This window comes from Lactuca virosa, chromosome 8 (assembly GCF_052849685.1).
Source record: "Lactuca virosa cultivar CGN04683 chromosome 8, Lactuca_virosa_CGN04683_v6, whole genome shotgun sequence".
Taxonomy (NCBI): Eukaryota; Viridiplantae; Streptophyta; class Magnoliopsida; order Asterales; family Asteraceae; genus Lactuca; species Lactuca virosa.
In genome coordinates, this window is record NC_136433.1 from 28,503,417 (window position 1) to 28,573,815 (window position 70,399).

Here is a 70,399-nt window from a genome sequence, read left to right on the forward strand (position 1 = left end):
ATGTATATTCCCTTTTCCCTATATATATATATATATATATATATATATATATATATATATATATATATATATATATATATATATATATATATATATATATATATCGAGATGGAGAGGAAGAGGAAGCTGGATCAGGCTCAGGTTTCAGGGGGATCGGGCAAGAGGCCCAAGGTTCAGGATTCGAGATCAAGAAGCCAACAGGGCCGGAGCCGATGTGGGAAGTGCGACAAGATGCACGAGGGACCGTGCAAGGTGGGTGGTTCGAGATGCTTCAAGTGCGGTCGGATTGGTCATTTTAGCAAGGATTGTACTGCTACCACCACCACCCCAGGATATTATCTGATTTGCTTTCATTACAATAATAGGGGACACAAGAAGGCCCATTGTCCGAGATTGATTGTAGCAGGGCCGGTGTCAGCACCTGCTCTTGTGACTCTTCAGACCACTGATGGCCGCCAGGGCAAGGCGGATGCGCCTGTGGTGAAGAACAGGGCTTTTCAGTTGACGGTCGAGGAGGCTCGCGCGACACCTGATGTGGTGATGGGTATGTATCTTCTCCTTATCTATTTATTTATATTGAATTTCATGCTTATATTCATGTGTTTTATTTTAGGATCGTTCGTCGTGAATGATATTTCTGCTTTGGTCTTGTTTGATTCGGGGGCTACCCGATAATTTATATCGCTTGCGCCTAGCAAGAGGTTTGCTGGAGCTCCGGGGGAGCTGGATTATCCTTTAGATGTCGAGATTAGAGATGATCGATATGTACGGGTAGCAAGGGTTCATTTGGATTGTATTCTTCAAATGTTCAGCGAGCAGTATCGATTGATTTGGTTCCCATTCCTTTGCGTAGGGACACGGTTATTGTGGGTATGGATTAGCTGAGCCCCAATGGGACGGTGATTCATTGTGAGTAGCAGTTAGTTCAGATTCGAACCCCAAGTGGGAGAGATTTAGTGGTTTAGGGAGAGAGAGCTCAACGTGGGGCGGTTTTGTGTTCAGCAGCGAGGGCCAAACGCTATATTCAGCAGGGTTGTTCTGGATTTGTCGCCTATGTTATGGATACCCGGGATAAGGGTAAGGCGACTGTGGATGATGTGTCGAATGTGCGGGAGTATCCGGATGTGTTTCCAGAGGATTTGACCGGGGTGCCTCCGAAGAGGCAAGTTGAGTTCAGGATTGATCTGATTCCAAGTACGGCTCCAATAGCCAAAGCACCGTATAGGTTGGCTCCTTTTGAGATGCAGGAGTTGTCTACATAACTGCAGGAGCTGTTAGACAATGGATTCATTAGACCAATCAGTTCGCCATGGGGAGCATCGATCTTGTTTGTGAAGAAGAAGGATGAGTCTCATTGTATGTGCATTGACTACCGGGAGCTGAATAAGATAACGGTGAAGAACCGTCATCCACTGTCGAGGATTGATGATCTGTTCGACCAGCTTCAGGGTGCATCTTGGTTTTCGAAGATTGACTTGCGTTCAGGTTATCATCAGATGATGGTTAGAGGCAAGGATGTGCAGAAGACAGCCTTTTCAGACTCGTTGTGGTCATTACGAGTTCGTGGTGATGCCTTTTGGGCTCACCAATGCTCCAGCCGCGTTCATGGATCTCATGAACTGTGTATGCAGGCCGATATTGGATCGGTAGTTATATGGAAACCATATAACTCAGGTGGCATGCTAACTCTACTAGAGCGACAAAGAGGTAATGAATTGTCAATCGGTTCAACTGGAATTTCTTCCTCTGGTTGAACCCTAGTGTCTTCAGAGGTTCCTTCATCATTTGACTCTTGAATCTCTTCAAGATCAATGACAATCCCACTGTCTGCTTTGCATATGATCTCTCTCTCTCTCTCTCTCTCTCTCTCTCTCTCTCGGAAAAGACTCCTCTTCGTGCTACAAAGACCACGTTCTTACTAGGTCTATGGAACAAATATCCAAAGGACTTCTGTGGGTAGCCGATAAAAATACATCTCTCACTTCGAGGTTCAAGATTGTCGTGAGTCTCTCTTCTAACGAAAGCTTCACAACCCCAAACCTTGATATGTGCTAACGAGAGAACCTTCCCTGTCCACATATCATGAGGTGTTTTGGCAACCTTCTTAGTTGGGACAAGATTAAGAAAATGGGCGGCAGTCTCTAAGGCATACCCCCATAACAAAATTGGAAGAGAAGCTCAACTCATCATGGAACGAACCATGTCCAAAAAGGTTCGATTGCGCCTCTCAGCCACACCATTAAGTTATGGTGTCCTATGAGGGGTCAAATGTGAAACTATTCCACATTCCTTGAGGTAGTCGTGGAACTCGATACTAAGATACTCTCCGCCTCTATCTGATCGGAGCATCTTTATCTTCCTGCCCAATTGATTCTCGACTTCATGTTTGAACTCTTTGAACTTTTCAAAGATTTTTGATTTATGTTTGATTAAGTAAACATAGCCATATCTACTATAATCATTTGTAAATGTTACATAAAATCGATTTGCATCCCTTGTGGTGGATCTGAAGGGACCACACACATCTGTGTGTATGAGGTCCAACAAACCTTCACATCTTTCACAAAATCCATTGAAATGTGATTTTGTCATCTTACCTAAAAGACAAGATTCTCAAGCATCATCCGAACTTGTGCAATTGAGCCTAAGGTGGTCTCACTGTTCTTCAAATGATAGGTCAAATGAACTGATCATAACAACTAGGCAAGGAGTTTAGGACTATGCCAACAGCTAACTCCTCATCAAAATGCACATTCAGCCTAACAAGGGGATCCACATAACATTGCATTCTTTTCACGTGGCCACATACATATTCTCCCTCCATCATCTTGCATGCCATAAGGGACTTTACTACCTCATACTTTTCTTGACGAGCTCACTTATGGTACTTTTCCATAAGGTCCTTATTCATCTCATATAACCAGTAATACTCATAGAATCTCTGCAACTCAAGGGTCATTGTGGTGACCATGATCCAAGCAACTTTTGTTGCATCGTTGTAGTGTTTTTGATAGGAGGCGTATTCTTCAAGAATGACATTGGCCTCTTCAACTTCAATGAGTTCTTTTTTGAGGACATACTCTTTGTTCTCGAAGCGAAGTGTCATTTTGATGTTTCACATACAATCATTATAATTGGAACCATCCAATATGACTTTTGGAGCAGATGGATAGCAAGGAGAAGTTATGGTGGTTGGAGGAGGAGAACCAGAAGCATCAGTTGGAGTAGAAATCTGTAAAAGGAAGGTAGTTTTAGTTAGATAATAATAACCCTTAATATAATAACCCAAAATAAAATATTAAGACTAGGATCCAACTATATAATTCACAACTTAGAAAAATGATGTCGTAAGCTAATTGTAAAATTTATAAAGGTAGATAAATAACGATTTTACCAATTCTACTAAACGAAAATGAAATTTAAAAGAAATTAAGTTAAGTGAAATTCCTAGATCTTTTGAGATTAATTGAAACTATTCAATGACATGTTTAACCTCATGTTATGCTCTTCTATTTATGACTGGGATGCCGATGATCACAAACAATATGTGAATAACCATGCAAATGTGTTTGGTAACCCCATTGTCATTTATCATCTCAATAGATGTACTGGTAAACCACAAACACTCCATCAACAATGATTATTTATGAGATGCCCATTACAACTCTTTATTAGTCCCTATTAGTGTGTTGATTAACCACACACGCTTCATTAGCGACTTATAAAGTGTAATTTGCAATTTCATGGATTAGCATACAAATTCACATTTTTCTAAAGTAACTAAGATTGTGATTTTTAATAAAAAAGGTCTAGTTACTTTTAATAGCATTATATTTTTAATGAGAATTAATTTGTACTATCAAATCCGTTCGGCTAACGACCATCCACCAATCAAGGAAGCGGTGAGTGAGAGTAGACACTCATTCAACTACCATTTTAAAGGCAGTTTCCTTATACCCCTCATTATAGACTAGCTTCGTGAATGAGGAGTACTAGCGATTTGACTGACTTAGTTTTATACATATAATATATTAACAATTAATAATAATATATATAATGTGTATTTTAAACTTTTGAAAATACTAGGTTTATTCCTTTTAAAATTTCGAAATTAATAAATAATTAATTTAAATTCCAAAAATAAACCAAATGATTTAATATTTATCTATTAATTAACATTAATTAAATATATTAAATCAAATAAGGATTATCAAATTAAATCAATCAAATAATTTAATCATAATCCTTACCCTCTAAGTTTTCAAAAAAATAGGGTATATGATTTATTCCAATTTTAATTATCTCTTTTTAGGCAAGTAAAAATGAAAATTACCATAAATTTGAAAAACCCTAATATCCTACCAAATTTTTGAAAATTGCTTGGGGAGGAAGGCTAGGGTTTCAAAACCGTAGCCCTAGTTTCGAAATCCAAGGGGGTGGAGGCTAGGGTTTCTAAAACCCTAGACCAAGTCGAAATTATGGCCTTTTAGGGTTTAATTTCTATAAACCCTAGACCAAGTCGAAATTATGGCCTTTTAGGGTTTAATTTCTATAAACCCTAATTTGATCAAATTCAACAATTATAGCAAATTCAATTGAAAACAAACAAAATGATATGATACCACTGATGTGTTTTAGGCATAAAAAACAAACTTAAAACTCTTAAGTGTACATGCAACCTAAAACAAGATCTATGTTTTATCTATTGAACGTATAACTAAGAACATGAAAAGAAACCCTAAGAACCCTAGTATATTTTCGAAATAACTAAAGAAAAGGTTTAGGGTTACATACCTTTTAGTTGTTATAGCAAACAACTAGAAATTCCCTTTGAAAGATCTCTTGGAAGCAAGCACCACAAATGTCGTCCCTTTAATGGAATCACACCCAAGCTAGCAAGAGGTAGATTATGGAGATAGGAGAGTGCATGGCAAAGTTTTAGCTATACCTCTAAGAGTATGAGTGCCTAAAATATGAAGGGATAGAGTCCTTTATATAGTGGTACAAGGAAGCCTTGGATAACCCTAATCTGAATATAATAATAATATTTCAAATTGGTAATTATCCAGCTCTATATTTATCCACATGGGATAATATAGAAACCCTAGATTATCCTCTTGAAACCGTCCACCCCCCTAGTGGAAGGTTGTGGAGCCTTTTGTTCAACTATCGAACAATTGCACTTTAGACCCTGCACTTTTAATTAATTCCATTAATCCCAAAATTAATTCCAATTAATCTCTGATTAATTATTAATTAAATATTACTATTTCAAATTAATATATTATTCTTATAATATATTAATAAATTACTTATTTCAATTTATTAATCAAATAATAAATCAACCTTTCTCTCCAAAAATCATCTTGTCCAATTGCTAGGTTTGAGGGCAACCCAAAAGGCTTGTGTTACTATCAATTCAAGTTTATACCAATTATAGTTATGGCCTTAGACACCTAATCCAACAACCTCACTCTGCCATCAGTTGCTGAAGAACTCCCATTAATGTCAACTAACTAATTCAAGAATACAGTCACATGCAACAAAGCTTAGATAACCCTTCGAGTAAAAGACTCAACCCTACAACGATTGGACTCAGACAAGAGTTGCGTAATACAATCAAATCCATCACTCTGAGATTATTTAACCTCTACAGCATGCAACTTTGCATATTCAATTAATAGTTAACTCACATCACCAGGGGTCCCACAAAGCACAAAGCAAGCAACATTCATGCAGTAACACTACAAGTCACAAGACAAACAAAGGACCTCCCATGCTTACTTGCCACTACCGTGCTAGGAACTTCTTTTCTATTGTCGGTAGCTGTCACACCCCCGAACCAGACGGCAGAAACGTCCGGGGGCTTGTGCATGACTTCATCTTGAAATATCATTACAGTGAATATAAATGAAACATAACATCATCACCATGCATAAATATAATACAACTGCCATTGTTTACATCAAGTACATCCTTTTAAATTACATGACCAAAACATTCACTGTATGATGTTTAACAGTACACAAAACAAAATCCCATATTCTTGATGATTCTTCTGCCTAACGAGTCCCTGGGAATACAAGTTATTTTGAAAACATCAACATATATTATGTTGGTGAGTTCATAAGCATGTTTGTTTGAAAAGTTTTGTATGGTTCGTAAAGCACCAGAAAATCCGATATTTTCTGTAAGGTGGTTTGAAAATAATGTGTCAAAATCAAGTATTAATGCATGTGTGTTTGCTGCTTTTGGAATGTATAAATAAACAAAATGTAATCCAGATAGAAACCATGTATTTTTCTGTTGTAAGTAGAAGGTAATGTATAAATGTATTTATCCCAGAAAATCTGATATTTTCTGCTCATAAGAGTATCGTAATCATAAAATCCCAAGACCGAGTATCGATGTATGTATGTTTTTAGTATCGTCTAGATTTGAATAAATATACCGAAATATTTGATGAAGTTAGTCTCTAAGTGAGTTGTTACAACCATGCTTGATAATGACTAATTTGCCTGTCTTGATGTTTTCAGGCGCCGGTTTTGATGTAGGTAAGGTTTGTCGCCCTAGATTGGCCTAGTCTAGCTATAGCGAATAGCTAAGGCGTGGGGGTCACCCCGTATAGATCTATACACAAACTCCCGCTCTTCCTCAGGAAACTCTGGTTATAACTACAGGCTACGATTGTACACTCAAAGGTGCCAACCGACAAGTCTCACTAGATTCTCAACCTTTCATACCATGTTTAATGTTTACGTGTATGTTGTATGTTTTCATATCCAAAAGGTATATATATATATATATATATATATATATATATATATATATATATATATATATATATATATATATATATATAAGTATACGAAGTTCAATAATTATGTAAAGGTATAGTTACGATCTACTAAGCATGTTAATTTCAGTCCAAGCCCAATTAGCATGTAAATGGACCACAAAGGCCCAATAACATGTAAGAGGGTAATTTGGGCCCAATAGGCATATAAATGGACCACCAAGGCCCAACAAACATGTGACCCATAGATCATGCCCAAATTAACATGTAAATGGGTCGCAAGGCCCAATAAACATGTCATGGAGAATATTAGGCTCAATATACACTTGAATGGGCCCTTAAGGCCCATTGGCCATGTAATATGAATATTAGGCCCAATAAAATTGTTATCGACGTATTTCGTTCATTCGTTATTGTTTCGTTGTTTGTTTTAGCTCAAAGTTTGCTAAATTGATTATAAAAAGTCTTCTTTTTGTAAAAACGATGTTATTGGCCAATAAGCCTCAAATTTTCAGTTACAACCCAAAGTTTTGTAAAATTAACACTTTAGTCCATAACTTATAAAAATTTGTAATTTCGTCCCAAATGTTTAGAAATTCACGGTTTTGGTCCAAAAAATTATATTTTGACATTTATGGCCCAGTTTTGCAGAAAAGTGCATTTTCAGCCCCTTGTTTGTAAAATTTGACACTTTCGGCCCAATTTTGATAAAAGTTACATTTTTGGTCCCATTTAGAAATAAATGTTATTTTCACCCTGGTTTAATTACATTTATGACTCAAACTTTGGTCAAATAACACTTTTAGTCCAAAACTTTCATTTTTTCGCAAATTTGGTCCCAAAACCGTAAGGCCCAAATTTGGCCCATTAAGCTAAAATTTACATTTTTGCCCCTTTGGAAAACATGTTTATCATACAAAATCATTTTTATACAAGTAGGACCTGTTTGATCCTTATAAAAACGTAAATGTCACCTTTTTACCCTTATCTTTTGTTTTATTGACAATTTTGACCCTTAACAAGGTTTTTTGCCTTAAATTTTTATATCTTAAACATATAACACTTTTAACTTGATAATATGATGTATAAGGTGTCTTAGTTCATGGATCTTAACCCAATGTTACTTAAGATGTCGAGATTTGTTAAGATCTAACACATTTTTACAAAATAAACTAAGAAATCACACAAGACATGCATATAACACATAAATCTACACATTTTACTTGTATTCTCCCCCAAAAATCATGTAAAAACTGAAAACAAGGGGGTATGAACTCACCTTTGCTTTGATGTTTCGGTTTTGAAGAAGAGATGAAGAGATTTTTGGTCCTAGCAAGCTTTCTTGAGTGGATCTCGAACTTAAGAAGGTTTCTAGGAGTATGATCACCAAAAACTTGCTTAGAAGGAGTGATCTAACATGAGAATGAAGTTATATAACTTGGATGTGTAAAGACTTACTAAGAAATGATGATTTTCTTGTGAAAACCCTCTTGAAACACAAGCAAATTTCGAGATTCTTGATGGAAGGAGGAGAATGATTCTTGAGAGTGTTTGAGAGAGTTTGATGTTGTGTGTGTGTGTGTGGTTACCTTCGGCCGAGAGGAAGAAAAAAAGAGAGGGGAAGAGAGAGTGTGCATGGAAACATGAGAAGTCCTAGTTACATGATGAACATTTTGCCTTGTTAACCTTTAAACAAAAATGATGTGTCATGGTTTGGATTAATTAGCCTTTTCTCTTTTTTTTTACTCATGGGCCGAGAATTCACATAAGAAGGAGGAGATGAATTGTTTTGGCCCAATCTTGATCCTTACTCGAGATCATGATGCCCATAGAGAAGTTTTCGGCCCATTGGGCTCATTAGATGGTTCACGACCCATTTTGAAAGAAAAAGGGAGTTTATGGCCCATTAGGGAAAATTAATTCATTAATGGCCCAATAAGGCCCATTAAGAGTAAACTAATTTATTTTGGACCCAAAATGGCCCAAAATGCTAAGTTTTATGGAAGTGGGTCCAATTAGAGCCCATTTAAGTGTCCTAAGCCCAAAATAGTCGAATTGGAAGCTTATTGGTCCATTAGGCCCAATAAGGAGATCCTAGTCCAATATGGGCTTAAACCAAGGTTCTTAGGGTTTCAGACTCTTTGATGAACATGAGAGGTGCATTTAAATGAGCACTGAGTGATATTTACTTAAAGTATATGATTTACAATAGTTGAATGATTACACGAGAATAGAATTTCCTAGCTAAAATGCTAGTTGTGATAGTAGCCTTATGCATGAAATTATACACAATACAGGATCAAACAGACTGTCGAATGAAAGACTCTACCCTAGGACGACAACCAGACAAGGAACAGGAAATAAGGCCAAATCAGTCATTCTAGGGCTATATAATCCTAACCGTATAAAAAATTTAAAGCACACACTTAGCAATAACTTCTATCAATACAAATTCCAAATCTATCATAACATCCAATTCCTCCTAGGCTACAAGGCATTTCATATCAGACAAATTTATCATGTAATTCCTGAAAGTATTCTTAGACTTATCCTAGCATGCAAACATTGCATATCATATAACATAACAATCATGTATGGGTGTTATGGGAATCACTTGCTTGAGCTCGGCTGATTGCACGCACCACACCCCCTTTTTCTTTATAAAAGTATTTTTCATAATTTATTTCCTTTTAAAAGATTACCAACTCCTCAGTTTGCGTTCAGTCACACCCGAGAGTGTGCCCGAATCCCTCAAACCAAGGCTCTGATACCAACTTGTAACATCCCAAAAATCATAAGGTGAAAATTTCATTTTTAATTCAACACAAAACATCATTTATTCTTATCAACCATTCAGAAATGCGTCAAAGTATAATAATTATCAGAGTATAATTCCCAAAATCATAAAGTGCGGAAACATGGGTGGATGCGTTGCGATCAAGCCGGGCCCTTCCCTTTTGAACTGGAAGTACCTGAAACCATAACCATAAAAACCGTAAGCACAAAGCTTAGTAAGTTCCCCAAAATACCACATACCATACATATCCTTGGGCCTAGCCCTCACATCGGGCCCAACCCACAATAATGGGCCTAGCCCAACATACAATATAAGAGTCACAAAGACAACTAACATCTAACATAACATACATTGGCCCTAGCCGTTCCTAATCCATGGGCCCAACCTAACATACAAATGGGCCTAACCCATCATACAATATAGCCCCAACATACCATGCAAGAGTCACAAAGACAACTAGCATATAACATATCCTAGTGGTTCGACATTGATGCCTTTGACCCACGAGTACAGTGTGGAGACTCACCTCAATCCGAGATAAACAAAACACACACACACACACACGCTGCTGCTACCGGGCTCCTCACATTGAACACATCCAAAATATCCCTAATTAATAATTAAGGCAATTTCCATATTCCAACGTCCAATTCGTATTATATCATTCCAATGTGTAAAAGACCATTTTACCCTTCCTATATCTGACCTAACAACTCATGGTCCAAACTCCCAAAAGAACCAAGGCCCAACAAGGGTATCTCACAAGTACGCCCCGTGTACCAAACTAGTACGCACTGCGTACTGCATGCTGAAGCATAAAGTACAACCTGTCACAACGAGGAATCAGGGAAACCATGCATTACGCTGAGCATACACATACGTACACCTAACGTACTCCCTTGGTGACCAAATCTCACTTTTAGCACTTAATGCTTAAGACCAACACGTCCATAACACAAATCTAACCTTTAAGGGATGTTTCTAAATCATAAAGTTCATGAATTTAAGACTTTGCATGGCTTAATGGGGTCCAAACCAAAGCCCTAAGTCTCAAACTTTATCAAAAGACCACCAACTCATGCATGGAAAGATTATACTCATCAAGATCCGATTTTTATGACTTAATGACCTCAATAAAGACCAAATATGAGGCTCAAAGGTTCGGGAGTAGCTTCTACTCACAAGAACCTCAACCATGGGACCAGAACATGACAAATCATGACCCAAACTAGATCTACATGAGAAAGCCATCGAGATTAAAACTTTATACATCTAGAAGCTAGCTCAAGATGAACCAGGCCTGGATCTACAAGCTCCAAGATAACCAAAACTTCTCCAAGGAGTTCTTCTTCTTCCAAATGCACTATAATTCCATCGAAAATCACTCCAAGGCTCAAAATCCTTCCAAATGGGGCTATGGTTTCAAATTTAGGGTTAGAGGGGATGGAGGCTGAAGATAAGAAGGGTTGAAAATGAGTTAAGACCTTTAAATAGGGTCCAAGAGCCAAAATTAGGGTTTGAGACTGAGTCGCGTACGTCCAAGGTACATCTGGTACGCCCAACGTACTAGAGAGGAACACCCCAATCATCATAAGCTAGTACACCGAGCGTACGCGGCTTAACCCCCAATCCATAACTTCTAACAATCACAACTTCCGCGCCCCTCATCTGTTTTCGTCGTTCTTTATATGCTCATAAAGGTAATGAGAAGCCCTACACTTCTATCAACTCTCCATCGCCTTAAAACATTCCGAACTTAAATCCTAAATTCATGAAAGGCCCGAGCCATCACCTTTTTACCATTATACCCTTGGGCTCCAAAGCACAAACCAAACTCTTGGATCATATAATTTACATTACGCACATCCAAATGGGTCTAAACCTCTTTTTCCCCAAGGCCCGAAGCCTTATGATAGTTGATCTTCGGGTCACGACTTTAAATTATGATTCGACTCGAAACAGGGTGTTACATTTACTTATCTTGACTGATTAATCCCGCCAAGACCGATTAATGCCGCCATACCCAGTTAATCCCTAATTTCCGTCCACTAATCTTAGTGCTTATTATAAGCAGCTACATCCTCATCAGTAGATTCATCATTGAGTTCTGGGAGATCCTCATCGAGAACATACCCTTTGTTACCGTACCTCAATGTGATCTTTAAGGTGCAAATCCAATCGAGTTAGCTAGGACCAGTGAGTTTCTCATTAGAAAGAACTAACATGAGTGAGAACTTGGAGTGAGGTGGTGGATGAGGAGAAAGGTTGTTGTTGTTGTTGTTGTTGTTGTTTTTTTGGGATCGTCATCTACAAAAGAGAGAATTTAGTTAGTTTGATTTTATCCTTCAAAATAATTTACCCATAAGAATTATTTAATAAGTCTAGAATCCATATTTAGCTACGTAATGTGTAAAGGGATGTTGTAAACACACCATAATGTTAGTTAGGTGGCAAAACTTTTTGCCAATTTCATTTTCTATGAAGCTCCTAGATCTTTTGAGATTCATTGACTAGATTCAATTGTGCTTATTTTATTTCTATGATAAGGATGTCGCTGATCATAGAACAAATGGTGAATCAACAATGCAAAATTGCATGATGCTCGACTCATGTTACACTTGAGATTCACGATTTTCACATCATTTACAACCAAAATCTTCATGTTGACATGTCGATTAACCGCACACGCTTCATCACCAAACTATAAAGAAATGTGTGTTTTTCATGGGTAACACACAGTTCACATTTTTAATTATATTAAACGAGACTTTTGTTTTATTACTTTAGTTCATACTTTTAATTTTAAACATATATATCCTATCAAACTGTTTTGGTAACTTCATTCTCAAAGTGCAAGAGGCAATGGGGGTGGTAAGCTATTGAGCTTTAAAACCTACCTCATTAGGAATCAGAACGACCTCCTTAAATCTCTCTTATAACATTAGAGCGAGTGAACCTAGTAATGGTTTGACTAATAATGTTTTAGTTAAACATGTGAGGGCACATGTTGTAATTATGTCATACACATAGTAAGCATACTATAATATTTAATATTTCAAATTAAATATTCAAATTTAATCTAATTTAAATAATATTCAAAATTTTAAATTAAATATTCTAATTTAAATTGGTCAACGAAATTCGTAGGTGTAATAAGTTAGCTACTTTAAGGGTTTGAAGCGATCAATATTCATAAACTCATTCCCCTTTTACGAATCCTTGTAAAACTGGTGAGCTCATCGAAATCTTCTAAACACGTGGCATTCGTTCGTTGAAATGAGAACCCCCTGCTTATGTCAAGAGAATATTCTAAAAAACAAAGAGAATAATGCACTTTTGGGGAATGTTGTTTTGACAAATGTACTTTTGGGGAATAGTTATAGCTTTTGTAAACTACTACCTTTAGATTGGAAATTTATGTAGAGTACTTAACATTTTATTTGATTATTTTTGTGGCAACAAGAAGAAACATGTTTTATTTGATAATATTATCATCAACTTATACAATTGGTTTGTTGATAGATTTCGGAAAGCGAAAGTTAATTGGTCGAACGGATAAAAAACCCAATAATGTATATTAATGTGCAATTATACTTTCCTAACTTATCACAAGTTTTCGATTTTAATAGGGATACTTACTCATAAGGGTGACATGGTTTTGCTTTTATACACATTTAGCCACTTACGTTTCTTTTGTACACATATGACAACCAAACTTGTTTGGACTGTTCACAAAACACCATTATGACATAGTGGTGTATGTTTATGGCCAAATTTGAACTTTTTGGTCAAAACAACCGAACTTGTTTGGACTGTGCACAAAACACCATTATGATATATTGGTGTATGTTTACGGCCAAATTTGAACTTTTTGGTCAAAACACTCAAGAACTCAAGAACACACTCGTGAACACAAACACAAAGAACACAAAGAACACGGATAATTTCTTCAAGAATCTAAAACCCATAACGACTTCTGTAATGGATTTCTTCAAGAGTATGAGTGTTTTCCGTCTTTGTCTTTAAGATTTGCTTCAAATGAACTCAAAATTGGCTTTAGACCAAATCAAACTCTGCTTCAAATGAACTCGAACTCGATTTCTCTTCAAATGAGTGTTCTTCGTTTTATACTAGACGTACATACACACAAAAAAACCTAGAAATCGGAGCTCGGACTCGAGTTTAAGATGAAATCGAACATCAAATGGTGCATTGAAGATCGAACACCTTAGAATACCGTAAAGTTCTGAAAAATCCATAAAACCCTCGAAATATGATTAACCTAGAAATCGAAATTAGCTAAACCTATAACTCAACCCGATCTAATAAAATGAATTCTTTCAAACCCTAGAACTTAAACTCAAAATCTAAACAGGAAGAAGAGAGATATGATATTTTGTCCTTAGAATATAAAGAAAATAGAAGAAAGATAGAGGAGAGAGAAAATGATCTGTTCATCTTTGTTTTAGAGAAGAAAAAAGGAGAGAGAATATGGTATTTTGTATTCCGACTTTCAAGAACTAAGATCGTCAGAAAAATTATAATTGGCAGGAGAAGATGACAAGAGGCTCATCGGAGACGCCAAAATTGTTGGAAACCGTTTAAACCTACAATTACAAGTCATACTGATATTTTGTGAACAGTCCAAACAAGTTTAATAATCATATATATAAAAAACAGACATGACTAAATATGAAAAAACCATGTTACCTTTATATGTAATTGTCTTTTTTAATAAATTTTGGTCGTTTAAAAAAAGATGTTATATGTCAATTAGTCAATGTTTAAAAATTCGGTTTTTTAGTTGATCCGATGTCATGAATGGGTCACGGATTAACCAATTCAACAATCGAATCAATCTAGTTTATAGAATTTTATTCTAAAACATATAATATTAACAAACTTTAATATATAGTGATAATTGGTTTTAAAATTTTAAACTGCTTATTAAAATCTATTACACATAAAGTTATGACGTCATTTTGTGAAAATTTTATATTACTTTGATGATTTATTTTTACTTTTAATAATTATTAATTTTTATAATTTACGATTTATCAAATGGATAAGTTCAAGCACGATCCAAATATATCAAAAAGTAAACATAAATTACAATATTGATTCAAAAATATCTTCAAGGCCAACCCAATTTTGGATCAACGGACAACGGTTCCACTGCTTTTTTGGTAAATCCGGCTGGTTCAATCTGGTTCATTAGTAAACAAAAAACCGTTCTTAACTGACATGTTTTTTTAATCGGATGACCGTTGAAACAGATTCAACCATTGGATCAATATGATATTAAAGCACTACGATTAATGTCTTTGGTTGTTGACGCCTTATAAATGATATTTATACTTTTACATTCGTTGTTTTAAGGTATATCATAAGTGATCTAAGTTTTCACAATATAAGTTCGTTGAAAAACTTTTTCATTATATAAATACAAAACTTTAAAAATGGTCCCCGTGGTTTAAAAAAAAATCAAGTACAATCCTTAATTTTTAGGTCATAAATGTTGGTCCATGTGTTTCAAAACTTTTAATGTCTTTTATATGTTGTAAAGTGTAACTGATATCTGGGTAAAATGATCTTTTCCATACCTTCATGACCATTCCTAAAGATGTATGATTTTATTAATAATAATAAATAAAAAAAAATAACCCCGCTACCCCCATCCCCAACCCACCCTCTAGTACCTCCTCCTCATCACTCTACTCGACAACCATCACCATCCGTCACTGGAGTGTTTCCATCTGCCGCCAGCTACTACCGGAAGTCACTAGAAAAAAAAAAGTAAGAAAAAAGAGAGACAAACACATAGAAGCATCAGATAAAAGAGAACAAAACAACAACAAAACACACACCAAAAGACATTAAAAAACACCTCATCCGACTTAGTCGTCAGGTAGGTGTTTGATCATGTGCTTGTAGGCATTGATGACCTTTCGCATGGTCTCTTGAATGTTGGAGATGCAATCTAGCATGTTCACATATGATTTCTTTGCATCCTAGAGGACATCTATGGAGATGACATAGTTCACAACGTGGTGTGGTGGGGATGTTAAGCATGATTTCCTCATTTGCATCATAAAGTTAGATGACTTTGAGTTGCACTAATTATAATGCTTTCGGGGTGATTTAGAGTTGGCGAATCAATGTGTTGAGCATTGTCTCCATTTCTTCAGATTTCATCTTTGTTGTAGAGTGTGTATGGAAATAGGAATGATCTGTCTGTTAAATAGGGGTTTGGATGGTATGATTGTAATGAGTGGTTGGTATGGTGGTGGTGTTGTATTTACAAATCATTAATTGGGGTTATGTGTGATCTTCTCTTTCTTAGCTATAATTAATCGAAACCGATTTTGCTTCTTAAGAAAGAATGTATGCATGAAGATGAAAAAATGGGTGATGATTGCATGTATTTAATCTGTGTAGTGGTTATCTATTTGGTGATTAATTTTGTTTGACGAAGGATGGTTTGTAGGTGTTGTAGGAAGCTGTAAGGGCAGTAACTATTAATGTTTAACCGTTAGTGCCTGTTAGTGTTTAAATAATAAATTAAGAATATATATATATATATATATATATATATATATATATATATATATATATATTCAAAAATGGTCCTTGTGGCATGGAAAAGACTATTTTTTCCTCATCTAAATGAACTTAACGGAAAAAAAAATTAATGTAGTTAAGATTAAGAACCTTAACATTAAAAGTTCTAAAATCACGAGAACCAATGATCTAAAAAATTAAGAATCGAATTTTATTTTTTGAGAACAACAATGGACTATAATAAATGACACTATCAAAAGTAAAAGAAATAAAATAAGCAAATAAATGGGGTCCCAAAGACATCCCTCTGGAATTGCAGGCCTTTCAACACAACATAACTACACCAAAGTGAGTTGGGATAAGAAAACCCACTAACCTCCAACAACAAGATAATAAATTTCATGTCTTAGATCATAACTATTTTAACTAATAATAACAAAACAAGAAAGCTGTTCATATAAAAATGAGCAGACTGTAATGTTTTACATCAAATAAAGATGTATTACGAGTCAAACTAAAACAGATATCCTGATTGTTTTTATATTTGTTTTTAGCTTTATTTTAGGTACATAAACAATGTCATTGTAGTTTACTTGTTTATTAGTAATTTGTGTAATTTGTAGATATAAATTATGATTATTGATTACAATACACAAACATTCGAATGATCTCTAATAATCCTTTCAAACCAAATTAAATATGGAATCGGAAATTTTGATTCTACTCTACGAACAACAAATCGGTTTAGATAATTAGTATATGCATTTTTCATATAAAGATCTTTTTAAACATCGAGTTAAAATTTATTTTGTATATAAAATATCTCAAATTTGTTTAGAGAAATTAAATATCCTTCTATAATTTCTTCCTATATATTTTCCTATCTATGTATGAAGAAATATATATATATATATATATATATATATATATATATGATGATATTTAATTTACCATTTATTTATTTTCATTGAATTTTATGATATTTGTTAGGGTTTAGGAGGAAGAGGGTCGTTTCTAAAATCGAGAGGTTTCGTGTATCTACTTGAAGGATCGTGTGATCACTTTTCGAAATTGAAATTTTGACCTTATGCATGGATAATTGGGTATCATGAAAATTAGATTATGAGGATAATCATTCAATGAGTAGTTTCATATCAAGACAGTAATATGAAATCAAGAACTAAGGATTTATAAAATTCAAATTATTCTAATTACGAGATATAAGATTAAATCAACATTAAACATCATCCTATATTTTTTCCTACTTATCCTCCTATACATATCAAATGAAGACAAATGTCACATTTTGCTATAATTAATGACAATTTAAAACATTTGTCATTATTTCACATATATAGGAGGAAAAATAATAACAAAAGTAGACGTATATTTAATTTCTCTATCAGAAATATGAATTGAAATTGATATTTTTCATAGTAAATTAAAATTTATCGGATAGGGGACTCCGCCATTGACCCACACCATTTGGTCAAGATCAAACTTGTTTTACACAAATATGTATTATACACATTTTAATATTTAGATAAAATCAAGAATTAAACTTCATTGTTAATTTAAAATTTTCATATGCTAAAACAATATCGTGACACTAAAATCCTGTGGATTGATACAAGTAAATTATCCAACTCGCCATCTTACTTAACATATAAGTAATAGCATGACAGCACTTAAAATCATTTTCTATTTCTTGGAATTTTGTCATGTAACATCATAATTTTGTTACTATAAAAGCAAAAAAACACAAAGGTATGTATAAATTAATATTGTTTTGGCATTGTTTGTATTATTATTTCTGGGTTAAATAATTTATTGTTAATAATTAGTTTTATATCAGTTATAACAAACTTGATTATTAAAATAAAATGAAATACTTTATTTTATTGTTTTTATCATATATGAATTTTGGAGACTTTTAGTAATTGTATATATTAATTTAATTTATATTTATATATCTGACTCACGAAGCTCTGTTTTCATCATCACACTCACCCGACGCCAGACACCACCACCACGATCTCTTGATGGCCAGCCTATGGCGAGCGGTGATGGGCGATTCGCCACCCAACGTCGATGATTACGACGGCGTCGAGTACTGGGCAAACCCCGAGCGAACCGGCTGGCTCACCAAGCAAGGCGAGTACATCAAGACCTGGCGCCGCCGTTGGTTCGTTTTGAAACAAGGCAAACTCTTCTGGTTCAAGGAGGGCATCGTAACCCGCGGATCACGTCCCCGTGGCGTCGTACCAGTCGCCACCTGCCTCACAGTCAAAGGAGCCGAAGATGTCCTCAACAAGCAATTCGCTTTCGAGCTATCTACCCGATCCGATACTATGTACTTCATCGCCGATTCTGAAAAGGAGAAGGAGGATTGGATCAATTCAATTGGACGCTCAATTGTTCAGCACTCGAGGTCTGTTACTGATAACGAGATCGTTGATTATGATAGCAACAGATAATTTTATTAAATCACTGCTTTTTCTGAAATTTACATGTAAAATTAGGTATGATGCTCTTTCGTCCTTTATGTTTATGCTTCCTTTGTTTGAGTATGAATCAAATTATTGTCTCTCCGGTTTGGTAATTATAAATTTAACGATTTCAATGCTTTTTTTTTTCTAAATAATTGAGATCTTGAATCTGCTGAGTTCTTCTCGTTTGCTTGTTAAGTTAAAATTTAGGTTTTCTTCCTCAAAATCATACATTTTTGTTGGCCATGACTATCTACGATAATTTCTGTAGAAGATTTGCACTAATTGCAATGATTCGTGTCTAATACTATCACTTGTGTATCGAATTAGAATCTTCACAATTTGTTTCTGACAACCAACTTGAAAAATGCCAAAAACATCATTCCAGTTGCCAAATGAAGTGTTCTCTTCTGACTCTTTTTAGCTTCCTGTAGTGTTTCCCTGACTAGTTTCTGCCAAATCACATTCGTTGCATTTATGCGAGTATGATAGATCCTTTAAAAACATAAGGTGAAGTGAAATGGTTTGGAATTCCCAATTCTTTTCATACTTTGCTCAATCTTGACCAAGTCAGATAGTTGTTAGTCATATCATCATTTTTCTGCAAGTTTTGCATTCCGTGAGTACATTTCATGTTAGAATTTGCCAAAAGTGATTTTCTTTCTGCATCATCACTCATATTATAATGTAGTGCAATCTTATCCTATAAGAATCACACCATGTGGTTGTGATGTTTCTATCTTGATTCCATTCAAAACCCTTTAAAAGATATGCTTCTATCTTCCCTCAAGTGGGAACCACCACATGTTCAAACTAATGAATGTTGAAAGCGTACAAGTCATGATATACAAGTCAATTAAGCATTAAAGTACACATAAAATAATAAAAACAACTCTTGTGTTCTTATGTTATTGAAAGTGTTTGGAAGCACTAAAAAATGTAAGGAAGACTTTAGGTTTTAAGGGCTGTAAGATGCCCATGAAAGGTAATACAATGATACTATGAAAGTTGATTGCTATATTGAAAAGTTTAATGCTCAAAATGGAAAGAAATCACCACTGACTGTTGCGTTGCGATGACCAAATGTTGACCGTGTTTCGGTCAACATTTATTTTTTCAAATAGGTTCAAAAAGTGTCGCCTAATAAAAAACAATAACATGCATTTTCTCTCGATATTCGGATCCATATTTTGAAAACCGAAATCAATTTGGATTCACTTGATTGGATCTGATCAAACCGATCCATCCAAACGAACACCTGTATAATTTATATGTAAGAACATCCACAATTGGAGGCTTTTTCAACCAAAGTTTTAAAAAAATAGACTTGTAAATTAACAAGCTCCTGATAATAAAGTTTTTTTTTCCGATCAATCATGTCTCATAATTGTTGGGTATGAACCTAACAAGATAATGTAATCAAAATAATGATAAAGATGAACCTACTAAAGCATATAAAGGACTCCTATAATTGGAAGTAGGGTTGGTGTCGTTAGGGATACAAATTAACAATTTGTGCCAAACATGTTGAAGTGTATGTGTCCTTGATACTTAAATAAGATAAAAACAATATGGGGACTGATTATATAAATTACTATGACAAACATCAAATATGATAAATGTTAATTCAAAGAATAAAAATTATTTCAACATCTGAGTTATTTCTAACATGATCCAACTTATGATTATTGATGATCGTGTAACGATCCCTAAAAGAATGATTTGTATTGACACGAGTTATCTACACGTTCTAACATCCATTGTATTTATATAATCTAATAAAATGCATTTCAGTGATTAAACCTAACATGCTACTTTAAGTTCTAGCTGTTTTGAAGTTAATGTGCATATTGCAATGATAATGATAGAAGTGCCACCTACAATCAACACTCTTGTTCGAAGTGCTAAAAACAATACCATTACCTTGTTCGTATTATAAGAATAAAATAATATTAGGCTTGTAAATCTTGTTGATCGGTATTTGAAATTAACAAAGTGATCAATTTTCAATAAAAATCTAACATGTTTCCAAATGAAATTTGGAATTAAGTACAAGAAATCATACAAGCAAGGCATTCAATAAGATCTATCATAATTACTTCACACATATCAAAATTCAAAAGATAAATTCAAATGTTGGAATTGTTGATATTTAACCTCTCACATGACTACATGACCATGGTCATGTCATGCAAAGGCCGAAATGTGACATGACCATGTCAAATTCTTTTCAACATTTTTCTTCACTTTTTGACTTAGGTTTGAGGGAGTGGTGCATGGCATACAACGCTCCACATCAACGTTTTGGCATCCACCTCACTACCACATCATTTTTGTCAACAACATGCATGACATGTCATTTTCAGAGTATGAGTCAAATATCGTTTGAAGCCAAGAAGCTCAACATGCCACCGTCAGGGGACGGTGTATGCCATGGGGTTGCCGAGCTAAATGCCGTCCTACACCCATGAGCCTTAAGTGAATTCTACTCTACTTTATCCAATTCCTTTGTCCATTACTTTTCTTAAAATCCTCAATTTGTAGACCCCCACATTCTTTGCATCCCGGACATGTCATTAAAACCATCCACACAAAAAAGTAACCCATAACAAAATTTAAAGTAGTGAACAGCATTATATAAAGCTAGTGAATTTTCCATTTCATTGTGTTGTACATCCACTAAATAACTAAAACAACACCACCTACCTCTATTCTTTAAAAAAACAATTCATTTGCAGAAAGCTGACTCAGCAAGATCAATAGCACGAGTCAAACCAGCGGCTTTGTTCTCACACTCGTTCTGCTCATCATCCGCAACACTATCCGCCACAATACCCGCACCCGCTTGAATATAAGCCACCCATTGCTTTCTCTTCTTCTTCTTCATATCCTCCTTATATAAATACATTGTGTCAAAACGGGCCCCAGTTGGAAACACCATCGTCCTTAACGAAAGCGCCATGTCCATTTCACCACTAAAAGAAATCCAACCGAATCCTCCACTGTAGGGCCCACGTCTCGTTACTTCCAGCTTATCTATCAGTTCCATCGCCTTCACCTGTTTTTTTTTTATTTTTATTATTATTTTTTTAAATCTTGAATTTTTTGGAGTGAAGTAAATTGTGTGAAAGTGAAAAAGGAACCTTTGGAGCACCACTGACTGTGCCTACGGGAAGAGCGGCTCGAAGGGCGTCCCAGCAAGTGAGATGATCCAGTAGCTCGCCTGTCACCTGTTTTTTTTTTTTTTTAAATGAAAAAGAATTGTTATTTGTTTTTTTTAATTGGTAATAAATGATTATATGGTAATGGAAAATGATGGTGGGGTCCGCATCTTACTGTGGAACTGATGTGCATGACATGGGAGTAGCGTTCAACGGTCATTAGCTTTTCTACGTTTACTGAACCGGATTTAGCAACCTACTTTGGAGATGTAAGTTAGCAATCAATGAGGAACAAAAAAGAAATTGTAAGGAATGGAATCTCGAATTCCAATTCCGTCGGAATCCACAAACCTTTCCGACATCATTCCTGCCCAAATCAACCAACATGATGTGTTCTGCACATTGCTTTTCATCTTTCAACAACTCATTCTCCAACTCTTCATCTTCATCAGGAGTCTTTCCTCTTCTTGAAGTCCCAGCTAAAGGTCGATTAACAATCACATTCTGTCAACACATAAATTAAGATTTCGGTCAAATTTATCACAACAATATAAATAATTATAAATCTTGGAAATAAATAACCAAAAAAGGATTACGTTTTTCACACGAGTGAGAATTTCTGGACTTGAACCAACCAAGATACACCCTCGAGCCTGTGAAAGTAGAGTAAATTGGTAAAAGAATTCATATGAGAAAAACAAATGTAGAATATTTTTTTTTTTTAATTCTTGAATAATGAATAAACCTGTAGATAAGTCATGTATGGACTTGGATTCACAACTCTTAAAGCTCGATAAATCTCAAAGGGATCTGCAAATGTCCGCCTTTCAAACCGTTGACTTAAAACAATCTGAAAAATATCACCTGCAAGAATGTGTTCTTTTGCTTGAAGAACTGCAGCCTTGTATTCTTCACTAGTCATGTTTGACTGGTCAAGGGGAGTTCCAAATTGATGGGTGCTTAATTCTACTGAACCCGGGAGTAATTTTGGGCTAATTGTAATTAAAAAAAAATGTTATAAAAAGAACGGAATATAAAAAGTAAAAACATCAGAATATGCTTACGGATCAACATCGTGTACTTTAGACAACAGTTTCTCCAACCGTTTAATTCCATCTTTATATGCTTCTTCAATAGATGAATACTGATCAACCCTCACCCAGTGAATTATATATGCTTTCTACATATCAATATATAAAAAAAAAAACTCGTCATTTTAAGACTTATTTTGTTTTGAAGTATGATGTGAAACTGTGAATACCTTCTGCACGTGATCGAACACAATGACGTCTTCATATAGTCCAAGATGAATGTCTGCTAGATTTCTGTCATCTTGTGGTGCATTTATAAACAAGAGTTTTTTCTTTTCTACATAGCGAACTGTGTCATATGAGAAATAACCAACCCATCCACCTGTTTTGATTATTAGAATTTCAAATTGTGAGGTCAATAGGACACATTTCCCAAACAAGAAAGGACAATTCAATTAAGAAACAAGGTTTAATGTTATGTGCCCTATACTTCTTTCAACCACCCCACCACATCATGATTTAAACACTCTTTAGGCAAGTGGCAACATTTAAGAACTATAGTAACTAATGTCAGTGATGTCTGGTGGGGGTGATAATGCTTATCATAAAGAAAAAATGGAAGAATTATTAATCATACAAATTTCCATTGAACAGAAGATCATACCACAAAATGTATCAGGAAGTCCATCAAGAAGTTGAGGCTTCCAACCATCGGAGAGACTTTTTGGAATTTCCATAGGATCATCAACGACTTTCTCTATCAAACTCCCTTTCTCATGATCCACGATGGTGACTTTATTTTCTTTAGCGATGATTTCAATTGATGGCTCAGATCCAACCACACTGTATCGACCCTAGCAAATTAAGATGACGATATCAGAAAATCATCATTCATCACCTTCTAGTTCATTGCAGCAGTGTACAAATGATAAAGTAGATGGAACTAACAATGAATTTTGAAGCTGAACATTGGTTATTGTTTGTTTTTTTTTCCTTTCTAGAAGTTCGTGAAAAGAATAAGAGAGATTAGTAAACATGATCTTACAACTTGTGAAGATCTAAAACCAGGCTCCACTGACTCAAAAAGAAAGCTAGGAGCCTCCCTATCATCTTCATTAATCAGACAGCGGTAAGCGAGAACTGGCGTCAAGTGATCAGCGAATATGCATCTGTGAAGCGGCACCAAATTACCTCTCTTCGAAGCTTCAACGAACTCTGCCTCATCCGCAACTAGAGGAGAATCGTTCAGTATCAAATTAGCATAAATAAAACAAAACAAAATCTCACATTCTGATTACAGAAACTTGAGTACATTGACGGAAATTAAATATCTGTTGGTTACTAATGCTTCTTTCCCCCTTCCAAAATCAGACAAATTCAAAACCAATCGACCAAAAACGAGTCAATCCAAAATACATTACAGATTCAAATCAGCTACTATTAAAAAAAACACAATGCTATTTCTTTAATGCGCACAACAAATAGATTACCTAGAGACGGCGACTGAAGAACACATCTTACTGGACTACGAATGCCGAACGAAACCGAAGTGCGATTAGTTCTGCTTTTAGCGGAAGCGGCGGTGCCTTCAGCGTGTAACGGCGGAGAGAAGCGGTGAATCGACGGTGATGATCGGAGAGCAACAGCTAGGTATTGCATCATTCAGACTCCAAAATGCACATGAAAATTTCTCACTAGGAGATGGAGAATGATACATGTGTGTGATGTGTATATATATAAACAAAGAAATCTCCTTTGTCCAGAGTCTGAATCATAGAATTCACACCACCTATGCATTAACCACTTGTACTTCTTTCATTAAAAAATATACTTCATCTTATATTTCGTCATTTTTAACTCGTAACGTAAAAATCGCAAATAAAAAATCTGATAAAAATTGGATGTAATAAGATCCATCTAATCATATGTCTTTGATTTTTCTTATCATATAAATGTATTTCCATTTATAATAGATAACGGTTTATATTAAAATTGACATGTAATAATTACAAAGAACGTACATAAATAAGATGAAATAATATCTATCTAATATCAGAATATGTATCTGGCTTTTATTAACACATAAATATAAATATATTTCCATTTTATTGGATATTCATATCAAATATGATGTCATCATATAAACCACTAAGCCTTTCAATATTTGATCAAAGTCATATAAAATGATATATGGTTTATGTCTTTCAATATTTGATCAAAGTCATATAAAATAATATATGGTTTATAATTGTTGTTTAATTATTAAATAATATTTTTGAGATGGCGCAACTATGATTTTTGAATTCATACTTATCCTATTATATAATGTATATAGTCCAATTTTTATAAATTTTAAGAGATACAACTTTCATAACATCAAGTACCATTACAAAATATAAGGAAAGAAAATGAGATTAATTTTAATGATAGTTCCTATCATACTACCAAACTTGGACCGAATCTTCCATTATCTCACATCCATAACCCATACCTTTTCCCTCTATTGACCTAGATATTAAAAAAAAAAAAAAAAAAAAAAACTTGTCATTACATCGGCCGCTCCCTACTCTCCCTTCTCTGCCATCGACCTCTCCTTTTCTCCCGGTAACCATAACCACAGTTGCATAAGTTAAAGGTTAACGCACAAAAGAGTTGATGATACTTGTCTCCCCCTTCTCTTTATATTCTTGGTAACAAATATGCAATCTTTTATTTTGATTTTTGTTTTTTTTCTGGTTTAATAATGTTTATATAACTTTATAGAAGATAATGAGAGCACAAACAATAACCCTACTAAGAACATCTCCAACTCACTCTCATTTCTTCTCCCATTCCTCTCCAATCATATCCCATTTATTCCCCAATTTTGGGGGAAATGAATAGTATAACACTATTTTTGGTGTTATACTATTCATTTTCTCCAAAATGGGGATGACATTTGAGTTGTCGATTTGGTCCCTCTTTTTATATATTTATACATTTCTGATTTTTTGTATCAACTAATTATAATTTAAATGTAATATTTAATACTTGTAATATTGTGTTATATATTAAATTATATTAATTAATTATAAATATAAAGTTTGTTTTTTGTTTATCAAATTAATATTAAAATTTAAATACATATTGAAATTTTAAAACATGATAACGTATTTTACAAAAACTTATAATTAAGTGTTATAAATATAATCTTATTTATTTAATATTATTGTAATGAACAAAAATATAGATTATATATTTGTTAAAACAAATTTAATAGAAGGGGTGTGTTTGACAATTTATATAAGTTAGAAGAATGAAATATACTTTTTGGGGATAAAAATGGAGTAGAGTTGGAGAATGGAGATGAAACATTATTTATCCCATTTTTTACTCCATTTTTAGAGGAAAAAATAGAAGTGGGTTGGAGATGGTCTAAGGAGTTTGACTAGGGGAAGAATGATCTTACTCATTAGAGTTGCATGATGATAAAGGAGGCAAAACTTTAAGAATCAAATTACTTGTAATATTTCTATAAGTTTGGTATTTATCAATTAAACAAATCAAAATGTCATGCTGATTTTTTGTAGCATGTTCCCAAAGTCAATGCAAAATACCTTCTTTAGATGAAGCAACTTTAGATCATCAAAGGCTATTAGACATGTAACAACAAAAAAAAACTCTTAAATGTATACCAATCTAATTCAACCAACATGTTATCTACCGAATCAAAAAATTTGGTAGTCAATATGTTTGGTATGAAACATGTTAGGCCGATAGTACCATATCAATTAAGCAGTTTTGGCATGATAATTGTATAAATTTTTTAGTACCATGGTTGTAATGTACCAACCATTTTCTTATATATATATATATATATATATATATATATATATATATATATATATATATATATATGCGTGTGTGTGTGTGCATGTGTGTGTGTGATCACTATATATTTCACAAAAGGGTAGTGTAAGGTAACCATGGTTGATTCACATGAACATGAACTAATGGTCCATGCCTATATAAATACGTGTTCCCGATTCCATGGTAATGTACATTTGCCTACATGAGTTTTTCCTTAAAAGCACAGTCCGTGTAATTTAGTCACGGAACACACGGTCAATGTTTTTGGTCTTAACCAACTTCGAAAGTGCGTTGCTTCAATGTGTGGTTTCTTTAATATACGATTCGTGTTTTCTATGTGGAAAAAAACAGTATGTGTATCTTCACTCTCTATGTCTATGTATTATAATGTTTTCTCCTGCATCTTCCTTCCATCCTACAACTCTCTATCAACACGATCCATCTCCATGCATGCTCCAAGCCTCCATTTGTCCTCACAAACTCGCTTATCATCCAGTTGCCCTACAAATTCAATTAAACAGTGAGTAATATAGGGCGTTCCACCAAATTCATGTGTTTCCCATTAATAATTGAGAATGCAAGATCAAATTTATTTTTAAAGTGAGCACCACCAATTTGAGAGACAACAAATTATGAATTCGATTCGTCTTGAAATATTAGTTTATTTTTTATTACTTAAATAAAACTTGTATTCTCTTTTGAATCGTGTGTCTTTTTCTAAAAGCTTAAATGACACAGAGATATATGAGGGATATGTTGTTGGATTAGGTGTCTAAGCTCATAACTATTTGGTATGTACTTGATTTGATTATGAGCATGGTCCTTTTGGGTTGCCTTCACTCATGCAACTTGATAGGATGACAAGAGGAGAGGGAGCAAAATTTATTATGTGAATAATAAATTTGTACTCAAAATAGTTTTATTAATATATTACAAGATTAATATATTATTTGGAAATCATATTATTAATTAGTAATTAATCATAAATTAATCAAGTATTAATTTTAGGATTAAAAGAGACTGATTAATAATTGGGGGACTGTTATGCAAATCTGTAACGCCCCATTTATTTAAATAAATTAATAAATATAAGTCCCGGACTAATTTGTGAAGAATTTTAGAAGTTGGGGGTTAAAAGTGTAAGTCCCAGATTAGTTTTGTAAATATTTATGAAGGCAGGGGCTAAATGGTAATTTTTGGGGCTTAATTTGAAGAGATTTTATGGAGTAAGGGGGTTGTTGGTAAATTTCGGATTTAACTTGTAAAGAGTTTTATGGGCAGGGACTTAAATGGTAACTTTTGGATTACATTTGAATAAAAAGGGGCATGGAGGGGCTGTTATTGCCATTAAGGCAAATTATGGAGTGGAGTCGGGTATAAAGGTTTAACTAAACCCTAACCCTAAGGATTATTGCAGCCGACATACTCCCCTTCTCTTATTACCATCGCCATCACCAAGGAAACCCTCATCAGCCGCCGGAGCAACACCTAGTCCGACAGCTCAGTTCTGCCACCTCCACACTCTCGCGACTTTCGGCGCCGCTCCGCCACCCCGTTGAGGTTGTTACCGCCGCCTGCTGCCTCATTATAGAAACACTACCACAGCCTTGCTGCTGACGAAGGCTACTGTTACATTGCCACGATGCTGAGGCTGGGAGACCGCCGAGACCAGTCACCGTCACCGTGTCTACAACCGGTGGAGAAGAAGCTGCCGAGAGGGTCGCTGCTGTCGTCGATAGCACTCCTACTGTCGTCACTGTGCACCACCGGGAGTGGATGTTGATGCAAACCACCGCTGCCGCTGTTATTTATTTTCCCTTCACCTCATCCGCCGTCGCTCGATATTGCGTGAAGCTGAAGACCACCGTGAGGAACCACCATGGCAGCCGGCCATGGTGGCTGCTGCCGCCGTCAACTCCCTCTTTCAAGATCGATGAAGGGCTGTCGGTGGGTGTTTATTTTAGTGTGTATGTGATGTAGTGTGTGAGTGAGGAATCTTTGGCCGAAATCTGAAAAAAAGTCATCGCCACCACCGTGAGGTGGTGGCTGCCGCCAAGCACCACCGCCGGCCACCACGTTGTGACTGTGTGTGTGATTAGTTTAGTGTGTGTGTGTGTGTGATTAATTGAGATTTAGTTTTGTAAAATGTAATTTGAATTTGGAATAATGAAAATTAACCAAACCACCACCGTGAGGTGGTGGCCGCCGTCGTGAGCCGCCATGGACCACCATTACCCGAGGTAGTAGTGGGTGGTGCCCCACTAGCAAAACCCTAATGGACTAGCAAAACCCTAATGGGCTTAAAGATTAATTTTGGGCCTTTTGGGCCATGTTTGAGTGGAAACCCTAATTAGGGTTTAGAAAACCCTAATTGTGAGTAATTGGGCCTTCGACTTATTGGACCCACTTTTGGGCTATTGAGATTGGATTGTGTATTAAGCCCAATTTCTCCATATCATTGATCTAGTAGAGTAAAGGACTTAATGGATTAAGTCCTTAATGGGTTAAGTAAGAAACACTTAACCCTAATTGTCATTTTATGTGAAACCCTAGTTTCACTTGGGCCTTGAGTTGGGCCTTTCGATTGGGTTTTGGTAATTGGGCCAATAATGGGCCATCCAAGAATGATTATATGGACTAGAATATTTAGATGGGCTTTCGGGTGAGGCCCATATGAGGGTTTGGGCCCAATTTAGAAAATTGGGCCATAGAGAGGCTATAGTTTGGGCCTTGATGATTATGAGATGTTGGACCATGACAATGTCAAGTGTTGGACCAAGAATGAATGATTGGGCCTTAAGGCAAGACTATGTAGAGGTTTGGGCCCAATTTGGAAATTTGGGCCATAGTTGGGCCTTGGTCCATTATTAGACTTTTGGGCCTTTGGTTTGGGCCTTGGGCTGGAGTCAAGCTAAGATAGGGGTAAAGTAGTCTTTTACCCAAGTATGGACTTATGGTTATGAGTTGGAACCAAATTATTAATTGGGTGTTATTTTAGTGTTGACAGTTCGGGAATCTGTCATCCAGCAGCTGGGGTTGAGTCTGCGGGATTTCAGTAGTGTGGGATTGCGTCTACGGGACTTCAGCAGTGTGAGGTGAGTTTCCTTCCAGTAGGAACGGGTCTACGGCCACAATGTCGGCCCGTTTAGTTAGCAGTAGTTCCGGACTTTGGTCCGATGCAGTAGTTCAGTGTGCTTGATGTCTTTGTGATTCAAGCATGTCTTTGTGTTATGTGTTCTGGACTTCGGTCCGATGCAGTATGCAGTATATGTGTTTATGCTAGTAGTTATGATTATGCTATGCTATGTTCAGTCAGTTTCCGGACTTCGGTTCGATGCAGAGGGCAAGGCCCTGGTTAGTTCCGGACTTCGGTCCGATGCAGTTTCCGGACTTCGGTCCGATGCAGAGGGCAAGGCCCTGGTTAGTTTCGGACTTCGGTCCGATGCAGTTTCCGGATTTCGGTCCGATGCAGAGGGCAAGACCTTGGTTAGTTCCGGACTTCGGTCTGATGCAGTTTCCGGACTTCGGTCCGATGCAGAGGGCAAGGCCCTGGTTAGTTCCGGACTTCGGTCCGATGCAGTTTCCGGACTTCGGTCCGATGCAGTGGGCGAGGCCCAGTATGTGCTTTATATGTTATTGTATGGTATGTGGTAGTTGGGGAGACTCACTAAGCTTCGTGCTTACAGTTTTCAGTTTTGGTTTCAAGTACTCAGTTTTCAAAAGAGGAGCTCGGAAAGATTGCAGTGCACACACCATTTGTTCAGCCTGGGATGTTTATACTCTGATATACATAACAGTTGTTATATTATTCTGAGATACATTGTTGTGATTTTTCTAGGACGTATGATGACTATGGTTTTATTACCGATTTAAAACGAAATTTTCAGACTGTATTTTTGGGATGTTACAAGTTGGTGTCAGAGCCTTGGTTTGAGGGATTCGGACACACTTCCGGGTGTGTCTGAACTCAAACTAAGGAAGTGGTATAAAGTTTTCAAGAGAAAAACCATGTTTAGAAAAGGATTTTGAGAAAAGAAAACAATTTTAGGAAAGTATAGAGAAAAGAGTTTTAGAAAAAGTGAAAAGAATTTTGAAAAGAGAAAAGGGTGTGGTGCATGCAATCAGCCGAGCTCAAGTAAGTACTCCCAAATTACCCATACAAGTTCATGTTATGATATGAGTATCAGATTTATGAGAATTGCATGCTAGATTAGGACTAAGGATCTAGGAAGGATGCCTTATGTGCCTGTTGTATGTGTATCGGCTTTATGAGAACTGCATCCTAGTTTAGGGCTAAGGATCTAGGAAGGATGCCTTATGTTCCTGTTATATGTGTACCAGCTTATTGATAACTGCATGACAGTAAGTATGATAGCCAGAGTAGTATATACTTGAGTATGTGTACTCAACGCCCGAATGCTGCTTGCTTTGTGCTTTTAGGAGTTCTAGTTGTCTTTCACTAACTAGTAAACGAATATGTTATGTTACATATTGCAAGGACTAAATAATTTCAGAAGGTTAGGTCTAGCTCTATTTCGCAGCTCTTGTTTGAGTCCAACCGTTGTAGGGTAGGATCTCTCATTCGAAGAATTATCTAGTCTGAGTAATATGTAATAGTATTCGCGAGCTAGTTAGGGGAATAAAGCAGGGACTTCTTATGCAGCTGATGGCGGAGAGTGGGTTGGTGATTACCCTAGGGCAAGCCTAGAATGAGATTAGCACGAGATCAGCAGTAGTAGTAGAAGGGACTTGGTGGAGTCGAGGCAGTACTTAAGGAAAGTACGGATAGACGTGGAAGGTAGTATGGGCCCGTACTACTGAAAGCAGAGGATCCGTACTCGAATCAAGGAAGGCTGAGATGAACCCAGGGAAATTGTAGTGTGTGAGATCCCTCGAGTTTGGATGAGTATTGTGATGTTAGTGATGGTATGTTGCCGAGTATAGTGACGCTACGTGGTAGACCAGATGGTAGTTCTGGTGTCGACGAAGGATCAGGCTCAGACTCTGGAGCCGGGCAGATTGATGATCAGATGAGGGAGTTCATTCCATCTGAGAATTTCGCGCAGTATCATTGACCAGACTCCTGTGATGCTCAGTGTGATCAAGGAGGGCATTATAGAGATTTGTGATGAGAGGCCGAGTGCATTCTGCACTGAGATAACAGTCATGATAGAGACCCGTACGTTGATGTTTCGGGAAATTCAGAGTTTGTGAGACTTCAGATTGTCATGGGGGTTAGGGACCCCATTGTTAGCAACAGATGGTTGGCAGATGTCACCAACGCTTTTCGTATCAGACGTTGTCTCGAAATGAGACAATATCTGACTTACTTCCTATCTCCTGAGGGATAGAGCACGAGATTGGTAGGAAGAAGTTGGTAGTGAGTTGAGTGATGATGCGGTTAATGCTATGTCATGGGATGACTTTTAGACCAGATTCTGGGCAGAGTGTGCCCAGGCGATTGAGGCGCAGCAGTTGGCGCAAGAGTTGTTAGGTCTCCACCAGACGACTGAGACTGTGGCAGAGATCACTGCCAAGTCTCGGGAAATAGCTTATATGGTACCACAGTATGCAGCAGATGAAGAAATGAAGAAGGTAAGTTATCAGAACATACTGTAGAATGATAGCAGGGAGATCATGAGTATCTCGGGGTGTAAGACCCTAAATGATATGACTTCTTGAGCCTGAGAACGAGATATGGATTTGGAGCACATTAGTAGGAGGGAATTAGATCAGTTGCTTATATTGAGGTGTCTCGGGAGAAGACCCTAGATTTCGGATAAGCTTTTAAGGGACCAGCAGGGTTGGATTCAATACAGCACATGCGGGAAACTTCACGATGGTGTCTTTCGTTTCAAGGGTTTGAGTAAGTGTAACCCTGAGTTATCCTCCGTTTATGTCTGAATTGTATTTTTAACCGATGCCATATGCCAATTGCATACCGAGAAGCATTAGCGAATAGTGATAGAGCAATCCCCCAGATTACGGGATTGGGAAGTACAACGTCATCTTGGTTTATTCCAAGACTGAGGAGCATCACGAGAAGCACCTGAGGGAGGTGCTAGAGACTTTGAGCAGGGAGAGAATTTTCGCAAGGTTCTCCAATTGTGAGTTCTGGTTGTGCGGGGTGCAATTTCTTGGGCACCTTGTCAATCAGAAGGATATTCTAGTCGATCCGGCCAAGACAGAGGCCGTGATGCCGTGGGAGATTCCGAGGTCTCCAATTGAGATTCGGAGCTTCCTGGGTCTAGCGGGTTATTATCGGAGATTTATTCGGATTTTAGAAGTTGTGTGATCTTTTGAAATGGCTAGTATTGCAACACTAGCAATGGTAAGCGTGGTTTTCAGCAGATTGGGCATAGAATGGTAAGAAGGATTGAGAATCCTTCCAGTATTGTGTGCTGTAAGACGTTAGTTGAATCAAAGTGGGGGAGAATCATCCAAGGATTTAGTAGTAGGAGCAGTTTTGAAACCGGGATAAGTTTCGCATCTTTGTTTGGAAGGAAGACAGCTCAAGCGGCTGTATGGTTTGAGGTTAGTGTGAGATGGAAGTTCGGAAAAAACTTGCCAATAAGGAGATCGCGTTCCCATAATGTTTGCTAGAAAGCCTTAGGGAATCAAGTTGGGGATTCCAGTCAGGACATGAGTTCAGCTGAGTGCGGGGCAAGCGCGTGTTCGATCTAGTATAGATAGTGTTAGAGTGTTGTAAGTCTGCAGGTGTAGCCGTAGCATTCACTAGCAGTCAGATAGTGTTAGAGTGTTGTAAGTCTGCGGGTGTAGGCGTAGCATTCACTAGCAGCCAGATAGTGTTAGAGTGTTGTAAGTATGCGGGTGTAGCCGTCACATTCACTAGCAGCCAGATAGTGTTAGAGTGTTGTAAGTCTGCGGGTGTAGCCGTAGCATTCACTAGCAGCCATATAGTGTTAGAGTGTTGTAAGTCTGCGGGTGTAGCCGTAGCATTCACTAGCAGTCAGATAGTGTTAGAGTGTTGTAAGTCTGCGGGTGTAGCCGTAGCATTCACTAGCAACCAGATAGTATTAGAGTGTTGTAAGTCTGCGGGAGTAGCCGTAGCATTCACTAGCAGCAGATAGTGATAGAGTGTTGTAAGTCTCCGGGTGTAGCCGTAGCATTCACTAGGTTGGTAGATAGCGTGAGTGCGTTGTTAGGACGCGGGAAGGACAGTAGTACCCACCAGTTCGGCTGTAGCAGTAAGGATATGGAAATCCACGGATTGGATTTCGGAATTACCTAGACGGATTAGATCAGGTTGAGCCAGTGACACGACTGTAGGAGTACCACTACAGTTATGGGATCAGGGAAGCAATGGACTGTATGAGATTGCTTGTGGTATAGATCTACCATTGGTTAGGTAGAAATCACTTTTAGCCTTGGGTTTGGTGACGTCAGGATCCGACGTATGGAATCAACCAGTTAGATCAAAGGTCCACTAGGGCCACAGTGACAAGATAACTAGTAGCAGCTAGTTCTAGAGAAGAATTTCGTTCAGAAGTCGTGTGAGGCGACTAGGTAGGGAGTCCTCTGGCTCCGCAGCCAGGCCGGAACCCGGTATTTCAGATGATTTACGAACCAATTGAGACCAGGAAGGCCTAGATAGATTTCGGGAAGCAGCTATGTGGCAACATACTGCTTCAGGCAGTTCAGTGTTCGGACAGTTTCAGTGTTTGGCAGTGTTAGTAATGATGGGTTTTAAGCATAAGAACAATCCTATGTGCTCATACAAACCCTAATGCTTGGATCTAGGTTTCTCTATTGTACATGCAATGAATCCAAGACTTACAAACCCTAGATCTATCAAATAAGAACTGAAATAAGGGTTTAGTAATTACCTTTGATTGTTATATAGCAATAACAATCAATCCTTGCTTTGATTGGCTTCAGAAAGCTTAGTGCCTCAAGTGTTGCACCTCTAATGGAGTCACAAACACCACTAAGCAACTTGGATGAAGAGGGAGGAGAAAGGAGGCACCAAAAACGGCTGGAAACCCTAAAGGATTACTTGTCCACGTTTTTGGGGCTTAAGGGTCCTTTATATACATGTAGGCCATTAGGGTTTACAACTAGGAAACCCTAATTTGACTGCTTAAGCCCTAAGCAGTCCAATGGACCATTCCAGAAGGCCCTTGGACGATTTCTTTATGGTCCTCCATATAGAATTCGTCCATTGCCATCTAATGGATCCTAAGCCCAACTTTGTAACTATCTTATAATTACAATATCAGTCCCCTTAATTTAATTAATCTCTTTTAGTCACAAAATTAATTCTTAATTAATTCTTGACTAATATTAATTAAACATTATGATTTCTCCTTTAATATATTATTCTTATAATATATTAATAAATCATAATTAAACCTTTCTCTCCTTAATTCATCCTACATATTGCTATGGTGAAGGCAACCCAAAAGGACCATGCTCATAATCGGGTCAAGTACATACCAAAATAGTTATGGACTTAGACACTAATCCAACAGTCTCCCACTTGGATAAGTCTAATAACTATTTTGCATAACTTCAGAACTTGATCAACAATCGTAGCTTTCAAAAGCCGCTGTCAACTCTGATCTTATCAGATACGCGTGTCCTTTAGATAAGGGATTATATATTCCTCCATTCTACAAGATATCGTATAGACATGAGACATGGATTGAAATCATTCTCTCAGTCTATGTGTCGTTTCCCGATTTCCGATTTATGACGACTGACTAATTGAACAAATCAAATCAGTCCTGGCCCGGCCGAGCACTTTCCTTTGTCATCACTAAATCATCGAGGGGCCCACATATATCGCTTTTATCCCACCTTGGGTAAAAGGAATGGATAAACTTTGACTCAAATGCTTGCTTGCACCTACTAATCGAATCACACACAACAATAAGTTTTATAACACCAAGTTACTGGTGCGTTTACTTATCATCAATGTGCAACCGACCATCAAATAACAACTCACACGTCTCAGTTTCAAGAATATACAATGTTATCGTCTCACCAATCACTCGTGATAACACCATGAAGTGATTCAAGTGAGCGTGGGTTTAATCCAATACTTTAATCTTATCAAAGCACTCATGAACTCTGCAGCAAACTTGTGCTATGTCTAAACACTTTAGACAATCTACAGACAGATTCATGACAGTCTTCCTTCATACCTACTTCCAACGTATGACCGACTGTGGAGGTTCGAATAACCTAGTTATTCTGGAAGTCAAAACATGCAAAATGAAACGCAATAATAATATTAATCCTATATGGTCCCAAAACTTTTGAGCGTAAATAAAAACACTTTTATTTAAACACCATATTGATTACTCATTATTCATTGCTTACTGTTTCAGAAAATCAACTTATTACTCGAATTATAACCACAATTGTCCCATGCTCCAAGCATACACACTTTGGTTTCCTATGGTCCATACTTTGTGAAATAGATCAATTGAAAACTTTTCCAATGAAACTCATTTCACAATCCCCAATCCTTATTATTAGTACAAGAATACCAAATTCTTGCCACTTTTAGAATTTGTCAAATTCTAACATTTTATGCAATGATTCTTTCGTAATGTCATAGCACAAAAGTCACCAAGGCCCGACTAATGAAATTACAAGGTATTCTATCGGAAATTGTTACAAGACAATTCCATAGACGTGAAGTCTCACATTCAAAGTACATTCCTTTGAACATCCTTCTCGCATAAAAGTTTATAATCTAGACATATTTCTTAATATCCAACTCCCATTAATGGAAACATTTCCATATTTGCCATATGACAACTAATTCTTAATAGAATCTTATCTATTCATAATAATGTCAATATAGTCCATCCAGTACTATGCTTCCAACTACTCACAAGCGACAAATCCTCAGTGAACCTCAGATCGTCCTTTGATAGTTGTTTAATTATTTTAGTCAAAACCGATTCTAGTTCCTTTTCCCTCTAAATGCCCTAGGCATTTGGAAAATTTTTAGAATGGTCAAATATTATAGCATATGCAATCGTTCCTCTACCCGATGCATAATGTCTCACATAAAGACATGATACTTCATCATCCTTCTGCCATAATATTTTATGTGTCCTGTTCCCAAAATTCGAACTATGAAGAGGAATGCCGTAATCATAATCGAATTTTGAGAATGCACTATGTATCCTTGACTAAATTTATTAACATTTCTCGATCTAAGCTTTAGAATTTTGAAACGAAGTATAATATTCTCTCCCTTAATTATAGCAAAACAACTTTTCAACCCTTGCAACTTTGCAAAATGAATCTTTGTTTTCTATAATTAATATTGCTAACTTGCAATACTTACCATAATAATCATGCTCCCACTAACATGATGATTATTTTCTTACCAGCATAACACTTATGCTCCCACTAGCTTTGACATGTATTCAGAAAACAATTGAACTTCCAGAAAACAATGCTTATTGAATTCCTTAAGTTCACATTTCTAATACCTAATGCTTTGATAAACCTTTATCTAAGCTTTTTAAGCTTATACACCTTTGCCTTAGATAGCTCACATGTGTGTCTAAACAATTGCAGAACTTATAGCAATAAGTCTCGATTGTTCAAACTAATTGCCAAATCTCACAATTCGAACTATGAAGAGGGATGCCGTAATCATAATCGAATTTGAGAATACAATTTTCACAATTGCAATCTTCTTAAAATCTCTCTTAGTGAAAGAATTTCCTTCCAATCATTTTCATGAAGGAGGGAAACCTTATGACACCTAGATTTCATGATGTATGTGTTCCTATCCATGTGAATTTGTCAAAACCAAAGTTTGCGACAAATCCAAACTCATATGGACCGAACGTGCTCAATCTCGATTTCCTGACTCATGGTAACATGAATGCCCACCATGTCTTCCAAGCAACTCACCCTTTCGTATCAATGTACTTTCCATTGATCAAGGTGCTTTGTCTTTATGCATTCAAATGAGAACTCATAGAACTCACATGCATAATTAATTCAATTGGAATGGCATAAAAAAAGAGTATGTCATCCACGATAGGCTTCAGACCTCAAGTCGTGTGCTAGTGATGATCAACTAGGTTCAACTCTTGATTTGTTCTTGAAACTTTTCAAGACCATTAATACTCCCACTGACTCCTTGACATATAAGATTCTCTTGTCAAGAAACATTCCTCGACAAAACAAATATTCAAGAGTTAGTGTAGTTTTTATCAAGGCTATCACTTTACGTAATTGGTTCTAGTTGGTCTTTGTCTTATCCAAGACATCACAACTTACCAATTTCAAATGTGCAAGAATAAGAAAACTTTTCCAAATTCCACATCTGACGAGTGTTATAAACCTACTTAAGACTTGTCACTCATGTCAGAATCTTGACTCTAAGACTTGATATTGGAACGAAGTATGATTGACTTCTTGATTTAACCATTTCTACAATTCTCGATTCCTCTTCTTAGACATGCAATTGCACTAAGACTCACTTAGAGGATCAATTGAGATATGGTTATTAATCATTAAGACTTATCATAAAACACAATAAAAGGTACTCTCCCTTCTTCTTAGAATAGAGAAACTTTTATCTTTCTGCCTACTTGATTCTTCTTATTCGTTCTGCTATTGATTGAAACTCTTTCAATCAACTCAGAATTATACTTAATCTTATAAGTATAACCATATTTACTAAACTTTAGTAAATCATGACGAATATCTTTATCACTCTTGTGGTGGACTTGATCAACGCACAACCTAGTGTACTCGATCTCCTAGTCCTTCTCTTGACACTTTGTCAAAGAATTAGTCTAATTCCTAAATATGAAGTTTCTCATTCATCACGCAACCAAGTTCCATGATTCCAAGTTTCTGTCCACCTAAAACTTGGGCGATGAGAATCTTCCCTTATTTTGCAAATTCTCGACATTTCCACAAATAACATAATTAAGAATCAAATTCATTATAGAAACAATTAAACATCAATTTTTCATACACACCATTGCAAGGATAAATAAATAAGACAAAATCAAAATTTATTTTATTGCGGAAAACTTGTCCTTACAATGTAATTCAACTGAAAAACTATGCTATTACATATTTCTTATCAATCTATCCTAACTCTAGAGTAGCAACTCAAAAATCTGATCCTCGAGTCCATGCGATCGAAATCCATTTCTTCATGATCAGATTCAACACGCTTCTGCCTTAAGCTTCCTCTTTTTTCTTCGATTGTAACACCCATAAAAATTGAGTCAAATTAAAACATTTTCATTCATTCAAAAATCATTAACTTCATAAATCTCGTTTTCAAAATAGTTTATTATCAGAGTATCCCCCAGAACCATATCATAAAAATCGTAAAACATGAGGAGCGGTACGATCACGCCTTCGCCTTGCCACGATCTCGTTAAGTACCTGAAACATAACACTACAACTGTAAGCCCGAAAGCTTAGTGAGTTACCCCCAAAATACCAACCACACATAACATACTCATATCATATCACAAATGGAACAGCCACGCACATCGGGTCTACTGTGTGACTGGTCCGCCCGCACCGGGCCTTCAGTTCACCTGGTCCACCCTCCGAGTCTAGCCATGTACATCGAGTCTACAGTGTGATTGGTCCGCCCGCACCGGGCCTTCAATCCACCCGGTCCACTCTCTGAGTCTACAGTATGACTGGCCCGCCCACACCGGGCCTTCAGTCGGCCTGGTCCACTCTCCGAGCCTCAGCACGTCTGGTCCGCCCTCTCGGGGCCTTCAGCCTATCCGGACCGCTCGCTGGGCCTTCGGAATATCCGGTCCGCCCTGGGTATGTTGGCCTACAGCACTAAGCAGGACCCGCCTCAACCCAACCCCCGTCAAACAACCATGTGCACATAAAACAAATAATCACATAACAATCCTCAACCAGACAACAGTCTAACAGATCACACAGCATATCAACATCCTAACCAGGATTCCGACCTAACCGGTCACTAGCATAACATTACCCTATATCCCGGGTACCGACCTTAACCAGGTCACTAACATGACACCATACTAAATACCAGGATGCAGATCTAGCAAAACAATCACATAACAATCAATACCCGGATTTCCATCCGTTAAAGGGCCGGCCTTGGTGCCGTAGACCCTGTCGATATAGTGAGGATAACTCACCTTGCGGCTGCCGAAATCCTGCAAATCTCTGACTGCTGACTCGCCGGGAATCCCAACTATCACATGCAAATCATCACATTAGAATCCATCATGACTTTCTAGGCCAAGGGCCCACAACACTCATTAAGTCCATCATCCTTTTATTGGGCCAAGACCCAAAACCAAATTCTCATGTAAAGCCCAATATTGGCCCAATTTACTAAATTGGGCCCACCTCACCAAATTGGCCTAGATCCAAGGTCCATAATAATTATTGGGTCTAAATCATTCCATCCATAATGTTCAGTCATGGCCCAAGCCCCACTAGCCCATAAACACCCCAATCACTTAAGGCCCAAAATCAAAAACCTAACAGAGGGCGTACGCTGGGCGTACTCCTCTGGTACGCGGGGCGTACGCATGTCTGCACCAAAAATCCTTCCATGTGCTTAATGGCTTAAGCACTTAAGCCCAAACTTCAGATCCATCGACCAAACATGCCTAGGATTCATAAAGTCTCAAACTTTATTACTTGGGACGTCCATAAAGCTCTTAACTCAAGGTCTTAATCCATTAAGACCCACCTACATCACACATGAGACAATCAAAGCCTTTGGGACCTCATTTTTCTCACTCAAGACCTCTCCTAAGGTCTGAAAGGACAGCTAATCTCAACCAACTTGCATCATGCATCACAATGGGGGTTTTTGGGACAAGAATGGTGTCAAAACTTCACCACACTTAGATCTACACAAAATAGATGTCAAGCAAGAAACTTTATACCTTTAGGAGCTCTTGAACCACCAGAAAACTTCAGATCTACATGCTGGCCTTCTTCCTCTACTCACTAGATGCAACACCTTCTTCTCAAAACACTCCAAATTCACTTCAAAAGTTCACACACTCAAGAAGTTGGCTAGGGTTTGGGGAAAACGGCTCTAAACAGTGGACGCTAGGGTAAGGGAGGGTTATGAGCTCTTAAAGTTGTTTAAATAGCCTCCACACCCGAAATATTAGGGTTTCTGGATGATAGGCGTACGCTGGGCGTACATCCATTACGCTGGGCGTACGTCGAGGGACTCCCGCGTTCATTTACTCCATTACGCTGGGCGTACATCCAACTTACGTTGGGCGTACCCAGCCAATTACACGAATACACTCCATGCATGCCTAGGACCCCTTTGCCAAATATTTCCTTTAGGGACCATTATTGACACTATCTTCAAAGTGTCATAACTCCTTTATTCTAAGCCCGTTTCCGACGAACTTTATATCCACGAAAAGGTGGCGAGAAGCCCTACGCTTCTAGCAACACACCCCGACCCGAAACCTTCTCGAATAAAACCCATTGCCCATAAAAGACCGAAACGCCCTTACTCTTGATCTCGGGGATCCATGAATAATTACTCTTAGAACGGGGCGTTACAATTCTCCCCCACTTAAATATGATTTCGCCCTCGAAATCGCCAATTGTCAACTCTGGCTACCCAAACGTACATACATCAATACCCTTACCAAAACCAACACTCACACCTGGCCCAATCAGCCTCCGGCTGGAATACCAGGCATGCCTACGACGAGTCCGCTCATCCCTAGGATGGAATACCCTCGTGTCTATACCCATGTTTGGCCCAATCAACCCTCAGGTTGGAATACCGAACACATCAGGTCCAATCAATCATAGGGTCCGGTCATCCTCATGATGGAATACCCTAGATTGGAATACCTCCACATACATAACTCAAACCCAAAACCATACTCGGAACCAAGGACCTTGTCCTTGCGTCCCCCCTCGAACTCTCCAGTTCGCCACACTTGAGTATAACCCACTCACACTTCCCTATCGCGATCTCTAGGTCCTTGACCTCCGACTGTAATATCCTTATGCAGTCCTCAACACCGGTCCAGACTGCTCCCGAGTCTGTTATCCTGCTGAATCACCTTCCTCTGTCCCATTCCCCGATCTGGAACCACTATCCTCCTCCTCTTCCAAGGAGACCGAAAACATGCCTGCGCATCATCCAACATTGACACAACCTCAACGGGCATCCAACCCGTATGTGCTTCCATATATCTGGTACAATCCTAGTGCTTACTACCAATAGCTGAAGCACTTTCGATCATCCATTTACTCCACTGCCTCCCTTTCAGAGGACCCACACTCCTTCTGGAGTTACATACCTTTCCTTTCCAGGAAGTCTACTCCACAACCATAACCGCACTTATAAGTTCCACTGAGCTAAACTCCACTCTACCGATCCACTAACACATACAGAGTCTTCAGCATGACTGGACCGCTCTTCCAGGCCTTCAGCCTATCTGGACCACTCTCAGAACCTTCAGCATGTCTGGACCGCCCTCCTGGGCCTTCAGCCTGTCTGGACAGTTCCCTGAACCTCCGGCCAACTCCATCATCATGATCAATACTTGGGGCCAGACCATATCGATTACTATTGCATGGTGACTTATTCACTCATTCTCCTCCTATCGATCCATGAACACATACAGAGTCTTCAGCATGACTGGACCCCCTTCCCAGGCCTTCAGCCAAACTGGACCACCCTCAGAACCTTCAGCATGTCTGGACCGCCCTCCGGGGCCTTCAGCCTGTCTGGTCCGTTCTCCGAGCCTTCGGCCTGACTGGGACGCCCACCGGCCTTCAGTCTCCCCGGACCGCTCAAACTATCATACATCACCCCGAACTATCTTTCCTGGGAATCTCTCCCGTACATACTGTTCTAGCCCTCTAGGGGTTCCGAACTCTAACTTCATTCCATCTACTCAGATCCCGGCCTAATCCTAGGCCTCACAACAACCAATCACCTTTTTCGAAAACCTTGGTCTGTACTCCGCCCCATCGGCCTGTCGCTTACTCATACCAGCCCACACTCTTGGCTGACTGAAACACTGCTGAATCCCAAACAGCTAATCAACCTCTAATGACTGTCGATCCTCCTGAGAATTTTCCAATTCTCCCCATTTAGAGCACTGACTACCAACCACCGGTGACTCAACCGGCATAAATCAATCATCCCTACTCAACATACTCCTCTTATCCATGAACTAATTTCCTCTGAAACGAGCAACTTCCACATAATCACTTCCCGACATCGCACATCACGAAGTCCAAGGGAGTTCGACTCTCCGCTGAACACTTCTCAAATCACAATTGCTATATCCGGCCACAAGACCATACAATCAAATTCTGGCCATCAATCCCTTGGATGCTAACCACCTACAACTCCTAGTTACTAACACTCCCAACCAAACCATGAAACACGCGGAACGGCGAATAAAATACAACACTACATAAATAACCAGATAACCAGACAATAACGAAACGAAAACATACCCGCAACCGCATCCGGCTCTGCCCTGACCTCCTCTGCTGTGAGCTGAAAAGCACGCCCCTGAGCCCTCGGAGGCTCCGCTCCACCCTGACCCCCGCCAGTGATCCTCATCTCCTGAGCCGGGGCTGACTGTCGACAATCCCTCCCATAATGCCCTTCTCTCCCGCACTTGCGGCACGCATCACCGGACCTACAAACTCCGGTATGACCCTTCCCGCACTTCTCACAAGTGCGGCCGCTCTGACTGCCCGACCTGGAATCAACGGTCTTGGACCGTTTCGGCGCCGGCTGCGACTGCACCGGGGCCTGCCTCTGCTCTCTCAACTGTAACTCAATCTCCAACTCACGCCGCCGAGCGGCCTCCTGCAACTCCAGTAAGGTCTCGCACCTCTGCGTGGACACGAACTGCCTGATATCGCTCTTGAGCATACTCAGATATCGGGACATCTGAGCCTGCTCCGAAGCAAACTCAGGGCAAAACATCGCCCTCCCAGTGAACATCCTGGTGATCTCCGTCACCGACTCCGAATCCTGCTTCAGTTCCAAGAACTCCTGAACCAATCTCTCCCTTTCAACCCGTGGAACATAACAGGTACTGAACATCTCCCGGAACTGATCCCATGTAACCGTAGTCCGCTGCACATCCGAATAAGATCCCGTAGTCAACCTCCACCAATCCTTTGCCCCGAGCCTCAAAAGGTTCAGAGCACACCTCACCCTCTGATCCGCAGGGCATGAACACGTGAAGAAACAACCCTCCACGTCTGACAACCATCTCATAGCAACAATCGGATCCTGAACTCCATCGAAAGTAGGGGGCTTCGTATTATCGAAGTCCCGATACTGAAAACCTCGACCGGCTCCTTCGGCTGTCGCTGCTACAGCCGCTGCAGCTGCCGCAACAGCCGTCTCTGCAAGAGCTGCATAGCGCTCATCAAAGTACTCAACCATGGCGGTCTTGATCGACCCAAACATCTCCGGCAACTCGGCCCGGAACATAGCAGCAACCTCATCATGCAGGATCTCACGAATCCTATCATCCAACTCTTCCGTACTCATCTGTCCAATGACCTCGGGTGGCACTGATCCACCCTGACCGTCCCCTCCTGATCCCGGTCCTGACCCGGATCCACCCCCGGCATGCCTCGTAACCACCATACTGAAAACACACCGCAATAAAATCGAATGCTTCCCCAATAACCCGGGAACCAACTCCCAACCCGACCCTAGGGGTTGTGACTTCCTTGATACGCGTATGGGTCCTGTGCTTTCAGTAGTACGGGCCCATACTACCTTCCACACCTACCCATATTTATATCAATTATCACCACAACACCCTAACGATAAACATAAACATAGCAACACTCAATCCTCACCTCTAAAGGAACTGCTAACTACCTCATATAGCAGGGAACCCTAGGCTAGCAAGCATCATATAATCAGGCAATTCTATCATGCAATTCCTGAAGATCCCTAGCCTAGTACTAGCATGCTGTTCTAACATATCACATAATCAAATAACTCGTATGGTATTTTGGGGTTTACTTACTGGCTCTGGCTGATCGTACCTCCGCATCCTCCTCTACTTATTTTTGAAAACCATTTCAATTTCACTTAAAAAAACTCTCCTTGATTTGAGACTGGATTCACACGAATGTTCCTCCAGTTCACTCAAACCAAGGCTCTGATACCAACTTGTAACACCCATAAAAATTGAGTCAAATTAAAACATTTTCATTCATTCAAAAACCATTAACTTCATAAATCTCGTTTTCAAAATAGTTTATTATCAGAGTATCCCCCAGAACCATATCATAAAAATCGTAAAACATGAGGAGCGGTACGATCACGCCTTCGCCTTGCCACGATCTCGTTAAGTACCTGAAACATAACACTACAACTGTAAGCCCGAAAGCTTAGTGAGTTACCCCCAAAATACCAACCACACATAACATACTCATATCATATCACAAATGGAACAGCCACGCACATCGGGTCTACTGTGTGACTGGTCCGCCCGCACCGGGCCTTCAGTTCACCTGGTCCACCCTCCGAGTCTAGCCATGTACATCGAGTCTACAGTGTGATTGGTCCGCCCGCACTGGGCCTTCAATCCACCTGGTCCACTCTCTGAGTCTACAGTATGACTGGTCCGCCCACACCGGGCCTTCAGTCGGCCTGGTCCACTCTCCGAGCCTCGGCACGTCTGGTCCGCCCTCTCGGGGCCTTCAGCCTATCCGGACCGCTCGCTGGGCCTTCAGAATGTCCGGTCCGCCCTGGGTATGTTTTCCTACAGCACTAAGCAGGACCCGCCTCAACCCAACCCCCGTCAAACAACCATGTGCACATAAAACAAATAATCACATAACAATCCTCAACCAGACAACAGTCTAACAGATCACATAGCATATCAACATCCTAACCAGGATTCCGACCTAACCGGTCACTAGCATAACATTACCCTATATCCCGGGTACCGACCTTAACCAGGTCACTAACATCACACCATACTAAATACCAGGATGCAGATCTAGCAAAACAATCACATAACAATCAATACCCGGATTTCCATCCGTTAAAGGGCCGACCTTGGTGCCGTAGACCCTGTCGATATAGTGAGGATAACTCACCTTGCGGCTACCGAAATCCTGCAAATCTCTGACTGCTGACTCGCCGGGAATCCCAACTATCACATGCAAATCATCACATTAGAATCCATCATGACTTTCTAGGCCAAGGGCCCACAACACTCATTAAGTCCATCATCCTCTTATTGGGCCAAGACCCAAAACCAAATTCTCATGTAAAGCCCAATATTGGCCCAATGTACTAAATTGGGCCCACCTCACCAAATGGGCCTAGATCCAAGGTCCATAATAATTATTGGGTCTAAATCATTCCATCCATAATGTTCAGTCATGGCCCAAGCCCCACTAGCCCATAAACAGCCCAATCACTTAAGGCCCAAAATCAAAAACCCAATAGAGGGCGTACGCTGGGCGTACTCCTCTGGTACGCGGGGCGTACACACGTCAACACCAAAAATCCTTCCATGTGCTTAATGGCTTAAGCACTTAAGCCCAAACTTCAGATCCATCGACCAAACATGCCTAGGATTCATAAAGTCTCAAACTTTATTACTTGGGACGTCCATAAAGCTCTTAACTCAAGGTCTTAATCCATTAAGAGCCACCTACATCACACATGAGACAATCAAAGCCTTTGGGACCTCATTTTTCTCACTCAAGACCTCTCCTAAGGTCTGAAAGGACAGCTAATCTCAACCAACTCGCATCATGCATCACAATGGGGGTTTTTGGGACAAGAATGGTGTCAAAACTTCACCACACTTAGATCTACACAAAATAGATGTCAAGCAAGAAACTTTATACCTTTAGGAGCTCTTGAACCACCAGAAAACTTCAGATCTACACGCTGGCCTTCTTCCTCTACTCACTAGATGCAACACCTTCTTCTCAAAACACTCCAAATTCACTTCAAAAGTTCACACACTCAAGAAGTTGGCTAGGGTTTGGGGAAAACGGATCTAAACAGTGGAGGCTAGGGTAAGGGAGGGTTATGAGCTCTTAAAGTTGTTTAAATAGCCTCCACACCAGAAATATTAGGGTTTCTGGATGATAGGCGTACGCTGGGCGTACATCCAGTACGCTGGGCGTACGTCGAGGGACTCCCGCGTTCATTTACTCCATTACGCTGGGCGTACATCCAACTTACGTTGGGTGTACCCAGCCAATTACACGCATGCACTCCATGCATTCCTAGGACCCCTTTGCCAAATATTTCCTTTAGGGACCATTATTGACACTATCTTCAAAGTGTCATAACTCCTTTATTCTAAGCCCGTTTCCGACGAACTTTATATCCACGAAAAGGTGGTGAGAAGCCCTACGCTTCTAGCAACACACCCCGACCCGAAACCTTCTCGAATAAAACCCATTGCCCATAAAAGACCGAAACGCCCTTACTCTTGATCTCGGGGATCCATGAATAATTACTCTTAGAACGGGGCGTTACATTCGATCCTGCAAAATATCAAAATGTAATCTTATCACATCATGTATTAAGAATAAAAGAATAGGAACTTATAGAGTTAGTTAATAGATTTTACCTGAAGTAGAGCCATACGTCTTGACTCTCCCATCTCTTAGATCTCTCAGGTAAATAGGGCAGCTTCGTCTCCAATGCCCCTTCTCTTGGCAGTAGAAGCAGATGGACTCTTTTGCAATGGCACAAGGAACTATCTCAGAATTTACCTTTTCTGGATTTCCAATGTCACCATTTTCAATGTCCATCGAAGTTTGGGAGTTTGATTTACCAGACAAATTTGCTTGATCAGCACGCCAAATCATTTCTGATTCAGCAGCTATAAGCAAATAGGTCAAATCAATGAGGGTCACCTCATGGTCCATCATATAGTACTCTCTAACGAACTCACTATATGATTCAGGAAGTGACTGAAGAACCCAATCAACAGCCAATATTTCTGAGATATCGACACCCATTATCCTTAACCTATCAATGTGTGACTTCATCTCTAAGATGTGTGCACACACAGGTTTCCCATCTTCGTGTTTACTTGCCAAAAGGGCTTGAGTGAGCTTGAACTTTTCAAGCCTTTGAACTTGTGGGTTAGGAAGAATAATTGGAGGAGGTGGAGGAAGTGAAGCATGACTCTCATTTCCTTTATTGTATCGTGGAACTTCATCTTCATTTGGTAAGCTTGTTCCAAGGGACTTGGGAAGACCATTGTAAGATTTAGACATCTACAAAACGGGAGAAAATTCAAGTTAGTTAATAAGAATCCTTGATGTAACACCCAAATTTAACATCAAGGCTAGGATCCAACACAATACTCTACAACCTAGAAGAGGGATGTCGTAATCTAGTTGCAGAATATTTGAAGGTAGGTAAATGACGATTTACCAATTTCCACCATGAAAAAACGAAAAAAACTTTTAAGTTTTAAATGAATTGAAACTCCTAGATCTTTTGAGATTCATTGAACTTTTCAATGGCATGTTTAATCTCGATTATGCCCTTCTATTTGTGACTGGGATGCCGAGGATCACAAACAAGGTGTGAATAACCATACGAATCACATGGTGCACCCAATTGCTACTATCACCTAATCAATGTGCCGGTTAGCCACACACGCTCCATTGATCTATGATAAACATCGAGCCACCCTTCGCCACCAATGTCAATCCCAAATTAGTGTGCCGGTTAGCCACACACGCTCCACTAACGTTTGACAAGGGTACGAAGTGTAATTCCATGGATTAGCATACAAATTCACATTTTTCCCTAAAGTAACTAAGATTGGGAATTTGTAAAAGCATTTAGTTACTTTGTACTTCATTATACTTATAATGGAAGGTTTCGTCCTATCCTACCCGTTCGGATAACGACCATCCACTAGTCAAGAGTGCGGTGGGTAAGAGTGGATACCCATTCAATCGCCATTTTATAGGCAATTTCCTTAAACACCCCTTATAGACCAGCTTCGTGAATGAGGCCTACTAACGGTAAGACTGACTCTTTACTCATATATATAATATTAGACTTTTAATGTTACAAATATATAGTATAGGGTGTATTTTACACTTTTAAAATACTAGGTGGTTTTATTAACTTTCTCTTTTAATTAAACTTTTAATTAACTTAACAAAACCATGAGGGTGTAATTTGAACTTTTCAAAATACTAGAGTTTTAGAATTTAAATATTACATAATTAAACTATTAATCAAAATTTTAAATTCCAAAACTTGAGGGAAAGTTTTGAAACATTTCAAAACATTAGATTTTAGAATTTAAATATTTCAACATTAAACTTATAATCAAAATTTTAAATTCCAAAACTTGAGGGCAAGTTCTGAAACTTTTCAAAACATTAGGGTTTAACTATTTAAATTTCAAAAACAAAACTTTTAAGTTCAAATTTAAACTATAAAACCTAAAGGGAGTAATTTGAAACTATTCAAACTTACTAGGGATCAAATAACAAATAATATAAATCAAACAATTAATTTAGTGATTATCTATATTTGACCTAATTCAATTTCTTGCAAGATAAGTTACCCAATTAATACAAATAATCAATTTTAATCATATAAGGAATTTATTATCTAATCAATTGGTAATTATCTTGTGTTTTGGCAAGGATAATCTTTCAATAACAATAAAATTCGAATTTTATCAGTTAAAAACATATAAGGCAATTATTCTTCACCAAAACAGCAAGAAATCCCGAGATATCCTCTGTCTGAGTCCCAAACTCGCCGAGTAGCAATCTGAACTCGTCGAGTAGGGCCAACTCGCCGAGTCCATATACTGACTCGCCAAGTTGGTTCGGGCATAGGCAAGAAAATCGTTTTTCAGCAAAAATTCGACAATTGCATCACATACAACAGAAACCAATCAAGGCTCTGATACCACTGATGGGTTTTAAGCATAAGAACAATCCTATGTGCTCATACAAACCCTAATGCTTGGATCTAGGTTTCTCTATTATACATGCAATGAATCCAAGACTTACAAACCCTAGATCTATCAAATAAGAACTGAAATAAGGGTTTAGTAATTACCTTTGATTGTTATATAGCAATAACAATCAATCCTTGCTTTGATTGGCTTCAGAAAGCTTAGTGCCTCAAGTGTTGCACCTCTAATGGAGTCACAAACACCACTAAGCAACTTGGATGAAGAGGGAGGAGAAAGGAGGCACCAAAAACGGTTGGAAACCCTAAAGGATTACTTGTCCACGTTTTTGGGGCTTAAGGGTCCTTTATATACATGTAGGCCATTAGGGTTTACAACTAGGAAACCCTAATCTGACTGCTTAAGCCCTAAGCAGTCCAATGGACCATTCCAGAAGGCCCTTGGACGATTTCTTTATGGTCCTCCTTATAGAATTCGTCCATTGCCATCTAATGGATCCTAAGCCCAACTTTGTAACTATCTTATAATTACAATATCAGTCCCCTTAATTTAATTAATCTCTTTTAGTCACAAAATTAATTCTTAATTAATTCTTGAATAATATTAATTAAACATTATGATTTCTCCTTTAATATATTATTCTTATAATATATTAATAAATCATAATTAAACCTTTCTCTCCTTAATTCATCCTACATATTGTTATGGTGAAGGCAACCCAAAAGGACCATGCTCATAATCGGGTCAAGTACATACCAAAATAGTTATGGACTTAGACACTAATCCAACAAGTAATTCTGTTTAGGTTGCAAGTACGGATAGAATAGCTGGATGAAATGGATAGTGACAAGTCTCTCACAGTGGAAATAGCTGAGCATTGGCCAAGTATAAGTGAATCACATGGATAAGTGGATCTGTGATTCTGTTTTCTAAGGGGAGCCTTGAGTTATCAGGAGATGAGTAGGTAGCAGAGAGACAAATGTAATGGATTCGACAATGATGATTCCGTAAGAGTGGTCTGTCAGGGATTCAGACCATCTCGAGATAGCAGATTGCAGATGAAGTAGATGTGATCTTGTTGCAAGGCATTAGTTCGCCTGCAGATGCTAGGGCTTTACGAAGATTGATCACGGCCACCCTAAGAAGGCTAGGGTGTGCCCAGAATTAAGGCAATGTTACTGGAGTAATTATCGTGTTAGGAATGGTAAGGAATGATTTCGAGGACGAAATCTAATTTAAGTGGGGGAGAGTTGTAACGCCCCGTTTATTTAAATAAATTAATAAATATAAGTCCCAGACTAATTTGTGAAGAATTTTAGAAGTTGGGGGCTAAAAGTGTAAGTCCCAGATTAGTTTTGTAAATATTTATGAAGGCAGGGGCTAAATGGTAATTTTTGGGGCTTAATTTGAAGATATTTTATGGAGTAAGGGGGTTGTTGGTAAATTTCGGATTTAACTTGTAAAGAGTTTTATGGGCAGGGACTTAAATGGTAACTTTTGGATTACATTTGAATAAAAAGGGGCATGGAGGGGCTGTTATTGCCATTAAGGCAAATTATGGAGTGGAGTCGGGTATAAAGGCTTAACTAAACCCTAACCCTAAGGACTATTGCAGCCGACATAATCCCCTTCTCTTATTACCATCGCCATCACCAAGGAAACCCTCATCAGCCGCCAGAGCAACACCTAGTCCGACAGCTCGGTTCCGCCACCTCCACACTCTCGCGACTTTCGGCGCCGCTCCGCCACCCCGTTGAGGTTGTCACCGCCGCCTGCTGCCTCATTATAGAAACACTACCACAACCTTGCTGCCGACGAAGGCTACTGTTACATTGCCACGATGCTGAGGCTGGGAGACCGCCGAGACCAGTCACCGTCACCGTGTCTACAACCGGTGGAGAAGAAGCTGCCGAGAGGGTCGCTGCTGTCGTTGATAGCACTCCTACTGCCGTTACTGTGCACCACCGGGAGTGGATGTTGATGCAAACCACCGCTGCCGCTGTTATTTATTTTCCCTTCACCCCATCCGCCGTCGCTCGATATTGCGTGAAGCTGAAGACCACCGTGAGGAACCACCATGGCAGCCGGCCATGGTGGCTGCTGCCGCCGTCAACTCCCTCTTTCAAGATCGATGAAGGGCTGCCGGTGGGTGTTTATTTTAGTGTGTATGTGATGTAGTGTGTGAGTGAGGAATCTTTGGCCGGAATCTGAAAAGAAGTCATCGCCACCACCATGAGGTGGTGGCTGCCGCCAAGCACCACCGCCGGCCACCACGTTGTGGCTGTGTGTGTGATTAGTTTAGTGTGTGTGTGTGTGATTAATTGAGAATTAGTTTTGTAAAATGTAATTTGAATTTGGAATAATGAAAATGAACCAAACCACCACCGTGAGGTGGTGGCCGCCGTCGTGAGCCGCCATGGACCACCACTACCCGAGGTGGTAGTGGGTGGTGCCCCACTAGCAAAACCCTAATGGACTAGCAAAACCCTAATGGGCTTAAAGATTAATTTTGGGCCTTTTGGGCCATGTTTGAGTGGAAACCCTAATTAGGGTTTAGAAAACCCTAATTGTGAGTAATTGGGCCTTAGACTTATTGGACCCACTTTTGGGCTATTGAGATTGGATTGTGTATTAAGCCCAATTTCTCCATATCATTGATCTAGTAGAGTAAAGGACTTAATGGATTAAGTCCTTAATGGGTTAAGTAAGAAACACTTAACCCTAATTGTCATTTTATGTGAAACCCTAGTTTCACTTGGGCCTTGAGTTGGGCCTTTCGATTGGGTTTTGGTAATTGGGCCAATAATGGGCCATCCAAGAATGATTATATGGACTAGAATATTTAGATGGGCTTTCGGGTGAGGCCCATATGAGGGTTTGGGCCCAATTTAGAAAATTGGGCCATAGAGAGGCTATAGTTTGGGCCTTGATGATTATGAGATGTTGGACCATGACAATGTCAAGTGTTGGACCAAGAATGAATGATTGGGCCTTAAGGCAAGACTATGTAGAGGTTTGGGCCCAATTTGGAAATTTGGGCCATAGTTGGGCCTTGGTCCATTATTAGACTTTTGGGCCTTTGGTTTGGGCCTTGGGCTGGAGTCAAGCTAAGATAGGGGTAAAGTAGTCTTTTACCCAAGTATGGACTTATGGTTATGAGTTGGAACCAAATTATTAATTGGGTGTTATTTTGGTGTTGACAGTTCGGGAATCTGTCATCCAACAGCTGGGGTTGAGTCTGCGGGATTTCAGTAGTGTGGGATTGTGTCTACGGGACTTCAACAGTGTGAGGTGAGTTTCCTTCCAGTAGGAACGGGTCTACGGCCACAATGCCGGCCCGTTTAGTTAGCAGTAGTTCCGGACTCCGGTCTGATGCAGTAGTTCAGTGTGCTTGATGTCTTTGTGATTCAAGCATGTCTTTGTGTTATGTGTTCCGGACTTCGGTCCGATGCAGTATGCAGTATATATGCTATGTTAGTAGTTATGATTATGCTATGCTATGTTCAGTCAGATTCCGGACTTCGGTCCGATGCAGAGGGCAAGGCCCTGGTTAGTTCCGGACTTCGGTCCGATGCAGTTTCCGGACTTCGGTCCGATGCAGAGGGCAAGGCCCTGGTTAGTTCCGGACTTCGGTCCGATGCAGTTTCCAGACTTCGGTCCGATGCAGAGGGCAAGGCCCTGGTTAGTTCCGGACTTCGGTTCGATGCAGTTTCCGGATTTCGGTCCGATGCAGAGGGCAAGGCCCTAGTTAGTTCCGGACTTCGGTCCGATGCAGTTTCCAGACTTCGGTCCGATGCAGTGGGCGAGGCCCAGTATGTGCTTTATATGTTATTGTATGGTATGTGGTAGTTGGGGAGACTCACTAAGCTTCGTGCTTACAGTTTTCAGTTTTGGTTTCAGGTACTCAGTTTTCAAAAGAGGAGCTCGGAAAGATTGCAGTGCACACACCATTTGTTCAGCTTGGGATGTTTATACTCTGATATACATAACAGTTGTTATATTATTCTGAGATACATTGTTGTGATTTTTCTAGGACGTATGATGACTATGGTTTTATTCCTGATTTAAAACGAAATTTTCAGACTGTATTTTTGGGATGTTACAAAATCATTGATAGTTGCATAAATGGGTTGATGGACTCCATAGAGTGGAGTGGACGAAATCCTATAGGGAAGCCCTATAGATTTCGTCCATGGGCTCTAAGGAAGGAGTTCATGGGCTGCTTGTTGCCTAAGTTAGGTATTAGGGTTTCCACCTAAAAACCCTAGCAGCCACAGCTATATATAGGACCCCATACAAGGGGATTTTCGGCTAAGCATTCAAGAAAGAAACCCTAGCCGAAATCCTTCTCTCCTAAGTCATTTTCCTTGCATTGGGTGTTTGTGACTCCATTAGAGGTGCAACATTTGGGGCACTAGGCTTTCAGAAGTCAAGATCAAGAAGGATTAATCTTGTTATTGCTATATAACAAGAGCGGTAAAGATTCTAACCCTAATCATATGTGATTTTCGATATATGTATGCTAGTCATAGGCTTATTGCTTTGGTATTCATAGTTGTATGTTCAAATTAGAAAAACTAGATCCAAAGCAATTAGGGTTACATGTACACCATAGAAATAATGTAATGCTCATCACCCAACATATGTCCCCATGCTTTATGATGAATATGGTGAAATACTTTTCTATTTTTTTTTATTATTGTAGCAACACTTTTTAGTGATATATCATCGTACTTTCTATTTCTGAACTATGTGGACACTTACTCATCATTTTTCGACACTGCTTTCGACTATGTATAAACATGTTTTAAATAATGTGCCTTTTTAAAATCAAACATTCAATACGGAAGTCTCTTCCCGTGCTTTCATTATATCAAAATTATCCAAAGAATTGACACTCCTATTCATCTATTTATACCCAACAAGCACCAACTCGACAAAACAATTATAAAAAAGACACACTTGAAAGGATACATGTTGCATATCTCATACCCTTAATAGTTAATACTATATAGAACTTAAAAAGACTATGATGAAATCGACTTTGAAAATGTTACTCAATGCCAGTTATGGTGTAAAAAGTTCATTTTTTATTGCCTAAGGTATTTTCTTGCATTTAACAAAATTTATAAATAAGCTTTCAATGAAATATACTAATAAAGTTTGAATCATTTCTACATGTTTTCTGTTTCACCGTTCTTTTATTTCACCCATTAATGCATTCCAATTTCGTGTGATATTAATACATTCTAGTTTTGGTTCTTGTAGCATAGACAACAACAATTGTATAAGTCCTTTTCCAATATCACCCATAGAACATGCATTTGAGTGTCTTTCCTATATAAATAGAGATGATTATTCTTACTTCTCTTTTACTCTTCGTTCTTTAAATATTAATGAATACCCCATCGAAATTAATTTAAAGTTTTAAAATGGTTTGGTCCATGTTTACATCTTTAAGCTATGTTTGATAGTGTTGGTTGCCTGGTTGACAAAAAATAACGTTTGGTAAAAACTAGCTGATAAGCTAGCTGAAAGATATAAAATAACATAAAAGGACATTTAGAAGAATATGTTTTTTTATAATTAATCAAGAGTATATTCGTAAAATTTTAGAAAAGCTCTTGAAAAACTACTCAAAATAACTTTTTAAAAAAGCTAGTTTATCAGTTACTTTTTGGCTTACCAAACAAGACAATTTAAAAAAGCTCGTAAAGATGTGGCGCGCCAAACATCCCTTAGTCATTGTCCCTCCAAATTTATAGGTATATTTTAGAGTTTTTAATATAAAAGCGATTAAAATATTTTTAATGGTTATCAAATCTTTTTCTTGGAATTTGTTTCGGTTGCATCAAATGTTAGAGTATGTTAAACATACAAAGGGAATTAATAGCAATAAACATCAAATTCTTCTATCACGCCACAAGTTATTGCCAAAAGTTTCATTGCTATTCGAAAAAAATGAGAAGTGTTTTGTACACAACAATTTTCTTCATACACAACAATTTATGTCTTATAGAGTTGTACACTACAACAAACACAAATTGTTGCGTATAAAAAAATTATTACGTACGAATCATCTCAAAAAGAAAAAGTGAATATTAATTTATGAAGACCTCTAATAAAATGAAAGTCACGAATTTAATGCACACGTTTTGTTTTTGGTCTATAATGACAGTTTGTGTCCCATCATATTTTATTGGTAGACAACTATTATATCATTATACATAGACTTTTGATTAGATAGGGTCACAATTCACAAATCACAATCACAATATATATAACTAGAAAGGTTACCCCGCTATGCGGGGGCCAAAAACTTTCAATGTTGTTTCCGAATTGATAAATATGACAGACATAGAAAGTGCAAGGATGAAAAGTTCGGGTTTTGCCCCGGACAAAAAATGTAAAAGTTTTGACTGTAAGGACCAGAAGTGTGAAAATGGCTAAAGAATTAAAGGGTTAGGAATTAGCAACTTTTTAGAAAAGTGATCAAAGTTGTCAAACTGTTAAAGTTTTGTGGCCAAACTTTAAATATTAAAAGGTTCCAAAAAAGTGTAAAATATTGATTGCAATGACCAAAAGTGTCAAAATGGATAAAGAATAATGAACAAAGTTGCCAAAAAACATCCAAATTTAGTATTCCTAACTTCCAACAATAATACAGGGACCAATTCTGCCAAAAAAATGGGAAGTTGAATGGAACACAAACAAAAGGACATGAATAAATTAATTAAAGAAGTACAGGGACCGGATATGTAAATCAAAGGATCAAACTTGGACAAAGTATTCCAAGTTTACTATTCATTTCTTCCACAACTTTAATATATATATAATAATTAGTTATTTATTTGAAATGTCTTTAATGAATCACAATCACAATATATAATTAGTTATTTATTTAAAATGCTTTAATGAATTTTTGACGTATGGATTTTAGACAAATTAATCTTAAATGGAGACTATGCGGGGACGGAAAACATTATTAGATCATCAAAGCAAAAAATTTCCTTTATATAATCTTTAATAATAAAATTTTTGTATCATAAACTTACATCCATAATTCACAGGCTCTTAAAAAGTTATATAAATATCACAATTTAACATATATTCAAAATTAAATATTTATTTTTAAATAAATAATTTACTTTTATTCTTTATTATATATGAAGTTTTTTATACAAAAGTGTTACTGTATCTTGTGCGCCACAATCATGTCTTTATATACGTTGAAGTCTCTCATTTCTCCAGCTTTGTTTAAAACACATCATTACAAATTAAATACATTGGCGATTCGTTTCTTCATACATTTAATGCTACAATAAAATAAAGTATGAAAATAGAACGCAAACTATAAGATCAATCAACTCGTATGAAATAAAGCCCCGTTTGATACGCATCTTTCCAGGTCTAAACAAATGTTTCTGGCTGAATGGACCAGAAAGACTGTTTGATTTGCACAAAAAAATGGTCTTTCCTGGTAAGATATGTCTTTCCGAGAAAGCCCCAAAATCATATCTTTCTGGCTGAATGGGCTGGAAAGACAATTATGCACCAAACCCCGCCTCTTTATTTCTTTCTTGGATTATTATTTTTTTTTAAATAACTTTTTTAAATTTATTTTTTATTGAATTATTACTTTTTTTCATCATTCAACACAGTCAATCAGATATACAATCAAACAGCATGGTTTCTTTCCCAGACAGCACTTTACCAGACAGCACTTTCCCAGACAGAAACTATCAAACGGGACCTAAGTGTGTCGCATCATGCTTATACTTGATTCGTCACCATATTTTCAAGATGGAGACTTAATAAAACATCCAACATCACAGGGGGCGTCGAGGGGGGGGGGGGAGGGGGGCAAAGTGGGCAGCTGCACAGGGCCCAATTTTTTTTATTATATATTTTTATTTAAAAAAAATATATAATAACGATAAGGGCCCTTTTTTTATTGTTCGTCCTGGGCCTTTAAGAAAATTTAACTTCTTAGAACCGGCCCTATCCAACATAAAACAAATAACTAGCTATGTGCTTAACTATCAGATCATATTAGATCACACACAAAAAACAATTAAAGATATGAAATAAATAATATATTTATAAGTGATAAATGTGTTATTTATCAATCAAAACAAATACCAATGAAGCCCAGCCCAGCTGGGAAAGAGGTGTTGGGTTTATAACCATTGAGGGGCAAGGTGGGGAGTTCGACTCCCATTGGTGGCCACTCATGGGGAATTTTCCTTTGGAATCCCATTAAAAAGGGTGAGGGTTTGCCCTGTAAATGAGCTCGAACCCGGGCTTCCGCTGTAAAATGGCGGAAGGGCTTCCGCTTGGTATTTGCCGTTCCAAAAAAAAAAATTCAATCAAAACAAATAAATAAATACAAGATTTTATTTATTATTTAATATTTATTAAATAAAGATAAATAAATAATCAAGTTTATTTATTAAAATAAATAAAACAATTTATTTATTAATATAAATTAGTTAATTAAATAATTAATTAATTGGTTTCGGCTTACTAACTTATTTTTTTGAAAAGGAATTGAAAAACTCACTCATTAAAATTTACTATATATCAAGGTTGCAGAAATCGTTCGGCGGTAGCTCGGCGGTGGACTAGGGTCAAACAATTAATCGGCTAGGCGGGGATTAATCAAGACCATTAATTATTAAAAAATTAATAAATATAACATTAATAAATATACCATTATATCAATTAAAAAATTATTAAAAAAGACATGATTTCACCTTATCAGCATGTTGTTGCACCTTATCAGCATTAACACTTTCATTATGAGTTCATAACCAATCCATTCTTATGTCCTACAGTGCACAATCCATTCTTGTGAGGCGTGATTTCACCAATCAATTCATATTACCTGTTTGTCTATCAGTGTTTGTACGCATAACCAATCCATTCTTATGTGTAACATATATTCCAGCAACAACAGTTAAACCCAATACATATTTATTGCTAAAGTTTTAATCAAGAACCCATGAATACCAATACCTTGCTTTGATAGTCAAGACTATTTGATAATTAAGTCTACAAGATTCACTCAGGCAATTGATCGAACACTTGGTGGGCATATGGTTTCATACACCAATCTAGCGATTTTCTAATCATTTAAACCACCATACACGTATAAAACCAATCTGTGTCGAGATTGAAGAACTAAGAAACATGAAACTAAGATTGAAAAACCAATCTGTAAGAGATGGCTTACCCTCGTAGCAGATTTGCTAACATGGCTCTGTGTAGATTTGATTTTGAGGCAATACATCTTCCAATAGGGCGACAGGGGCATAGGGTCATCGAACGACGGCAATGAAGTGTGAATCAGGTTGTCAATGATATCGGGAATCAAGTCGATAGGCGGACGGTGTTGGAATCAGGTCGTCGACGCATCTACAAAGCCTAAAATTACAGATAAAAATAAACGATTAGATGTAATCATGTAAACGAAATCGAATTTAGACTATAAACGATTAAACAAAATCCCAACAACCACCACGCTTCCATGGCCGACGATTATCGTCTTCAAGGTGATTGTTCGGCGGATTCTGGGGAAGTTTCATCGCAACCTAATCCTTGATTCTGAATGACGAATTTCATCTCGACCTAATCATGGGGAAGTTTCGTGTTTCCAGTGAAGAAGGAGGGTGGTGTAGAGGGTGTTCGATGGAGTTGTGAAGAAGGAAGTTTCATGTTTTCATCCCACATCGCTCGTGTTTCCAGTGAAGAAGGAAGTTTCGTGTTTGCATCCCACATCGTTGGTGGGACAATAGATGTAGGCACACATCATATCATATCATCATATCATATTATATTATAAATGAATCATTTTTCCTTTCACCACATTCATTTGAAACTCTCATGCATTTTTTTCTTTCACCACATTCATTTGTAACTCCCATGACTTTTCAATTTCTTTCTAATAATAATTATAAGTTGGTTAATAAGGTTAAATAAATATCAAATCTAAAGTGTAATCATATATAAGCTAAATCTCAATATTAAAATAATATATTTACTTCTACTTATAAAGTTATGTTTTTTAACTTTTAACATATTATACTTAATTTATTAGTTTTAATATATTGTTGGATGTAAACCATTATCATTTTAAAGATACAATTTTTGAACAATTTGTATAAAATATTTAAATTATTAATTTGAATATAACATTACATGGTCAACTTAAATATAAATTTTAGATTAACTTAAACAACCCAAAGAATATTTTGTAATAGTTAAAAGTGAATAATTGTAGTGTCTTTTTAATAATGATTATAAGCTGGTTAATAAGGTTAAATAAATATCAAACCTAAAGTGTAATCATAAATATACTAAATTTCAATTTTAAAATAACATCTTTACTTCTACTTATAAAGTTATGTCTTTAACTTTTAACATATTATACTTAATTTATTAGATTTAATATGTTGTTGTATGTAAACCATTATCAGTTTAAAGCTACAACTTTTGAACAATTTGGACAAAATACTTAAATTGTTATTTTAAATATAATATTACAATGTCAACTTAAATATAAATTTCAGTTCCACTTAAAAAACCAAAGAATATTTTGTAAATAGTTAAAAGTGATAAATTGTAATGATAAATGCAAAAACTAAATTGTAATCTCAATTTAACTAAAATATTTTCTAAAGATATTTTTATAATCGTTAAAAGTTTTCAAATAAGTAGCTTAAAATAACTTACAATAACAATAGTTAAAAATAACTATATATAAATGATAATATTGTTACCTTTAAAATATAAAAACAATGTTTAATGTTTGAAATAATTATAATGATAGAAATTAAAACATTAAGTAAATAAATTTTAAAAAGTTAATTAACAATAACAACAAATATAAATAACATTAAGCCATATATTATATTTAATTTTATTCAAGTGTAACTCGCGGATAGAAGTCATTGAAACGATTGAGATTATGCAGTTATAATAGATGTATATATTATCATATAATTAAAAATAATCAATATATTATATCAATTTAGTATACGAATTATTATATCAAATTTAACAACAACGTTATTGCTATATTTAAAAAAAACATATATTTGTAAAGACTTCAACTATATAGTCCGATTTTAGGTCTGAGTCATTTTGGTCCGATTTTGGGTCTGAGTTGGGACGAATTAGTCCGATTTGGACCGTATTTGACCGACATTGACCAAGGCCGACTACCTTACACGATAACAACAATTTGTAAGCGGTTGGAGTCCGCCAAACGCCTAGGCGCCGATTAATCGGCCGCCTAGATCGATTTTTACAACTATGGTATATATGAAAGGAATTGAACCCAAAGGTAATTTCGATGACACCATATGGTTGGTGTGATTAATTAATCTTGTTGATTCAATTGGATCTTATTTTAAGAATTGTTTTAAAGTATTTAATTTCGATGTGTTAATTGGTTACTTAAGTGTGTTGTATCCCACAGTTCCCACACAAACCATAGTGTAGGTTGTGCTATGTAGCCGAATGAAAAACTCAACATGGTCCCCGACAAGGCAGACTTGCATTTCAAAAGGAATCAATAATTGTTGACATTAAGGAAGATAACATTCAACATTCATACAAAAATACGTTTATATATGATGGAGCATGCACCCAACAATGGATCTTTCCATCTTGCCACCTAAATACAAACCTTATACCACATACCTCAATAACAACAAATACTCATGCACACCTTATAAACACCAAATTCATTCTACGAGAATATGTAACATCTTTTTAGACATCTCTCTACTTTTCCATCCTCTCACTTTACCTCGACACAATGCTAACCTGATCATTGAAGCGTATTCCCAGGATATAACTAAGCATTTGTTTCTAGTGATGTAACATCCTGTTTCAAGACAATCTTAACTTAAAGGTTCGGGTGGTAATCGATCTGGTAAAGGTCTCCAGTCTCAAAGGATCGAGTTTGGACCTTAAGGAATACGGTTCTTGGGCATGGTACTAAGACTCTGAGTTTTGTGACATCCCATAATTTATGTCTAAATCTGAAAAATTTATATTAAGCGTTCGTGAGAGAAGCAAACACTCTAGTCTCGTAGTACATGTTCACCTGAGTCCGAAAATATAAAGAACGTCCAAAACGGAGTTTGTATGCAAAAGATCTGACTGTTTTAAGAAACCTAACTAGTATAACACTGATTTTACCTGATTGCGTAAACCGTTTCGATCCATTGAGGCACTTGCACACCTCAGATGGAAATTCCGAGAACGTAAATGGACTCAGACTACGGTCTAATATTTGATTTCATACTTGGAATATTTTTAGCAAAATATTTGTAAAAGTCGGAAAATCGGACGTTTCGGGTCAATTAGACGCGAAACTTTAAACGCGATTTTACGAAGTTCTACAACTCGAAAAATTATTTTGTTCGGGTTTTTGGAATCCTTGAACTAAATCTATCATTCGCCATCCGACTGACGTGGCCAACCCTTCCACACTTGCAGCAGCCCATGCCCCTAGAACGACAAACTCCATCGCTCTGCTTCCTGCACGTGTTGCACTGACCTCGGCCCTGCTGGCCCCTCAATCGTTGATCTGAAGTCTTGGGTCTCTTCGCATGACCCTCAACTGCCTGCACATGCTCTGGCTTCCTCTTCCCCAAGTGCTCCAGATAAACCTCTTGCTCCTGGGTTACCCCGACCATCCCATCACCCGTCTGAAAAACCAGGGTCTGACCCCTGAACCCGACGTCCAATCTATTAGTGGCACACCCAATGATGTCAGGTAACTCCTCGCATAAGGCTAACTAAACCTCTGCATCAATCCAATCATGGGATTGACCCTCCTGAAACATGGTGCATAACCCACCTCCGATCCCAAATGACAAGAGCTAACAATATGATCCTCTTTCCTGAAGGATTCTAGGGATCCACAAGCTTTGGGCTCCAAATGAGCCCCCTACTGCCCCGCTATAATCTCGGCCCGAAAGCCCCCGAGATGACCATCCAAGAGCTCCAAAATCCCTTCATTGATTGAACCAAAGATCAAAGGACTCCATTCCAATATACCGCGGGTAATCTATGACCAGATAAACTCCCGCATGCGCTCATCCATCGTCTCAACACTTGCACCTAAGTCTGAATCCGAATACGAACCTCTTTCCCGAGAGCTCATCACCATACTAAGAAACAACATGCAAATGATGAGAACATACTCAAGAATCCTCACACCCTAGGCTCCCTAGATTCTTCGAAACTTTCCCTGATTCGATTATGGATCCTGTGCTTTCAGTAGTACGACCCAATACTACCTTCCACACCTATCCATACTTTCCTCAATAATCATCCCAAATCCTCAAAGCACCTTCTCAACTGATACCCAAATACTTGCTACGCAGCGCGACCCAACCCACTGAAGCACTACCTAGGCTTTCCTAGGTTCCCGACCTCACCCTGCCATCAACTGCTGAGGAACTCCCCATAATGTCAGTTACCCACCTCATGAATACAATCACATGCAACAGAGCTTAGATAATCCTTCGAGTAACAGACTCATCCCTACAATGGTTAGACTCAGACGAGAGCTGCGCAATAGGGTCAAATCCGTCACTCTGAGATTATCCAACCTTCACCACATATGACTTGACATGTTCACTTAATACCTAACTCACATCACTTATGGGTTCCACAAAGCACAAAGCAAGCTTCATTCATGCAGTAACATTCCAATCCATAGAATAGCCAAGAACATCTAATCTCACATACTACGACTCGTGCTAGGAACTTCCACTCTCGGTGAAGAATGCCTTACACATACAAATTATACCTATTCTAGCATCCTATGCTTCCCAGACTACAAGGCATCACATATCTGGCCAATTTATCACTGACTAATCAGAACTAGCATGCAATGCTACAAGCTCATATAATAGGCATACAAGGCATCTCTCCTAACATTATATCATGCAAATACTAAGAAGATCCTTAGCCCTAACTAGCATGCGATTCATAGATTCATAAATCAAATCATATCAGATAGCATGTATGAGTATTTTGGGAAAAACTTACTTAAGCTCGACTGATTTTATGCACCACACCCTTTCTTATCTTAGAAAAATATTTTCTAAAAAATACTTTTCTTTTTGAAAACTTTACCAAATCCTCAATTTGAGTTCAGACACACCCGAGCGTATGTCCGAATCCCTCAAACCAAGGCTCTGATACCAACTTGTAACGTCCCAAAAATAAGACCATAAAATTTTTCGTTTTTAAATTAATAAACCATTAATTCATATCATCTTCATAAAGCCAAGGTAATTAAAGTTTTATCAATACAACATCATTATTAGAGTAAATCACAGAATGCGGAAATGAGTGGTGTGTGCCCTGCAATCATCTCGAGCTCTTCCATTTGAAAACCGAAGTACCTGAAACATAAAATGAAAAATGTAAGCTCAAAGCTTAGTGAATTCCCCAAAATACCACATACCATACATATCATACATATAACGGGCGTCGCCCTCTGAGTACAATGGGCCCCGCCCACAGAATATAACGGGCCCCGCCCACTGACTATAATGGGCCCACCCAAACTCATATAACGCCCCCCGCCCAACATACAAAACATACAAGCATAACATGATAATCATATAAACATACAAACACTTACGAAAATCACAAAGATAATTGCATATCGTACATCATCGGGCCCCGCCCAAACTCGTATAACGGGCCCCGCCCACATACAATTCATATAAGCATAGTAGGTAATAGCATACAGAAAACCATCGGGCCCCACCCACTAGGCATACAAGCACATACACATACAAGTGTCATACAGACAATGAGTATTCTAACATAACAGATCATGGGTAGGCGTTGGTGCCTTCGACCCGCTAAACATGGTGAGGAAACTCACCTTACACTGCCGAATCTCACAGAAAGAATCTTTGGCTATTGGCCCGCTAAAATCCCCGCACTATCAATCACAAAATAATCATCCAGTCAATAATCGGATCCCGACCCACGCTAAGTGTCCAAACTAGGGTAAAAGACCTTTTTACCCTTTTCATAAATTGGCCCAAAGCCAAGGCCCAATCCAACAATCTAAAAGCCTAAATTCCAAATAAACAACCAAGGCCTAAATATGGCCCAAATTTCAAAATTGGGCCCAAACCCTTCATGGGCCTTAATCCAAGGTACAAAAATATTCCTAGCCCAAAACACTTGAATTCTGATGGCCCAACAAGGCCCAAGGCAACCAAAATCTAACATAGCCCAAACCGAGAAGCCCACCACACCAAAGCCCAATTGCTGAGTATGCGGGGAGTACTCAGCTTGTACGCTAAGCGTACTGGCTTTAGGGCTTGTATGAAGCACGTACGAGCTTGTACGCCCAGCGTACTCCCCTGCTCAGCCAACTTTCCTTCTTCAACTCTTAAACGATTAAGTCCTTACTCCAACACTTAGATCTGACTTCCTTGAGGTGGTTTATCACGTAATGTTGCCAACTTTACATGCACGCATGGATTAATGAAGTTATTAAAGCTCAAAAGGACTTAACAAATGATTTAATGCATGCATGAGACCACCAAAACCATAAAGTGTTCACCTTTAAGCTTAAGGAACTCTCCAAACATCCATATATACAGGATTAGCTTCTAAAACGACCTTAACCCATCTAGACCAACCAAAAAGAGACAAAGAAGCATAAAACCCTAACATGAAGAGATATAAACAAAAAGTAGCCAAGGTGTGAACTTGATACCTCAAAAGACTTGCAAACCGAGTGATGATTATGGATATCTAAGCTTCTCACTAAGCAATGCACCTTCAATCTTCTTCAATTCCTTTAAAATGAGCAAAATAAGCACCAACTTCTTCTCAAGAGCTCAAGGACACAACAATGGAGGCTAAAGTTCGAATTTTAGGGTTTAGGAGGTATGGAGGCTGGTAAAGAGGTCAATCCTAGTGACTTAAGGACCTTATATAGGGTGTAACACCCCAAAATAGGGTTTCATTAACCTCCTCGTACGCCCAGCATACCCCTCGTACACCCAACGTACGAGGCCTCGGATCCGTGACCATCTTCCACTAGTACGCTAAGCGTACACATGTGGTACGCCTCGCGTACTAGCTTCTTAGCCAGTACGCTAAGCATACCCCATGGTACGCCTCGCGTACTAACTCCAAGGACCAATAATGCAAATATTTAAATATGAAGGCCAAAAAGAAACACACTCAACTAAGCGTTACAATTTTATTTTGTGTTTATATATTGAGTTTTGATTTTGGAAAATTTCCTTTGTGTTGATTGTCGTCTTGGGTATGCGTTTTCGTTGAGACGTTATTAGGTTCTTGGTAGACTATAGTAATGGGCTGACATAGACTCATAACCTTTGATTTGTTCTTTCTACATGTTCTTGTCTAATGAAGGTTTTGGGGTTGAGTTTTATGGTTCGAAGGACTATTTTACTTCATTTTTGTTCATTTCTTAAAATCAAGGTTGGTAGTATTCCAGCTAGGTCGATGTGGATATTTTAGTCACGTGTCGACTACGTTCAGATGGTTCGTGTATTCCAAGTGGGTGAGAGTGAAGATTTCGTAATGAGAGAATTTTTGGATCCTGATTTAGTCTTATGCCAGACTACTCAAGTTAAATACATTCACACAAAGGCAGAATCTTCAGATTTCTGTGTCGGGTTTGTTATCAATGTTGTAATTCCTTCCAGATAGTCTTAGTTATAGGAAGCGTTAGTATTTCCGTAAGGCATATCATGTTTAGGGTCCTAGGGTGTTAGGAACTCAGGTTGAGGGTTGTGATGAGGATCTCCTTGTCTGTTCTTGTTTGATTGGGACTTGGTGGTTCGAGTGACAACCCACATGCCTGATAAGGGTAGTTAAGTTTCCAAGTACCGTTAGTGTCTGTGTTGGTTGGGTGCTTTGGTATGTTGTGGACGAATCAGGATGATCCCAAGACTCATTAGAGGTTGACGGATCGGGGTAAGCCCGAGAGTCATTAGTAGTTGATGGATTGGGGTAAGTCTAAGAGTCGTTAGTGGATGAAAAATCGGGGTAAGCCCGAGAGTTGGTAGAGGTTGACGGATCAGGGTAACCTTGATAGTCGTTAGTGGTTGATGAATCGGGGTAAGCACGAGAGTCATTAGTGGCTGGAAGATCGGGTTAAGCCCGGAGTCATTAGGGGTTGAAGGATCGTGTAAGCGAGGACCTCTAGATGTGTTAAAACCATAGTGCTTTTGCAGTCTGATAGTCAGGTAAGTCAGAGGATGTATGTCGGAAGTGAGATGTATTAGTTAGGAAATGGGTATGTTTGGGCGTCGGGTGGTTAACTGGTTAGAATGGCTCGTGGGTTGGGTTTTCCCCTTTCACAGTAGTAGGCCTTGCATGTGAGACGCCATCCCAAAGCGTATTTCGAGGATGAAATCCAATTTAAGTGGGGGAGAATTGTAACATCCCATTTCGAGATAATCTTAACTTGAAGGTTTAGGCGGTAATCAATATGGTAAAGGTATCTGGTCTCAAATGATCGACTTTGGACCACGATGATGTGGGGGAGAATTGTAACATCCCAACCACGACGTGGTACGTTGCTTAATGAATAACACATTCTAATTGGTCACCACGATGTGGTGAACGCTGCAGCCCAAGCTCATGAAATTTAGGGTTTCTTCCATATTTAAAGGCTTAAACTCAAGGATTAGGTCATTGGTCCATTTAGGGTTGTGGCCCGGGTGGGTCGGGTTGCTTATCGGTTGGACCTCCCAGCAGAGCTTAGTCAGATCCACAACACTTTCCATGTTTCTCATTTAAGGAAGTGTTTGGTGGATGAGTCAGCAGTGGTACCATTGGAGGATATTCAGTTTGATAGCAGCCTGAATTATATCGAGAGACCAGTCGCGATCCTTGATAGGAAGACGAAGACCTTGAGGAACAAGGTGGTTCAGTTGGTAAAGGTACAGTGGCAGCACCGGAAGGGTTCAGAGTGGACATGGGAGACCGAAGAGGAGATGAGGGAGCACTACCCAGAGTTGTTTCCGAGAACAGCAGACTTCGAGGGCGAAGTCTAAGATAAGTGGGGGAGAATTGTAACGCCCCGTTCCTGGTACGTATTTAATTTATTTAAATGTCTTTTATGAAGAGCTACTCGGCGAGTAGTAGCCCTAACTCGTCGAGTAGATGCCAGGATGCACGAGGATTTTAAGTGATCTACTCGCCGAGTCCGCGCCTGGACTCGACGAGTAGGCCAGTCTGGAGGAAACCCTAACCCTTAGGGTTTGCACCCTATTTAAACGTCCTTATAGCCCCCATCCCAGCCTCCAGCACCCTTAGAGCATTCCACCTCGAAACCCTAGCCTCCATTGGTGAGTTTGAGTGCTTCCTTCTTGATTGTGAGTGTTTTGGTGTATTCTTGGAAGGGTAGAAGTGAAGGAAAGAGAGAAGGTGCAAAGGAGAGGAAGGAGATCCAAGAACTAGCCCTCATCAGCTTCATATTCTGGTAATAAAGTTATTACCTTGCTTATTCCTCCATTAAACCCTCTTTATGCTTGTTATGCCTTCTTTGGAGCCTTTTATGATTTAAAGCTTGGGATATGGACTCCCCTTGGATGGAAACTTCAGATCTGGACCCTCATTGCATTCTAGAAGTGTAAAGTTTCAGTCATGTTTGTGATTGATGTCCCTTTTGAGCTTAGAATCCCATTAAGAGATTAGTTTTGGACATTTGAAGCCTTTAAGCTATGCATGCACGTAAAGTTTGCAACTTTATGTGATAAGCATGCCCTAGGAACTTGGATCTGTGATTTGGAGCCGCTGCATGGCTCAAATCAGGTCTATATGGAAAAGGGACTGAAAGGACTCGGCGAGTCCATGCTTGACTCGGCGAGTCATATGAAGATAGCCGTGGACTCGACGAGTTGGATGAGCAACTCGGCGAGTCCGATGAAGATTGCCTTAGACTCGACGAGTTGTTCATCAACTCGGCGAGTCGGATGAGTTTTCCCCCGAGAAAAGTAGTGTTTGAGTGAAATAGCCTCATTCCTTCTTAGATACACGTGAAGTTAGCAACTTTACGTGTTCAGATGGTTCCAGGGGCTCAGATCTACAAGTTAGATGCTCTGGAATGGTTTAGAATTCAACAGTATGGAATCTGCACGACAGAACTCGGCGAGTTGTTCTTGGACTCGACGAGTCGAGTCGCGAGTCCCCGTTTTTATTCGACTTGTGAGTTCAGGGTGAATCAGTGAGTGTGAAAGGGACTCGGTGAGTTAAATTCAGTGTTAGTAAATAAGGGACTCGGCGAGTCTGTGCCCTGACTCGGCGAGTCCGGTCAAACAGGAAGTTGACTTTGACAAAGGGTGAAATAGTCATTTTACCCTGAGATTAGTTGTCAGTGTTTGATTCAGTGTTTATGGAATTGTAGTCGGGGAGTTCCGGAGCAGCGGTCAGGCAATTTCAGATTTAGCATCTCGACAGCCAGCGTTACGAGGTGAGTTTCCTTCCAGTAGGAACGGGTCTACGGCCACAATGTCGGCCCGTTTAGTTAGCAGTAGTTCCGGACTTCGGTCCGATGCAGTAGTTTAATGTGCTTGATGTCTCTGTGATTCAAGCATGTCTTTGTGTTATGTGTTCCGGACTTCGGTCCGATGCAGTATGCAGTATATGTGCTATGTTAGTAGTTATGATTATGCTATGCTATGTTCAGTCAGATTCCGGACTTCGGTCCGATGCAGAGGGCAAGGCCCTGGTTAGTTCCGGACTTCGGTCCGATGCAGAGGGCAAGGCCCTGGTTAGTTCCGGACTTTGGTCCGATGCAGTTTCCGGACTTCGGTCCGATGCAGAGGGCAAGGCCCTGGTTAGTTCCGGACTTCGGTCCGATGCAGTTTCCGGACTCCGGTCCTAAGCAGAGGGTAAGGCCCTGGTTAGTTCCGGACTCGGTCCGATGCAGTGGGCAAGGCCCAGTAGTTGCTTATATGTTATTGTATGGTATGTGGTAGTTTGGGGGATCTCACTAAGCTTTGTGCTTACAGTTTCAGTTTTGTTTTCAGGTACTTCCGCAAGTAAGGGGAAAAGCTCGGGATGATGGCATGGCACACACCACAACTTTAGTTTTATCCTGGGAGTTTTATCCAGATATTTTGATATGATTGATACAGTATTTGTTTTGACACGGTTACTTGACTTTTGAGTTACACATCTTATGGTTTTAGTATGTATGATATTTGATGATATGATTTTTAGTAATATTTAAACAAAATTTTCGGGTCGTATTTTTGATGGACGTTTCAATCCTCTTCAGCCTCCAACCCTCCAACACAAAACCCTAGCCTCCTTCGGTGTGTTTTGAGTGTGTGAGCCTATTTTGTGAAGTTTGAAGGATAATGAGTCTCTTTTGTTGCTTGTGTGCTTGGTTCCAACTTAGATCCATCATCTCCATCACATTTCTGATCATTTGGAGGTATATAGTTTCTATCTTGCTCATTACTTCTCTAGATCTATTATTATGTCTTTTTATGATCTTTTTGGTTCAAATCATCTTGTTCTTGGAGTTTGAGTGAACTCCATAACCCTTGAGTGCATTCTATGGCTTCTGGACCATGGTGGTGGTTAGAAAGATGGCTTGCATGACTTAGTTTGGTGTCCATGTTTTTGGTGCATCAACTAAGAACTTAGGTTTAGAGATCTTGACTTATTGGGATGTATTAATGGATAGAGTTGGAAACTTTATCCATCAAGACCTTTGAAAGGACC

The 70,399-nt window shown here is 38.4% G+C and overlaps 2 protein-coding genes across 2 annotated transcripts; one reads left to right on the forward strand and one right to left on the reverse strand.

Annotated features, from left to right (window-relative positions):
• Positions 1–18,123: 18,123 nt before the first annotated feature.
• On the forward strand, positions 18,124–18,781 carry LOC145128299 (Pleckstrin homology (PH) domain superfamily protein). Its single transcript, XM_079063104.1, has one exon. The coding sequence runs from the start codon at positions 18,197–18,199 to the stop codon at positions 18,629–18,631; it is 435 nt and encodes a 144-aa protein (XP_078919230.1). The 5' UTR covers positions 18,124–18,196; the 3' UTR covers positions 18,632–18,781.
• A 2,483-nt stretch (positions 18,782–21,264) lies between these two features.
• Positions 21,265–24,536, reverse strand: LOC145132615 (anthranilate synthase alpha subunit 1, chloroplastic-like). Its single transcript, XM_079067473.1, has 11 exons — positions 24,326–24,536; positions 23,881–24,065; positions 23,500–23,689; positions 23,066–23,217; positions 22,869–22,984; positions 22,550–22,796; positions 22,401–22,457; positions 22,156–22,308; positions 21,980–22,060; positions 21,787–21,873; positions 21,265–21,701 (listed from the first exon to the last, which is right to left on the reverse strand). The coding sequence occupies exons 1-11, from the start codon at positions 24,495–24,497 to the stop codon at positions 21,372–21,374; spliced, it is 1,770 nt and encodes a 589-aa protein (XP_078923599.1). The 5' UTR covers positions 24,498–24,536; the 3' UTR covers positions 21,265–21,371.
• Positions 24,537–70,399: the final 45,863 nt, after the last annotated feature.

Excerpts from the sequence above, each read along its gene's own strand:
- LOC145128299 (XM_079063104.1), top strand. The coding sequence starts at position 18,197 with ATGGCCAGCCTATGGCGAGCGGTGATGGGCGATTCGCCACCCAACGTC.
- LOC145132615 (XM_079067473.1), bottom strand. The coding sequence starts at position 24,497 with ATGATGCAATACCTAGCTGTTGCTCTCCGATCATCACCGTCGATTCAC. Across the intron at positions 24,066-24,325 it reads TCTTCAGTCGCCGTCTCTAG|TTGCGGATGAGGCAGAGTTC; the intron begins GTAATCTATTTG and ends ATTCTCCTCTAG. Across the intron at positions 22,985-23,065 it reads TGTTCGATCACGTGCAGAAG|AAAGCATATATAATTCACTG; the intron begins GTATTCACAGTT and ends ATTGATATGTAG.